The following is a 72,089-nucleotide window of genomic DNA, read 5'->3' as shown; positions in this document are numbered from 1 at the left end:
AAAACTTAAAAAAAATTTAAAAAGTAAGAAGTTGAGAACTTTTCCATTGAGAAAAACAGAAGGCTTCGCTACAAAAATAAAGCATATTGAAAAAGCGGGAAGATAAACTTAAGCTAGGTGGAAGAAGCACAGATTTTTTTTCTATCATTATTATTATTATTATTATTATTATTTTTGTGGTACATGGGCCTCTCACTGTTGTGGCCTCTCCCGTTGCGGAGCACAGGCTCTGGACACACAGGCTCAGCGGCCATGGTTCATGGGCCTAGCTGCTCCGCGGCATGTGGGATCTTCCCGGACCGGGGCATGAACCCATGTCCCCTGCATCGGCAGGCGGACTCTCAACCACTGCGCCACCAGGGAAGCCCCTCATTATTATTTTTTAAACTATATTTATGCCATATGTTATATATGCACTCTTTTGCTTGTATGTGTGTTTCATGATGACAAGAAATAACAGGTAAGGAAGAGAACAAATTGGTTTTTAATACTTACCATATCCCTGGCACTGTGGTAGCACATGAAATAGGTACTTATGTTTTTAATATTAGACTTCTTCTGTTTTAAGAATTTTCTTAACCATTATAAAAGTTAATGATACATCATCATTATAGCTAGATTTCTGTCCATTTTACAGATTTCAATACTTACCATTATTTCTTATATACCATGTATTCCATTTCCTTGAGTTATTTTTGCAGTTTCCTCTGGTTAGAGATTTCCTGTTGTGGGACTTTCTGAAATCCCTACATATTTGAAAATGTCTGTCTCTTGCTGTCACACAAGGACAGTTTGGCTATAGAATCTTAGAGTCACATTCTTCTTGCTTGCAAACATTACTATTTTCTAGTTTTTAGTGTTACAGATGAGATTTTTCAATATCAGTCTGATTTCTTTTTCTTTTCCAGGTGGCCTGTTGTTATTATTGTTATTTTCTGCCTGGAAGCTTGAAGCATTTTACTTTTATCCTTGGGCTTTAGAAAAATTACCAGCATATATTTAAGTTCTTGTACTTTTTTTCCCCAATATTCTACCCCAGCTGTAGGCTACTTCATTAGATATTCACAGTAATACTCTTGGAGGTTGTCACAATAATACTTTGGGGATTCTTCCAAAAAGCAGAGCCTGAGACAATGACTTAGTGTGGGTAGTAGATTTTGGGAAGTTATCACAGGGAACAAGACTGAGGGTGCTGGGAAGAGTGAAATGGGGGAGGAGGGAAAGCTAATCTCAGGGTACAGTATTGAGTTGGTTACCAACCTGGAGAACTAGGGCTCAATTTGCCTGGGTGCCTTTTGCAGAACTGTGTAGGCTCTGCCTCAGGCTTATCCACCTGAAATAGGAGAAGGAAACTATTTATCCACCAGCTTCCTTTCCCCCCTTGGCCAAAGGTTGCTCCAGAGGGTGTTAACTTCCTTGTATTTCCTGGTTTGAGCATTTATCTCCAGAATCTGGATCTCTTAGTTGCTTTACGTTTGTTAGGCTGTTTGCTGGAATTGCATGGAAGCATCAAGAGAAGCCCCAGTGAACATCCTAGGTTAGAGCTATATTCCTTCATGCCACCATTGTGTAGCAAATATCTAATTTAAAAAAATATTTAAAAAATTTTATACAATTTTTAAAGGTTACTTTCCACTTACAATTATTACAAAATATTGGCTATATTCCCCATGTTGAACAATATATCCTTGGGCCTCTCTTACACCCAATTGTTTGTACCTCCCACTTCCCCACTCCTACGTGGCCTCTCCCCCTCCCCACTGGCAACCACTAGTTTGTTCTCTGTATCTGTGAGTCTGCTTCTTTTATGTTATGTTCACTAGTCTGTTGTATTTTTAGATTCCACATATCAGTGATATCATCCAGAAATACCAAATTTCTTGATGGTAATCAGAGTGAGTTGCCCTACCAGTGTGGGCAACTTCTTTTCCATTCTTTTCTTGTTGGTCCATCCATTTGAGAGGCCCCAAATGACAAAATACATAGTAGTCTTAGCTTTAAATTCAGTGGAACTCTTTCTGCCTTTCTGTGTCTACCCTCCATCTTCACCCCTAGTGCCAGGACTCAGGGCTTTTTTTTTTTTTTTTTTTTTTGCGGTACGCGGGCCTCTCACCGTTGTTGCCTCTCCCCTTGCGGAGCACAGGCTTCGGACGCGCAGGCTCAGCGGCCATGGCTCACGGGCCCAGCCACTCCGCGGCATGTGGGATCTTCCCAGACCGGGGCATGAACCCGTGTCCCCCGCATCGGCAGGCAGACTCTCAACCACTGCGCCACCAGGGAAGCCCTGGACTCAGGGCTTTTAATGCAGCAGAGCCTAAGGATGTAGGGACAGGAAGCACATATTCTGAAAGTGGGTCACTAAGAGTGGTAACGTGAGGGGCCAATCCTACTTCCACCCTCTGTTTTTCAGGCCCTTGTGTTCTAGTTACATGTCACCACATGTTGGCTTCACTGCATATAGAGAATCCTGGAGGACAGCGTCCAACCTTGCTGGATGTGGTCCCCAAGCTGGCTTCCTAGATGGGCATTTATTTTTTTTTTTTTATTTTTATTTTTTGCTGTACGCGGGCCTCTCACTGCTGTGGCCTCTCCCGTTGCGGAGCACAGGCTCCGGACACACAGGCCCCGCGGCCATGGCTCGCGGGCCCAGCCGCTCCGCGGCATGTGGGATCCTCCGGGATCGGGGCACGAACCCGTGTCCCCTGCATCGGCAGGCGGACGCTCAACCACTGCGCCACCAGGGAGGCCCATAGATGGGCATTTAATAGGTGATTCTATCATTCTACTAGACTGGCTTCTTCAGAGTGCTGTGGGGTATGGTAGGGTCTGAGGATTCTCTCACCACCCACTCATTTCATTTACCTTCACTGTAAAACATGTCCCTTGATCTGAGGCAATGTCATTGGGATCCTATGTTGTAAACCATACACTCTTCAAGCCCTCAGATGATGCTAGCTGAGGAGCCTTGGATAGAAAAAGCAAACTCATAATCAAAGCAAGTGTAAGGATGTATTACTGCCCTTCTAGGATGTCACCCACTTGTCACCACGTAGTTGGCCACCTTGAGGGATGTTTCTATATTGAGGCACCATATTGCAGACCTGCAGCTGGCATCTCAGGAGTTCAGCAGTGGCAGTAGTTACATCTGTCTCAGTGGGAGAGAGCCCATCCTTGCCCCCAGGGCTGTCTCATTCATGGGACTACTGTGCTAGCACTGGGGTGGCTGAGGTCAGAAGCTGACTGATATGCACTGGACAAGTCAGCCTATTCACCAGATTGTCCAGAACCTCTCTGAACACTCTAGAATGTTTCCAGTGGCCATTAACACAGGACAAAAATACCCATATATATGCTTTGGTCCCTCTGCCAAAAATTCATCCATAAACCTGTTTCTCAAACTTCCTTGTCTCTAACCTCTAATCATGCTCGTTTCAGGATCTTGACCAATCAACAAAGCCCTCTGTCAGCCCAGAAGTCTGTGTATATCTGTGTTTTAGGCAGTTTCTCCCTGCATACAAGGTATATAACCAAGTGTGTTGCTCAGAGTTATACCTGCTGGGAAAACTTCCCTTTTCCACTTACCTTCAAGGCCACCTTTGAGTGGGGCTGCATTGTGCATTTTCAGCTATCATAAATGCATTGCGCTAATCCATCTGTGAACCAGGCTCAAATATTTCCTCCTCTGTAAGTTGGTCATAGGGAAGCCTCCATGAGAGTGTGGGTGTAGCTGAAGGAAGGCATCAGTGCAACAGAGGAAAGTCATGAGGAAGTCGAGGCCACATGCTTATGCAACTTACTTGTGCTCTCTGGACCTGCTCAATCCAGTCCTGCATGTAATGTATTATTTACGTCATACTGTGGTTTGCTTCTGTTCCTGGATAACCTTATGACTCTGTGGATCTCATAATCCCACTCACCACAGGCAGCTCCAGGTGCTTAGTCACTCTTGATGTCCTAGTCTCTACTAGGGCTTAAAAGCATGCCAGGAGCTGCTTTCAAAATGGCGAGAAATCCTATGTCTTCGAAGGTTTGACCTTGCTCCAGAACCCAGGGTCTGTGCTGGGACTCTTATATTGATGCTTTTTTTTTTTGGAAAGAAAAATTTATTGTACATTTAACATAATACAGAATAGTGTTCCCTGAGATTGGGGAACAATACAATTACACGTGAACGCGTACACTTAAAGACAAAGTCAAGGATAACAGAATTGAGATCTCAAGATGGCCTTATTGTTCATCTAGCCTGATCCCTTCACTTTAAAAGAGACGTAAGACTCAGAGACTCAAAGTAGGGTATGTGAAACAAAACAACCTGAACCAGAACCTGACCAAAGGGTGGTCCAAGGTGCTTTTCCCTCCTCTACACAAAATGCATATGTGCATTGATGCAGCCAGTCATTCATTCAACAAATATTTACTTAGTGTTACTATGAGGCAGAAACTGCAAGGTATGAGATAAATATCAGGAAGAATGCTCCCTGTGTAGGAAATGAAACTCAAACTCAGTAGTCTTCAGGACTATGCAGATAAAAGTAGGCTGAGTGGATGTAAGACAGAGAAAATGGAGATGCCAATGGCACACTAGAGAGTGCATGCTCCTACTAAAGGCATTCACTGGCTTTGTTTTTTTTGTTTTGTTTTGTTATTTTTGTGGTATGCGGGCCTCTCACTGTTGTGGCCTCTCCCGTTGCGGAGCACAGGCTCCGGACGCACAGGCTCAGCGGCCGTGGCTCACGGGCCCAGCCGCTCCGCAGCATGTGGGATATTCCCGGACCGGGGCATGAACCAGTGTCCCCTGCATCGGCAGGTGGACTCTCAACCACTGCGCCACCAGGGAAGCCCCTGGCTTTGGTTTTTGATGTTTAATTTAAACACTGTGCTGGCCCAATCAAATAGCAGAAAACGTAATTGGATTTAGCTATTAGGTACCAGTTCTCAACCCCTAACTACAGTTACAGCTTTGATTTAGCTACCAGTGCTGAGATATCTGGGCTAACTCTGGTTCCTTAACATGATACAATGTATATGTAATTTAAGTGTATTTGTGAAGAATTAAGTATAGATTCAGGTTTTCATGAGCACTAACGGCTTCAACTAAAGCAGATCATTTTATTTTTAAACATGGCAAACAAATCCATTTATCTAGATGTCATATCTGTGTACAAGTAGATAATATTTTCACTGTTTTTTCCAGCAAGGTCATATTGAGGTTTGACAGAGACACTATACAGCATCCTAATGCGCTCTCCATCTTCTAGGTCATACTGCCTGAGCATCAGGGCAGCTTGGACTGCAGTCTGGACCTGCTATAGGGTCCTTTCCTGTTCTGGGCAGCATATACCACACCTTGGTATATGGCAGCCTTCCAAGACACCAATAAATGGTTCACAGTGTATGACTATGTATGGTATGTGTTGACACCAGTATTCACATAAGCCTGACACGTTCAGTGCCTCTTTATTAGTGATAGGACGTGTAGGTCAACAATTTGTCATTTATATTAAAAATTTTCCCACATGTTCCAGTTCATTGGATATTTAAAAACATCACCCATGTGGTGGGTCCTTGAAACTTTTAGGGTTTTATCATCTACCCTCTAGCATATATGTGTCTTACCAGGACCATCTAAATACTTGCTGCCTCCTGCTCACCAGGTCCGATTACCACGGTACCATCAGCATTGTCAACCAGCGATCATGCTGGTTCTGTGCAATATCAAGACGATTAAGGTCTCTGTGGACTATATTGTGACAGAGAACAGATTTAACCTGGTCCTGGGGTAAGACAGACAATGAATACTATGGACTTTTTTACATAACAGCAAACTGCTTTTGATCCTTATTATTTATGGGGATTGAGAAAAAATACATTTTTCTGCTCAAAAGTGCCAGAAGCTGTGATAATCTGTTCTAGGAAAATACTACATCTGGTATAGCAGTTGTGATTGTGACGACCACTTGTTTATGCTTATTTTGGTCCATTGTCATTCACCACGATCTCTGTAATTTTTGCAGTGGCCACATAGGTAAACTGAAGGGGGTATCCTTGCATCCTTCAAATCTTGGATAGTGGTGCTAATTTCTGAAATTCCATCTGTGACATAATACTGCAGATTTAGGGACTTCCTCTTGCCCCTTGCAAACACTGTTGCCCTTATTCCTTTGGCCAAAGAACAAATCTTGATTGCACTACAGGAATGGCCAATAACTGCACAGATGGTCTGTGGACCCATTGGACCACTCTGGGATGGATGTGGGCCAGGAGTCCACTCATTGTCCGGCTTACATGAGCCTTCTCTAATGAAGGGTCCAGTGGCATTTTAGATTTCTTGCTATCAGAGTCAACTCAGACCCTGTGCCTAACAGCCCCTTGAATGGTCTGGATATTCTTCTTTCGCCAGTACATACTTATTCTGGTAACTAATTTCAGATTCCTTTGCGAATCAGGGACTATTTACTACATATAATTACAGTGGTATTTCAGGATTCTTCCTTGAGGGGACCTAGCCTCTTCATTAGTCAGTGAGCTCTGGTTCTGAGACTGAGCTCAGGGTCTGAGAATTGATTAAGATCTAGAAAATGGGTGAGTGTGTGATTTTTCCAACATGGTGGCTGACACCAGTTTTTTGCTTGCTGAATTTCAATTTCTGGTTATACAGATGACACAGAACTCTAGTGAGCTTCCCATCCATCTTGCTCCCATGATCTATTAACAATTCCCACAGATCCTTATGGGTTAAGACACTCTGATTGTCACTCTGGCCTTGCTGTCCATTTCAATAATGATGTCCACCCTATTTCTGTAGAGACTAAATTGCCTCTGCTATTTTAGAATCCTATCAATTCCAGTAATATCAGGGAAACCAGTTCCAATATAGTATCTCTCACCATCAGTCAGCAGACACAACCAAGCTTCTCTACCATGTTGTGCTTCCCTTCATCATTCTTTTTTTTTTTTTTTTTTTTGCGGTACACGGGCCTCTCACCATTGTGGCCTCTCCCATTGCAGAACACAGGCTCCGGACGTGCAGGCTCAGCGGCCATGGCTCATGGGCCCAGCCGCTCCGCGGCACGTGGGATCCTCCCGGACCAGGGCATGAACCCGCGCCCCCTACATCGGCAGGCTGACTCCCAACCACTGCGCCACCAGGGAAGCCCATGCATTCTTTACTGACTGAGTGGAAGAGTGTCTTTTGGGCCTCCTCAGAGATCATAGTCAGGTGAGGTTTCTTTGATCTAACATAAATCCATTACAGCATTCCCACCTCTCTCTCTGAGCCTTTTGATCCTTTTCCCAATACTCTGCCGAAGCAGTTTTATACCTGATTTACTTTGGTCAGGTCCAAGCTTCAAAGAATGATCCCAGCAGTGTATTAGGACCAATTTTGTTTTGTCCTTGCTAAGACATCAAACCCTCTATCATGGGAGAGTGTTCCAATGTCAATCAATTTTCCCCTCTCCAGGCTTACACTCTAACCTCATATATGAGTACCCTCAAGATCTACTCCTACACTTGTTCCCTTAGTTTCTGTATTGTAATTCTTTAGCTGTGCTGTTTCTTCCTGGAGCAAGGAGCATGTATTGAACTGCAGTCTGGACCTGCTATAGGGTCCTTTCCTGTTCTGGGCAGCATATACCATGGTGCTATGGTGGTGCTGTGACCTAAACATTCCTAGCATTACAGCCCTGACACCACAGGATAGGAACCAATGTTCTGCTATTATACACACACCTTATTAGTATAAATCTGCTGTATTCATGTATGCACTTATAGAGAAATTACTTTCTGATGGGTCCAGTCCAGAGCGGTGAAGGGCACAGGGTCTCAACACGAGAGAAAGGAGCGTATCTTATGAGGCATCTTCCTCGGGTGAGGTTTTTGTAGAGTCTCTTTGTCAGGGTTTCTCAACAGCAGTACTATTGGCATACGGGCTGGGCAATTCTTTCTTGTTGGGGACGTCGCAGGTTGTTAACAGTGTCCCTGGCCTCTTTCTAGTAGATGCCAATGGCACCTCCCTCCCACAGTTGTGATCAGCAAATCTTCCCGGTGAGGACCACTGCTTGGATGATTGGACCCAGGCTCTTGCAGATGTCTCTTAGGTGATGGCAGTTTTCCTCGGTGTGCAGGTGAGGTGAGGTGTCGTTGGTCTCTTCCTCTGCATGTGAGGTAGCTGCAGCAGTGGCTGGAGCAAAAATGTGGGCTAAGAAGATATACGCTAGGACATAAAATATGTCTGACCTAAAGGTAGATCATATGTGCTCATTTCACAGACGTGAACACTGAGGCTCAGGAAGGCAAAACAACTTAGGCTGATACATTTAAGTTTGATGCCCTGGGCATAAAGATGAATAAGACACAATTCCTCTCCTCAAGGAATATTCGTCCAGCAACTGTGAAGGATTATATAATTAATCACTGCACATAAGTGTTGATGAGGTCATATAACCAGCAATTAACAAAGCTGAAAACAGAATGAGGTAAAGCTGAAAACAGAATGAGGTATATTCATGTCAGTACCATTTAGATATGTCTCAGGATTTTATTATGTTTACTGCATGCTAGAATTTTTGCTAAATTATTTGTGTACCTGGTATCATTTAACGTTCATAGAAATGTAACCAAGTAGGCAATCTCGTTCCCATTTTTCAGATAATGAGGTGGCCCTTTTTTATACACCTTCATGTGACCTAGACACATTACGCTTAAAGAAACGCTGCTCTGTAGAGGAGGATGACCTCAGACTGATAAAATCAATGCAGACTAGCACGGAGATGCAGGCACAAGATAATGCAGCCCTTGGCAGGACACAGCAGGACCCAATGACCCTTTGCATTAGGTCCATCTTCATCCTCCAACAGCGTGACTAATTAAGATATGGGCTGATACTAAGTAGCTCAACTCTTTTTAACAGTGGCTTGTGAAACTGTGGAAACTGTCTAAAAATATAGAACTACTGTGAGAGAAATAATGTTGTTACAAGGGAATTGATAACCAAGGATAATGGGAAGGGGAAGAAATAGCAAGTTGGAGCTAATTACCAGGGAAAGCCCCCTGACACTGAGAATGGTGGGCCAGGATAACGGTCTCCTGAGGGGAGTGGCAGAATCACCATCAGTTAGTACATTTAAAAATAGGCAACAGAGCACTAGAAACAGGACTATTGGGAATAATCTCGCATTAGGCAGGAAGGGAGGTAATTGACTAAGTGACCTAATATTAAGAGCTTTCTTTCTCATGAATTTCTAGAATTCTAAAAAAAATAATAAAACCTTATAGGCTGTATACAGAAATGTGGGTACCTAATGACTGGAGATGCCTAAATATAGCCCCAAATTATTCATAAATGGAAAATGAGAGCAGCCGTGCCCCAGATGAAGCTTAATAGGAGGGTCAGAGGAAATGTAGGAGCTGGACAGGGAAAGTGGAAACATTGTCAGGAGTCAGATTTCTCTGATGCATGCACACAGGGCTGTGCCCCGGTATACGTGGGTTGGGAGAAGACTGTATTCGTTAATTACTGAGAGGTGTCTTTTCCTTTCCTCTTTCAGTCCTACTTTCCCATGATGTCAGATGGAGATTGCAAAGGCCACCCTTTGTGGACTCCTATATCATCTATATCTTCCAAGTTGGCACTCTCCTTTCCTTAAAACTGATGACGGGCATGATCTCAAAGCACTGTTTCCCAATTCAAAGTCCAAAGCTTGACTCTCAGCCACTGGAGCCTTGCTAAAAATGCAGATTTCAGGATCTCACTGCGGGCCCATGGCATCTGGATGTTTGTGAACACATGAATCTGCATTTTTAAAAAGTTTCCCTCGGTAAGTCTTACATGCAGCATTAAGTTGGAGAAACTCTGCCTGGGGAGGGGCAGGCTGGCTGAACAAAAAGAAACCCCAGGGAAGGGAAGTGCAGCCCAGTCATCCTCCCCTCTTTCCTCATTTGCTTTCCCTGATTTTTCTTTACTCCCAACCAAAAGAGACCTCCTTAAACTTCTGTATCACTCTTGTACTTATAAGTATGTGTTTACACACCTATAATTTATATTTTGCCTACTTTCAGAGAGACTTTATTATAATTTTCTTATATTTCTAATATGCTGGCTATGATTTCTCTGCTTTGTGTTTGTGGTACTGTTTTAATCCTCTAGAGGACAGGGATTAGGACTTAACCATCTTTCTAGCCTTCGCCATTTTGTGGAAAAGAATAGATTTCTTTTTCAATGCAACTAAGCACATCTGGAAAAAGTAATAAAAATCAGGCTTGCATTAGAAACCCAGGGTGTGTCAGCTTTGCCAATGTGAGAAGGCATAGGCTGGAGGCTGGACACTGAGCTTGATGTGGAGACCTGGTTTTTGTTTCAGCTCCATCAACCATCACGTATGAACATTTCAGCCAGTCCTACAGCCTCCCAGTTTATCTTCCTGTAAGCAGGGATAACGATCACTTTCTTACTTCTTTCACAAAGCAGCTGAGACAGTAAGCATGATAATATCACTATTTCATATCACTTTTCACTTAGGGAAGCTAAAAAGGACCTCAACTTTATCAGCATCATCATTTCACAATCTACAAACCATTGAACAGGAGTTCAGTCTGGGTTCCCCAGAGAAAATTATTTTCCCTCATCTCAGAACATGCAAGATAAAATAGTAAAAAACAAAGATTTCAGGAATTACATCTAGTTGAAATGTATATCAGTGGTCGGTCTTCTAATTCCCCAGATAATGCTAGATCTCCAGACAAGGAAAATAACTGACCTTGTTTAATTTTTGACATGCTACCTAATGAACAGCTAAGCCATTTTCATAGAAGGCAAAATTACAGCACTGTTGCTGGTATGCGGCTCCTATATCTAAAGTTAATTGGATTTTCCATTATGACGAGGCTTGTTTTTCAGAACTGAATCTCTCAGTCTCTTCCGATTGCTCTGAGTTGGTGAGACAGGAAATATATAGGGCATGGATTGGGGAGGTATCTCATGAGGTCAAAGAATCCCAAGTATACTGAAACATTACAGTGTGCAAGCAGGAACTAGGATTTGTGTAGAATGTATGTCTTCTCAAAATGAAGTTTTTCAGGAGGGAAAATTGACTACTTGTTACTGTAGTCTCTCTCTCTCCCTCTCTCTCTCTCTCTCTCTCTCCTAGACAGTAATGTGTTTTAGCTCCATTAAGATATTGAGTGTTATCTGTGCAGACTGGAACAAAATAACCAGACCAACTTTTTTTTTTTTCCCCTAGTCCAATTGATTGCTCTACAGATTATGTAATTTAGCATCAGTTTGCTCTCTCTGGTGTTTTGAAACATGAAAAGAGCTTTCAAAGTGAGAGAACCGATTTGAAAAAAGCTTCAGCACCACGGTTGGGCCAGGAGACAATGTGGCTTTCCCGGTTGTGAAATGGCAACTCACACTGTCACCTTGAAAATCGCCGTGAACAAGGGTGTGGCTGCATATATGCCAGCAACCTCAAAGAACCAGAGGATGGGTCTCTGGGGAGGTTAACAGCCAGCCCAGTGCGCTCAGGGCCCATGAAGTAGTCGAGAGAGTCGCGTGGTTGAGGCTTCCACACAGGAAGGAACTTCTGTTTGAAGTTTTGACATTCTCTATGAAAAAAGACTACATGCTAAGTACTTTCTGCTTGTATGACCTTATCGACAATTATATGCAATTATTTATTATATACTATTCCACAGTTTGCTGGACTGAGAATTCCTTGAGGGAGAGTATTATATCTTAATCACCTTTATGCCCAGTGCAGTGTATCAAACTTGTGCATCAACTTAAGTTTTTTAAATATCTATTCCTTTGTGCTAAGGGCATTCATTTGTTAAGTCTGAACCCTAAAAATATGCTGAAGGAGGGCTGCACCTGGATGAGTTGAGCAAAGGTTGGAGTGAGCCCTCGCATGGCTGAAGAAGACTAGACGAAGCAGCGAGTGCTGGGTGGAAAGAGTAAGGCTCAAGATGGAAAATCATGAACCAGACGATACTGTCAAGGAGAACTTGATATCATAACCAGGGAAATTAACCAACTTCCGGAAGCAGAAAGGAATCTGCTTGAAAAGATCAACATATATTGGATTTAATGCTGCTCTCTGTGGCCTAATAGCAAATGGTGTTTTTTGATGCATCTTACCTGTGACACAGTCTCATATAGCTGCTGGTTTACCAATGGCAGTGATCCCATTTTTGATGGCACACGTATCTTACAAAGGTTTTGTGATTTGCATAGCGAAACCTGTACCATAACACATGGTGGATTGCTTGGTCTTATTTTTGGTGGCCTGTACCCTGTTTTCTTGGCTATCCCTTGTGAATGGTGGCCTAACCAGGTATAACTCAGCCCTGCTACCCGAGAAAGGAAACAAATGACTGGATTAGGATGACTAAACCTGTCTTTAGAAAGATGTTATTTTTAATTTTGCTCCAGACTGGGCTTGCAGCATACTTTGGGTCTAGACAATATAAACTACTTATAAAGGCTCTTTAGATACCTGAACCTGGCCTAGAAATTCAGTAATTGTTAAGTATATCTGTACACAAAATAAAGACTGTAAAAATAACCTACATCTAAGTATGAATAAAGAGACATAATTTAAAAAAATATACCATAATTTTATTAACCTTATTATGGTATTTCTTATGTTTTTAAGTCACAAGGAGTCTAAAAATAAAGTGACATGGACCCCTCTAGACTTCCAACAACCCTGACCACACATGGAGCCGCTGCATCAACTGACATCAATGAGGAGAGCATCGATACAGGCTCTTGAAGATGGGAAGAAGCTGCGAGAGACAAATTAGGGGGACAGCTGGTAAAAGCCATGGGTAGACTTAGCCAGATTCCAAAATGTTTTAAAAGCATTTCTCCAAATATCTGTCTTTTAATGTCCTAAAAACAAAAAATATTGCCTCCGTCTATGTCGACTTTTACGTTAAACTTAAGTATTTTTTCTACTGCTTTACGGAAGAAAGAATACAAGAACATTGCCTGGCACTTGGATAACTTAAAACAATTAAATAGCAAATTGTTGAAACTATAAACCTAATTGACAGTGGGCTCCAGACTGAGAATTGCAGTTCAATTCCAATTCTTTCATTGCAAAGCTTAGTTTAACCATGCAATAGCCACAAAACTTTTATTTAGATAGCACTTTACAGTTTATAAAGCATGCTCACACATATTATCTCAAGTACCCCCAATAGAAGAATATTGCATAATGGCTAGAGGGACACATTTGGCCTTTGTTTTAAGGGGCAAAATTATCTTAGCCATATCTTTGGGAACTGATAATTTCACACTGCAGATGGAAATCTGAAGGTAGAGACAAAAACTCCAAATCCTGTGGAATCTAGAAAAAGCCAGACTAACTGTACAGGTCAAGGTATACTCTGGTACTAGATCTGTATGTACATATCTAATTTCAGCAAGCTCAAACAACAATTTGCCAAGGGCTGTCTGAATTCTGTGATTGTAATCTAGAAGTCAAAGCAAGAAGACAGGTGAGTTTCTACTTTCCCCACTCATCTCCTGGGTGGGTGGCACAATGATATGCAAGGCTGTACGTTCTCTCCTCCCCACATCAGGGCCCACTTAGCATCACCCAATTGCAAACCACTACTCTCAATTTTTAGGGAAACCAAATAGTTTAAACTTCTCTGCAAAGACAATACACTACTAGAAAAGTGTCTACTGTTTCCTTGGTGTCTAGTAGATTAAAAAATACTCCCTGTCCCTTTAGCCTTGCATTTTTGGAAAGTTTCTCACTTCAGATTTGGAAAGAGACAAGGAGATCTCAATAGTTTTTAAAAGTCTCAGAAATAAGTTCTTGTAGCGACAGTACCTTTTAAGAGCCTCCATCTTTTCTTCTGCACTTTTAGAGGTGCACCCACAAAAAGGACATAACAAGTCCCTTTTAACACTCTATTCCTTTTGGTCTCTAATAGGAAGTTAAATTAAGAATATTAAATCCCCATTTTTTTCTTCAAGGAGTTTTATGGGTTCAGGTGTTATTTTTAATCTTTAATCCATTTTGAGTTTATTTTTGTATATGGTGTGAGAAAATGGTCTAGTTTCATTCTTTTACATGTAGCTGTCCTGTTTTCCCAACACCACTTATATATTACATCTTCTTTATCCATTCATCTGTTGATGGGCACTTGGGTTGCTTCTGTGTCTTGGCTATTGTAAATAATGCTGCTATGAACATTGGGGTGCATGCATCATTTTGAATCAGTGTTTTCATTTTTCCTCACATATACACCCAGGAGTGGAATTGCTGGATCACATAGTAGTTCTAATTTTTAGGTTTTTGAGGAAGCTCCATGATAAATAGATAAAGAAGATGTCACTTATATACATACACACACACATACGCATGTGTGTGTGTGTGTGTGTGTGTGTAATGGAATACTACTCAGCCAAAGGAAAAAGAAAAAGAATGAAATTTTACCATTTGCAACATGAATGGACCTTGGAGGGCACTATGCTTAGTGAAATAAGTCAGACAAAGACAAATACTGTATGTTATCACTTATATGTGGACTCTAAAAAGTAAAATAAATGAATGAATATAATAAAACAAAAACAGGGTCATCAATATAGAGAACAAACTAGTGATTGCCATGGGGGAGGAGGGTTGGGGAATGGAGAAAATAGGTAAAGGGGATTAACAGGTAAAAACTACCAGTTATAAGATAAATAAGTCACGAGGATGTAATGTACAACACAGGAAATACAGTCAATAATATTATAAGAACTTTGGTGTGTAATCTAAAGAAATATCGGATAACCATGTTGTACACCTGAAGGGAATATAAGATTGTAAGTCAAGTATACTTCAATAAAAATGTTAAATCCCCTCTATGTACTCAAAATTTTGAGAAGTTCAAGATGGCAGCATTAATGAGTCTGTTTTCCTCCCTTAGGTACCCAGATGTTGAAACTGGGCTGCTTATAGTCCTACTTTAAGTATTTGCTCCTTGAGTTTTTCTCACTCCTTTCTTATCTGTGATCGCACTTCCATGTCTTACCCTTCTCACATATCTGCTCTGGTCCTGGATTGTCTTTCTCAGCCCTGGTTTTACTTCCAGATCATCAGGCACTCTCTCAAATCTTACTAAAATGCCATGTCATATTTCAACCACCTCCAGAAAGTTTTTCAACTAATCAAAAGGGAGAGGGTATTTTGTTCAAACCACACAATTTTTAAAATACACACCTGTCACTGTTCCTGCCTACTTTGTTTTGGTGTAATGGAAATAGTGTACATGGCCCTAATTTTTATCTTTTTCATTAATAAAACTGATTCAATTACCATTACTTTTCCCACCCTCAATGGGTCTACATGAAGTAAACATCTTTTTGCAGTTTTCCCAAGAGTATCCTAGTCTTCTTGGTTAAATATTCAAATTCTTATTCACACCTCCAGTTAACCACCATATTATGACAAGCAATACATAGTCATTCATTATCAATGTTTATCTAATGTAATTATCAATTTATACTTGTTAACAACCTCTTATCCTGTACAAGCCTCATCTAGCATCTTGTCCATACCTGAACCAATCTTAGCTAAAAGTAAGACATGGTGACCAAGAGCAAGATCCAAAACCCTTGTCAAGAGTTTCTGATGCAACACAGCTCCACTGGGAAGAAGAAGCATGAAGGACAATACAAAAGTAGTTCTAGAGCAAGAGCTCAATTGAACAATCAGGAAATAGGATGGTAGAAGGAGATGCTTTTAAAATACTTGAGGGAGCACCTTAATTAATGTGGCACAGATATTTCATTACCTCAACCAGCCAACATTTATTGAGCACCTAGGGATAAAGGTGAAAATGACATAATTCCTGTCCCCAAGGATATCACATTTTAGTGGAAAAGACTGACATTGGAAACAGAAATCTAGAACCTTCTAAGGCATTTCAGAAAACTATTGTTCTTCCTATTTTGCATGGAAAGAAACCAGCTAAATCTTAAGGACTCTGCAGATTACAAGACTAATACATAGGAACACATTGGCCAGAATCCACACAGAAAGCAGGAAGATGAAAGGGAAGTGGCTTTCAAAGTGCTTAAGAAGGAGAAATTAGTCACAGAGTTCCTCTTATCCACGGGAGCTCCTCACAAGTTTCTGATAATATTCTTAATACATAAAGTTGCATTTTAGCCAGACAACTGGAAAATAATAATTTCTTGTGGACCAGCTGAGTATTTTCCATGAAAATTTAGTATGAAAAGAACATAACACAGTCTCTAATTATTAAAGTGGTAAAAAAATAGTAAATACTGGGTGTAGTGGTGGTTGTGCATATGTGTATGTGTGTGCGTGCACTTATGTGTGTATAATAAATCAGTATCCCATTTATTCTGAACATATCTCCATTTTGTTCCTATATCAAGTTATATGAACACAGATTCTTGATCAAAAAAAGCCCTGACTAGATAAACATAAAAAACTATGTCGTAACATGTTACATGTTGCATTTGTTACAATGTTGTAACAAATGCAACAAGAAAGTATCAATTTTTTTCCTGAGTATACCTTGATACTCCCTGGAGAAATGCATAGTCCGCATGTGAGGTTCTCTGCTTTCCTAGGAGATTTCTCTAAATTGCAGTCGATTTATCAGAAAAACAATATCTTAGGAACTTCCCTGGTGGTGCAGTGGTTAAGAATCCACCTGCTAATGCAGGGATCATGGGTTCAACACCTGGTCCGGAAGATCCCACATGCCGTGGAGCAACTAAGCCCATGTGCCACAACTACTGAGCCTGCGCCCTAGAGCCCATACTCTGCAACAAGAGAAGCCATTGCAGTAGGTCTGCGCACCACAATGAAGAGTAGCCCCCTCTTGCTGCAACTAGAGAGAGCCCGCATGCAGCAACGAAGACCCAACGCAGCCAAAAATAAATAAATAAAAACAAAACCAAAAAACCAATATTTTAGTGTGTGTTCTAGAATTAGGAGTTCAAGTACATCAGCATGAAAGCTTTTGCATTTAATATCCTAAATTAAATAGATTATAAACTTAGAGTAGTATTCCTCTGCCTTTCTTTTTCTGTTCATCCCTGAGCATAGGTAGAATTCACTTAGTATTTATGAGTGATAATCCCTAGCAGTGTGTGGCAAAGATTTGAATGTGATTTCACACAGACAAGAGTCATACATCATGCAAACAGCATGTATACTGTTTACCTGCTAAAGTTGTTTCTTGAATGAGGTATATATATTTGGAGAAAAGTCACTAGAACTCATTATCCTCAGCTGACATTACCATTCCTTTTTTTTCCTATTTATTTATTTATTTATTGGCTGCATTGTGTCTTCTTTGCTGTGCGCAGGCTTTCTCTAGTTGCAGTGAGTGGGGGCTACTCTTTGTTACAGTGCTCGGGCTTCGCATTGTGGTGGCTTCTCTTGTTGAGGAGCACAGGTTCTAGGCGCACCGGCTTAAGTAGCTGTGGCACGCAGGTTCTAGAGCGCAGGCTCAGTAGTTGTGGTGCACAGGCTTAGTTGCTCCATGGCATGTGGGACCTTCCTGGACCAGGGATCGAACCCATGTCCCCTGCATTGGCAGGTGATTCTTAACCATCGCACCACCAGAGAAGTCCCCATCATTCATTTATTGATTCATTCAAATATTTATTGAACTCCTGCTATGATCCAGATACTCTTTTTGCCGACCCAACAGCAATGTTCCCCTTCCTCCTTCCAAATTTAGTCCTAATATCTACTCTTGCCCTACATGGCTCAGCTGAAACCCAATTGGTTTAAAGCAATTTTGATTTCATTTCCCTTGCAAAGGATTGTTTTCATAAAGGGTACTAATCTCAGCACTGGCCAACAGAAATTGAGAGGAAGTCTGTTTGGGGTGGGGGGAGCTTTTGAAAAAGGTTTCTTTGTGCTTAAGAGTTGCATGAGAAAAAGAAACTGTCTGTGATCATTTTATGTGTACACTTGGCTAGGCTATAGTACCCAGTTATTCAGTTAAACCATCATCTAGGCGTTGCTGCGAAAGTATTTTGTAGATGTGGTTACCATCTACAACCAGTTGATTTTAGGTAAAGAGAGTTACGCTTGATAATCTGAGTGGGCTTCCAATCAATTGAAAGATTTTACGAGCAAAACTGTTTCCCAGAGGAAGAAGACATTCTGCATTAAGCCTGCAGCAACAGCTCCTGTTTGAGAGTTTCCAGACTATCCTACAAATTCCAGACTTGCCAGCCACCACAATCACGTAAAACAATTATTTGAAATCTCTCTTGCTAGCTAGCTAGCCTTCTGGTTCTGTTTCTTGGAGAACCCTGACTAACACACTGTACTTTTTTTCAGTCTGGAAATTCAGATGAAAGAGTGAAAACATGGAAAGAACCTGGGTCTTCTATAATGTGATTTAACTTCTGAGTTAATCAGTCCTAGAGCCTCCCTTATTTGGGACTCCTTGTGATGAGAGAAAAGAAATCCTTTTATTCTTTAAGCCATTTCGATTTGGGTTGTCTGTTACTTGAAGCTGAAAGCAACCATACTAATACAGAAACCATCAGAAGACAATTAGTAAATAATAAAAATTAGTCAACTCCAGAGTATTTAAGATAATGACATATTGGTATTTGGGTCATTTTCCTTCCGATAACAAAGAACTTACTTTCACTGGCTAGAAGGTCAGATTAATGAGTGCATTTAAGATTCCAGAACCTAATAATGATCTCTCTATAGGTGTGATATAAAAGTGGGAACAGAGATGCAGTGAAGAGATCTTCTCCTGTGGGGACAGCCCATTTCATTCTATGGAAGAAATCTTGAAAACATTTTTCATCTTCAGAAAATAGTACAACAGTGCTCACTCATTTTGGAAATTATTGAATAACTACCTTGTTCTTTATTTTACACTTTTGAGGCCCTTCCACAAAAGGATCATCTGCCTCAGTCCTTATTTTAATGTCTCATAACTGACTGTTTTAGTTCTATTTCACACTTGGGATTACAGCTACAGTTAAATTACAAACAGCTGCGGTTCCTGCCACAAGAATATGTGTAGATGTGCATGAAATGCTTAATATCTTCCGCAGGGAACAGGTGTGCCATGGGCAGTGTACACCGGAGTGAAATAAATTTACTCTTGGGCTCAAGCTCTGTAATCTAGTTGCTAAGGTTTGGTTTTTGAGTTACACACGTAGGAAAACAGGTATGGGACTGAAATGCTGAAAGACTTAAAAAGAGAAGCCTACATTTCCATGATGGCATTACCTTCACAAGCTAATCATTTCCTAAAAAAAATTCAGTTACTTTGAATAGCAACTACACAGATGTGCAAAACAGTAGGTGGGAGCCTGAGAGGAGTAACAGACAGAGATTTGCAGGGTTTTCTCTCCCAGGGACCCGCTCAGTATGCTGGAAGAACATTGCCACTGCATGCAATCTTCAAAACTTGTTTGAACTTTTGTAGGGTTTGGTTTTAAAATGGAAGTTTAAAAGATAGCTTTTTAAAAGAAAGTTTTGTGCTTTTTTAGAGTAACACGCTAGCCTTTACAACATACGTTTGAACTGCACTCATTTTCCCTTTCTTTTCAATAATAAAATGGTGCCTGTATTTACTGAGCACTTACCATCTACTCCATGTGCTAAGACACAAAGAGGGAAAAAATGTAATGATTTCCAGTGCAACAGGATACTGTAAAAAAAATGAAAAACTCTTTCCTATGGAGTAACATTCTGCATCATTTCCTTAAACAAATGCACAAGGAAACATCACATTATGGCCAAAGTCCCTTTTCTTAGCTGATTCAGGTCCCACCAGAAGGAAAGGATGGTCTTAGGACCCCTTTAAACTGTGCCAAGGCATGAGTCTTAGAAAAAATGCAGCTCCCAAGGCTCATACATCAGTCTTCAAGGTATACAGGTCACTTGGGAAGAGGATCAAATGCTTTCTTTCCTAGTGGGTTAGTTTGATCTTAGTCCTAAGATTCCCCCATCACAAAGGAGAAGAACTTGATTAAGTTCTTTAAAATAACTTATTAACCTATATAGAAATTAACCTATCTACTTCCGTGTTCTCAAAATGTGGTCCATTGACCATGTGTATTAGAATCTGTGGGCTACTCAGTGAAATGCCACATTGCTGGGCGTGTAGGACTTTCATGTCTAACAAGCTCCACGGGTGACTCTCACATTCACTACTGAAGTTCACTAATAGATAACCACTGATGCTGGGACAGATACCTTCTCCACTGGATTCACTGACCCCGTACGTGGACCTAGATGGACTACATCAACCGGGATCTCTCCTTCTCTGTGTTCTGGTTGGCTCTGGCCCATGGACCTTGGAAACCTTAGAGGAAAGAAGAGGCATGACAGAGGTATTTATTTCCTGGGCTTCCTCTGCTATGTTGCCTGCAGACCGCCTTCTGTAACCCATAGGACTTGCTTTTTTCCCAATTCCTATCCCGCAGTGACTCACACTTCTTGTCCATTTGGGCCCACATGGGTAAAATCTCCTCTTATGTTACTTGCTTTGGAGCACTGCTCTGCCCCCCTGACCCTGCTTGTTCTTTCAGAACAGTCCCTTTGTCATTAAACTCTCCTCCAATCTAATGTGAGTATGCCGTTTGCTTTCTCTAGGAATCTTGACTGAAACAGATAATATCTAGTAATATTTTATAACTAATAATATTTTGTTGTGCCAACTGCAAAAACTATTTTTTGATCTTTACAACAAAATATGATGTAAGTAAAGCAGATATTTTTCCTTTCAAATCACCATTTTATGAGTAAGAAAACTGAGGCCGAGAGAGGTTAAATATTTGTTAAAAGTCCACCCTGCTGGTCAGTGGGAGAACCAGAGAGCAAGTCTGGTTTACTGACTGAATTTAGAGCTCTTTGCACGGCATCAGGCTGCTAGTCCTCTTCCTTCCTCACCACGTGTCATATAACCTTATACCATTACCTGATACAAGTGCAATCAAAATGACATCTTTTAGGTAACAGTGAACAATGAAAGAAAGAATTCAGTGTAATCCATGTATTCATTTCAATTGAGGCTAAGACACAGACACCCAAAGAGTGGGAGAGGAATTTTCCCAGAGGAGGTGGGCTTCTCTGTAGTTGCATGTATGGTCATGTGCAGCCTGCTTTGAGAGAGCTTGGTCCTGAGGATCTTTCCATCCAAAAGTGACTTACCCACCCCTTCCTGGGGCACCCTCTGTATTCTGAGCCAAACTTCTTACAGTGTCTCCAACACGTTTTCTCTGTATGTAGCTCTTCCTTTAGATTGGCAGCTCCCTCATGGCAGGAGTCTATTTATTTCATTTGCTACTGTATCTCCAACTTCTTGCCTAGTTCTGGGAACACAGTAAGTGCTCAGCAAGTACTTGTTAACTGAATAAAAGAGCAGCTATCTGTCCAGTGCATCCATATACCAGCATTATTATAAAATCTTAGAGTCACTTTCTCCTCTGGTCTTTCTTATCCTCTAATCTTGCCAGTTGCCAATTTCTGTTGATTCTCCTTTTAGAATCATTTTTAGATCTGTTTCTTCCTGTTGCCAATGCCATATCCTAGTTCAGGTTCTTGATGCTTTTTTTCCTTGGATTTGGTTGTAATAGTTTCCTAAAACTCCTTGCTTCTTGTTTTTGCCTGTACCAATATCCACTTAATCTTCAAGAGTCCGGCTCTGATCATCTCTCTTCTCATCACAGGCTTTGGTAGCTTCAAAACAGTAGTTTAGACACCATAGCTTATAGTTCCAGTGCTGCACCCCTGGCTCCATATTTATTTCCCCAACATCCTTCTATACACTCATGTTCTAGCCAACCCGAACTTGGTCCCATCTCTGTTACTCTGTTACTCCCCACTCCATGCTTTTGCTGGTACTGCTTTAATATCCAAAATACCTTTCTTTGTCTAGTATATCTGTCTACAAGGCTATGCTAAGAAGCTACTTCTTCCATGAAATTCTCCTGATTCTGCTCTTATTTTTCTTTTTTGGAAGTAATTTTTCCTGGTTTGGAACTCCCATATCACCCGATCTGTATCTTTTTAGTGTTTAATACTTTCTGTGCATCAGAATTATTTATGTTATCCCTCTACCCCTCATCTCTTTACAAGACAGTAAGGTCCTCAAGTTCAGGATGTGTATCTAAATTATCCTTGGATCTTCCTTGTTATATACCATGCTTTGTACAAGGACATAGCAAAAAATATTTATTGAATTACTGTGTAAAATTGGACAAGGAAAGCATGGACAAGAAATGGGGCATCAGGATCAATTAAAGGTTAGTAGATGAGGTGATCCTGAAGACACGAAAAGAAATCTGAGGAATGTGTCACTGTAGCAGTGACATAGAAATAAAGCTGTGTGTGCCACTGGACACCTGGAGAGGCCTTGCTTGCCTGAGTAAGAGATGAGAATAAGGGGTACTGGGCATCAGGGGAGAAGACCCTGAAGCTCAAGGGGAAAAGTGACTTGGACCAGAGGGTGATGGGCAGCCAGTGAAGGTGTCCTTCATGAGAAAATGAAAGAAATCTTTGCAGTAGACAGAAGGACAGACAGGAAGGAAAGGAAGAAAGGAAGGAAGGATTACAACGTGCTATAATTATGTCCTGAATAAGACTGAAAACAGATATGGCAACCGAAAAATGGCTGGACTTGGGAACCAAGAATGAGTTGACACGTGTGGATGTTGGTGGGGTATGGAAAGAGAGGAATCAGAAGCAGGCAAATTTACATCAGAGTTAGATCGCTAGGCTGACCTTTGGGAAAAGCCTTTGATACCCAAGATGCTTTGGGGCTATTAATGTCAGAACTGTCTAGGAGCATAACTGATTGTGTGTGTTGGGGGTGGGGGGAGTCTTAGGTTGCCTCAGAACTGGAGAAGAGGTCAGGACAGATGTTCAGCTCTGGGAAAGGACTCTGAAAGCACTCATGGACTTCCCAGAAGCCTCTTCTTCCAGATATGATATGTTTTGTATAGCTATTCCAGATGGGAAGTACTGATCCTATAATAAGCAGTTTGTCTAGGTTATACTTACAGTTCTATCTAGGTCACAGCAGAATTCCCTTGCTGCAATTACACGCTGAATTTCTGATTCCAAAACAGAGAGGAAACTCCTGGATTCTTTTTCTAGGCTTTTAAATGCTTTACTGAACAAGTCTAATTGCTCAATTTCTCTGCCAGAAACTCATCACTGGTTAAATGAATTCAGTAGTATTTACTTCAAAGTAATATTGTAAAGCTTAACTAATGAATATAATATTTATAAATCCTTGCAAAGAATTGTTTTACTTCAAACCTTCAGGATGAAACCAAATTGAACTTGAGTCCTTTTGTGTCGATGGCTTTTCAAAGAGTCTCTTTTTCTTCCTGTGGAGAAAACAGCACAAACACTACTGGAATTTATCTAAACAAAAGAATGGGGGTATTTTCATCATTCCACAATAAAATGGAATTTTTCTTGCAAAGGAGCTGCTTTTCTATTCAGTGTTCAATTTTGACTTGATTTTACCTTCTCCCACTGCCTGTCAGTTATCTAGGGCTAGGGAGCATTTAGATATAAGTGGTGAGCAGAGTTTATCCAGGAAGACAGAATCAGGGCAAAGTCGCATATTACATTCATCTTTAAATTTCTGTTCCCTTGGCTGTCTGTGGCCTATAACTATAGCTACATAGTCAAATATTGTTTTTTCCTATCTACCTCTCTTGGGGTACATGGGTAAATGCCAAAGAACAAAATAGCTGGAATAATTGTTTTGAGAAATCTCTCCACATTAAAAAAAACCATTCATTGTATGGGGGCAGATGACAAATCTATGTAGAAATCTTGTTTGGTGCCCATACAAAAAAAACCCCACAGTTCTCTGTGGTATTTGGCCATCTCCTGTTTTTTAGTTTCAGGGTGAAACAAGGTTAGATAAATCACAAGCACCATTCTACTAGAGTCAAGATTACACCAAAGAAAGAGTTCATGAAGGTCGAGGTCAGGCTTATTGAAAACAGAAAGGGTGGTGAGCTCTAAAAACTGAAGCTTGGTTTTGGCAAAATTGTGAAGCAGGTAAAGATTGCCTTGGATATCCTCTCCTTTTTCCTCTCCCCGCATACCCCCACTCCTCTCCTCCACCCAAAGCCCATTCTGCACATGGCTGTCTGGGCCTCTGTGCACTTAGCTTTCAATGGAACCTAAAGTTTTATTGCTACACTATTGGCTGATGCTTGAGAGAGATGTAGGGAGGTAACTACGGCTTAGGCCTAGGCAGAGTCGACTTTGGGTGCATTATGTAGATAAGAAGAGGGGAAATAGCTTTGGCCCAGTGAGGATGGGTTTGGGTGGGTGTAGAGACCATTGCTGGAAGTGGGGTGAGGAGTGACTTTAAGACTCAAATGGTAAAATTTTTAGGTACCGGTACAAGCTAGTAAAAGAGCTGTTTCTGAACCCTTTAAATCATAGGGTTTGGAGTGTTGCTTACCCCACTTCTTCTGAAGGCAAAGAACAATAGATTACTACAGCTGGGAGAAGTATTACCTGGTTGGTACAACCAATGGTCCTTGTACCCAGCCCAAGATACTACATTTAATTTTCAGAATTAAACCAAGTCTTCTCTAAGATTCAGAGTCAACATAATGTTTTTCATATCTAGTTTCCAGCTGGAGCCAGAATTCTCACAGAAAACTACATTTTGAAACTCTCCAACCCAATTCTGCAGATGCCAGAATTTTGGATGACCATTATTAAGGGTCCTGAAAAACTCCATAAAAGCATCCACAATTTTGGCTTCTTGTCCGGATAGAATTATAACTCCTTTTGATTTTCCATCTCTAGAATGTTTTAAAAGAATAATAGAAAAGGAAACCATAAACAAGACGAAAAGACAACCCTCAGAATGGGAGAAAATATTTGCAAATGAAGCAACTGACAAAGGATTAATCTCCAAAATTTATAAGCAGCTCATGCAGCTCAATAGCAAAAAAACAAACAACCCAATCCAAAAATGGGCAGAAGACCTAAATAGACATTTCTCCACAGAAGATATACAGACTGCCAACAAACACATGAAAGGATGCTCAACATCTTTACTCATTAGAGAAATGCAAATCAAAACTACAATGAGATATCATCTCACACCAGTCAGAATGGCCATCATCAAAAAATCTAGAAACAATAAATGCTGGAGAGGGTGTGGAAAAAAGGGAACACTCTTGCACTGCTGGTGGGAATGTGAATTGGTACAGCCACTATGGAGAACGGTATGGAGGTTCCTTAAAAAACTACAAATAGAACTACCATATGACCCAGCAATCCCACTACTGGGCATATACCCTGAGAAAACCATAATTCAAAAAGAGGCATGTACCAAAATGTTCATAGCAGCCCTATTTACAATAGCCCGGAGATGGAAACAACCTAAGTGTCCATCATCGGATGAATGGGTAAAGAAGATGTGGCACATATATACAATGGAATATTACTCAGCCATAAAAAGAAATGAAATTGAGCTATTTGTAATGAGGTGGATGGACCTTGAGTCTGTCATACAGAGTGAAGTAAGTCAGAAAGAGAAAGACAAATACTGTATGCTGACACATATATATGGAATTTAAGAAAAAAAATGTCATGAAGAACCTAGGGGTAAGACAGGAATAAAGACACAGACCTACTAGAGAATGGACTTGAGGATATGGGGAGGGGGAAGGGTAAGCTGTGACAAAGTGAAAGAGCAGCATGGACATATATACACTACCAAACGTAAGGTAGATAGCTAGTGGGAAGCAGCCGCATAGCACAGGGAGATCAGCTCGGTTCTTTGTGACCGCCTGGAGGGGTGGCATAGGGATGGTGGGAGGGAGACGCAAAAGGGAGGGGATATGGGAACATATGTATATGTATAAGTGATTAAATTTGTAAAATAAAATTTAAAAAAATAAAAAAATAAAAAAATAAATAAATAAATAAAACCTGTTGTCCAGAAAAAAAAAAAAAAAAAAAAAAAAAAAAGAATAATAGAGTGCAAAATAATTTTCAATTATACTATTTACATTCCAGGAACTTATTCTGTGTGTAACTTATTGGCCCATTTTGTAAGGAAAAAATGTGCATTTTTTGCAGAGGATATATATGGCTATATCATTATCACACTATAAAGAATCATGGATTGAGAAAAGCTGAAAAGAAAATAAGAAAAAATAAGTTTCTGTTTTTATCTTACAGGGTAAATAAATATTGGATTTCTCACAAGAGACCTATACAATATTTTATAAGCAATAAATCCTTAATCTCCTGAGGAGACAGCATGCTAAATTGGAATAGGAATCAGAGGGCAGTTCTTCCTCTAACTAGCTCTGTAATATTAGGTAAGTGTGGCAGGCACTAAATGCCGTTCTTCCAGGCTAATAGCTCCTCTCATTTGTCAACTCATCCTTAGGTTGACAAATCTCCACTTCCAGGAAGGCTGGGTTGCTCCTCATCCCCAAGGATGGAATCATGACTGGTCTAAGCCAGTCATAAAATATTCTTCTCTTTATCAATGAGTTGGTTGGTGGTGAGCATCTGATCCCTTTTGGTCAATAAGAAGAAAGAGGAAGTCAGCTGGGGCCTCTCTTGGAAAGCGTTTCTTTGCACTTCAAGAAGAATACAAGAGACACCATCATAACTAAGTGATCCAACCTAGTCACCAAAAAAGGGGCAAAGAGATATCATGAGTCTCCTAATGTGGTGCAATGTGGTATACATCCTTGGAAACTGTGAAGTATTCTTAATAAAAAATGTACAACTTGAGACGCTTCATGAGGAAGCAATCAAATCTGTATTATGGGACATTTTATTAGACAACTGGCTTGGACTCTCCAAGAATATCAAAGGCATTTCAAGAAATGGTGAAGTAACTATCCTACAGTATAGGATATCAAAGGTACATGATCCATGGTTGAATCTTGGATCAAAGGTGGAAAAAACTGCTCTGAAAGATGTTTTGAGACAAATGAGGGAATCTGAATATGGACTCTACAATAGTATCTTGATTATACAGAAAAATGTTCTTTTTCTTAGAAGAGTTATACTGAAGGATGTAGTGGTGAGAGAGAGAGAGAGAGCGCGCAAATAGCAAAAGTAAGTCAAGTGCCCCACAGACCAGTAACAGCATCACCTGGGAGCGTGTTAGAAATGTAGAAATGCACACTTCTGGGTCCCACCTAGAACTACTGAATCAGAATCTGAATTTTAACAAAATATCTAGATGATTCCTTTTCACATTAAAGCTTAAAACCACTTCTATAGGGCATGTCGTTTAAACAAACAGCCATAATTTTTGTGTACATAAACACATGCATGAGCCTGATCTGTAGACAGAAAGAGGAGAATAAAGCAGATGCTCCAGGAGAAGCAGACGGGCAAAACCACAGAGCTCTAGACCAACAGTGAGGGCACTCCCGTTACTGTTGCGGCAAAGTGGTGTAAAGCAACAACAATCGATCATTAAGACCTCTCACGGCTCAGGGGTTAGCTGGTGGTTCTCCTTGTGTTCTTGGAGGGACAGTCATCTTGTAGAAGGATCTTATTTCCCTGTCCAGGGTTGAACCTAGCTGCCAGTCCACCAGGGGCTAGAGGCTAGAAGCAAAGTTTCCTGATTCTTACCCCATTTGAAAGCAAAAATGTTTCAAGGAGGTAAAAACTGCAGAACAGGTACAGTTTATTATTAGAGACACAGCACAACTTATGGGAGAGCACGTAGAGAGAAGCAGTTTATTTATTTAAAGCAGAAATACACACGGAGAGGAGTGCAGGCATCCTGAATGAGGCGTGCATGAAGAGGTGATTTAAATCCCTTCTATAGGACAGTCCTTCCAGGTCTTTGTTTACATTTAGCCAGTTATCTTGTTTCTTTTTTCACAACTGACTGGTCCTAGGACCCTCCCCAAGAGGCCTGTGCAACTTTTTTCTAAGAGGAATTCCAGCCCAGAGGCCTATGGGTTGGACTTGGAATCACATATTATGGGGTGGCGCTACCTCATTTTGACCCCCAAGGAGGCTTCCTGCTCATGTGCAGACAGAGAAGTTTTCCTTGACCTCAGGAGTGGGCACCTTATCTCTTTACCTTAGCAGAGCTCAGCTTCTGCCACTAGCTTTGTCTTTGGAGTGCCTGGGTGAGAACAAAGCTTCAATTTTACTCCACTTGACAAACACCAGCTGCCTGGCCCAGGGGCCCATCTATCTCCTACCTCATTTGGAGTCTGTCATGTGGTTACAGTCAGATAGTACCCGTGGAATCATTTGGATGACTTCAGTCTCATATGTCTGGTTCCTGGGTTGGGAAGACTCAAACAGCTACGGGCTGGAACAGATGGGGTTTCTTGGGCATCTCTATCTTCATGTGGCCTTTCTACATGGTCTTTCCCACATAAGCAGCCTCAGGAGACCTGGACTTCTTATACTGAGGCTCAGGGTCATAAGGACCAATTCCATGAGAGACAGGTGGAATCCACATCACCTTCTATGACGTAGCTTTGCTTCCCAAGTCATGGTACTCTTCCACTATGGTCCTCTATTAGTTGGGCAGTCACAAAAGCCTATGAAGTTTCAAAAGAAGGGGTCATAGATTCCAACTCTTGGTGTAGGAACGGTAAGGTTTAGGAAGAGAATGTGGGTATAAGCTATTGTGGCCATTTTGGAAAATACAGTCTGCCACAGAGAATAATCTCAATTCTGGACCATCAAGAGATGATGTCCGATTGTACTGCCTTCTCTTGTTTTTGTTTGATACCTTGTCTCTTTCCAGAAGACTCACCTTTTCGTTTTGTGTGTGTGCATGCCAGAGACGGTGGGCTTCTGTTACTTAGAATCAAAACAGCCTTGACTAATGGGTATAAGTAATGATTTCAGACATTCTTCTCTAGACACATCTGTCTTCATAATGAATCCATTTTAATCCTTATCTTATTCTAACAGGTCATGATTAGATGGCTGGGAAGCACAGATAATCTCTTTGACTGATACCTAGAAAAAAAATCAGTGCAGTGTGATTGGCTGGTTGGTAGGATCCTTGCTACAGCAAGACAACTAGCAAAGCTGGCCAGGCTCATGTGGCAGACTCAGTAGCAAGCACTGTGACTGATTCTGCAGCTAACAAACTGCTGCAGCAAACCTCTTGAGCAGTGCTTTTCTGGGTGTGGTTCGGGAATGGCATGCATCCCAGTGACCTGGGGGACTCATTAAAATGCAGATTCCTGGGCTCTAACAAAATCACTAGTATATGGAGTCCAAGAACCTGCATTTTAAGAGCTCTTCCCTTAATCTGTGCTTCTCAAAATTTAATGTGAAAGTCAATCTGAGGGCTTCCTCAGACACGGATTCGTGCCCCGGTCTGGGAAGATCCCACATGCCGCGGAGCGGCTAGGCCCGTGAGCCATGGCCGCTGAGACTGCGCGTCCGGAACCTGTGCTCCGCAACGGGAGAGGCCACAACAGTGAGAGGCCCACGTACCGCAAAAAAAAAGTCAATCTGAGATGGAGAGTGAGGATGTGCATTTTTAAGGTGCTCCCTGGAGATGCCGGTGCTGCTGGCCATCAGACCACACTTTCAGTCTAACAAGACCTCAAAGTGTGGTCCCTGCATCAGAAGCCTCTGTATCCCCTGGGAGCCTGTTAGAAATGCAGATTCTTAGGCCACACTCCAGACCTACTGAATCAGAAACTCTGGGGGTGAGACCCAGCAATTTATAGTTTAACAAGCCCTCCAGGTAATTCTGAAGCACACTCAAGTTTGAGAACCACTGCCCTGAGGAACACTTGATTGATGGAGAGCAGTGGTTCCCAAACATAGTTGATCAATCAGCTGGGGGTGAAAGTGAGACTCCAGGGGGTTTTGAGACCCACTCAAGAGAACCTAATTCTATAGGTCTGGGCTGAGCCCAGTGCTTCTGAAGTCAGCCATGGTGGGCAACCACATGCTTAGAGTGACTAGCAAGACAGTAATCCCTAAGAAGGGTGAATGCAGCCTGGGAGAGGAAGCCAAAGAGGAAGAAAGAGAGGGATCAATACAGGGAATTCAGTTCCTTAAGTAATTACTGTGTGACACACCCTGGCTAAAGGTTTTATACAATGTCACTTCATTCTCAAAACTGCCCCTACATGGCAAGTACTATTACCTCCATTTGAGAAATCAAAGACTAAAGATTAAAGTTGGTAAGTAATTTGTCTGAAGTCACACAGCTAGTAGTGAAACTGCAAATTAAAGCCAAGCCTCTTTTACTTTAAATCTTTTTCTATTTTACTCTGGAATTTAAAAAAGTCTTTATAAGGTGGCCAAAAGAAAGTCTGGAGATCAAGAAGAGGGTGTGGAAAGAGACGATGATGGGCAGTGAGTTATTTAATTAATGGTGTACATGTCAATTTCCCCACTAGACTGTGACCACATGGAAAGATCCATGCTGTCCTTTCTTTATTCTTTTATTCAGTCAACAAACATTTATTGAGACCCCACAATGTACTAGATGCTGTCCCAGGTGTTGAGGATAGATACAGTAGTGAAAAAAATGTCTTCTCAGTATTTACTAAAGCAGATGTCACACAATTACTGCTCTATAATTTTTGCCTTATGCATTATCTATGGATGGATAATCTAGAATTAAGTGTAGAATTAGTCATAGCTTAGCTATTGAGTCCATGTATTAACTAGGGTCTAATTACATAAGGTTCTAATTTCTTTCCCTATCCTGTTTTATTGGGAGAGAGGGAGGATATTGATGATAATTAATAACACAACCGGCAGACTAAGAAAGGGAATATATTACTTAGTAGCCATGAGAAAGATCTTCTAAGGAAGAAAGCTGAAATAAATTCAACTAAATTGCTATAAACGAGACTCAGGAATCAGCTAAAAATATCACTGATCTGAGTTTTCTTCTTGCTGCTGCTTACGTGAATAATGGAGATTGCTGAGCATCTTTCAAGGGCTTCCTTCAAACATACTTTCATCCTGAAACTCTTTCCAGCAAATTTTTAATTGTTCCTAAAGTGAAATTAGACATAGTAGTCAAGAACTTTTAAAATGAAGATATAATTAGGAGTCATGAGAAAATAAATGTATCGAATATGTTTAATTTTTAAAATAGTCTGTGAAAGAGTTCATTTGCCTTACTATTGTTGAAAATGAAATGCCTAAAGGGCACTGCTGGTTACAAAAGTTTACGTTATCAGTTGGTAGTGGTTGATGTGGCCCTTGATAGTATTAAGAGTCTCCTCATCTGAAAAAGATAAAGGTGAACCATTGATATTCCAGTTGGATGTTTTAGAGTCTCACTCCATTCCTCCCTCAGGAGGCTCTTCAAAAAGAAATAGTGTTGCTATTGTTTAGATTTGAGAAGATTGAGAGGCAAACTATCAGCCATCTAAGAATCTTTGCAGTGTTTGTGATGGCTACCAACCATTCTCCAAGTAGGTTGTTTACAAAAATGTCAGCATGCCAAGTGTACCTTCAGGAGGGCACCATAAGAGAAGGGATGGCATTTATAGGCATTTGACGTATACTACCCCATTTTAGAGTTAAGGGATCACCACACATGATAAGTCATGTTCTCAAGGCTACCCAGCTAATAAGTGTCCACGTAGGATTGCCTGACTCTTTAGCATGAGGCCAATATCTGAAGGAAGAATTTTTCAGAAAGAGAACTTGTTATGTTTGAATGAGATACCCAGGAAGATTATGTTAGTTTCTATACAAAACTAGTAAAGGTTCGGGCTTCCCTGGTGGCGCAGTGGTTAAGAATCCACCTGCCAATGCAAGGGACATGGTTTCGAGCCTTGGTCCGGGAAGATCCCACATTCAGCCGAGCAACTAAGCCCATGCGCCACACTAGTGGGCCTGCGCTCTAGAGCCTGTGAGCCACAACTACTGAGCCCTCATGCTCTAGAGCCCGTGCTCCGCAACAAGAGAAGCCACCGCAATGAGAAGCCCGCGCACAGCAACGAAGAGTAGCCCCCGCTCTCCGCAACTAGAGAAAGCCCATGTGCAGCAACGAAGACCCAACACAGCCAAAAGTAAATAAATAAAATAAATACATTTATATTAAAAAAAAAGAAAACTAATAAAGGTTCTAACGGATCTGAAGTTGCTCTCTCCCCCTCTTCCTGAAAATGTAGGGAATGGTAGAGATCAGACATTGGCACTGTTTCCTGTGCTATTTGGGACTGCAGACTGCTAAATGTGCTTTGCCCAGATCATCTGCTATGTGAAACCTTTCCTGACTTTCCTCTGTGCTCCCCCTGTATTTACACAACTCCTGTAGATGCGTTTTTCTCATTAAAGTGTAGCTTCCTGAGAGCAGGATGGTACTTTCTTTATCCCTGCACCCCTGGCTGTTGGGGGAATGACTCAAAAGTTTGTTTTATGGAGGTACTTGGACTACCAACAAGCTCAATCTTCTGGTGGCAGATTAGCAACTTTTAAAAATTTATTGAGCACCTAATATATTCCAGGCAGTGTTCTAGGCACAGAGGATAAGCCATCAATGAAAAAACAGACAGTCTGTCCCAGGGCATCTTCCAGGGGCACCAATCACACCACAGTCCACGTGCCCAGTGCTGCCTGGTGTTGTGACCCACAGTCCCCTGATGTGCCCTTTTGCTCAAACTGCCACAAACCATAGGATTCCATGTACCCTCATAAACCAACACGATGTGTCTATGCAGGCAACATGAAGCCTGAGCACGTATTGACATTGCCCCATCCCATCTTTTAGATTCAGAACCATCAGACTGCACGAAGTTTAGTGAAGGCACCAGGGATGGACAGGAGGACGTGTCCTTTCAGAGAATCGTTGTATTCAACACCTCACCCCCCAGCCAAAGCATTGTTGTCTCAGGCAGAATAACTTTGTAACACTCTGAACTTGTAGCTGTTGTGTGTTTTCTTACTTCTCTATGGTGTTCTAGAAAGGAGAGAACACACCATCCAGCCCCCACGTCCACGGCGACGTGAGCCAGATGCAGAGCCTGTGCACCTACTCTTTCCTCCCTTGGTTTCTCTTTTGTTTGCGGTTCCTCCAAAAAATCTTTCATAAAATGTCTGAACATCGTAGGAGGTTTCTAGTGGATGCATATACTTGTGCTTTCAAAACAACATTTCATCTCCTTGACTCACAGGCAGAGTGGAAAAAAAAACACACCAAAACAAACCCCTACACATTTGAAATAATCCACAAGGAAAGCTTGCATTGGAAATCATATTGCCATATAATTATCCTGTTTACAATCTCTCGTACATCTCTTCTCATAGAAAAATGCAGATTTGGAAACAAAGCAGGAAAAAGATGCCAGAAAACCCTCGCAAGGCTCTGACCACTGCCTGCTTAGGAATGGCCATGGAGGGAGAGAAATGTGTTTGCAATTAGGGCTGCCCAGAGCAGGTCCGATTACATCTGCACGCAGCCAAGCCGAAGAGATTTCCAGAGTGAACTTGTTGCGTGGGCCTAAGTGGATACAAGGCAACTTAGGCTGGAGCCATTACAAGGAAACAAATGGGGCCTCCACCACCTGGTCTCGTATTACCATTTTCTGGGCTCACTCCTGCCTCTTGAATGGAGAGGAACAAAATCACCATCATTTTAGGCTCTCTTATGTTACACTTCACAAGGTTTTCATGCGTTTTTCAGCAATAGACTAAAAGGGCAGAAATAAAACGAGTGTTGTGAAGTGGTTGCCATGCTAGGTGTGATTGACAGAATGACCAGGGGATGTTAAAGAGATCCCAGCAAGACTCTGAAATAGCCAAAGGCTCACCGTCACCCCACCCTGCTTCAGGGAGCAGCATCCGTGCTTTGCTTCCAGGCCTAAAGGCACCCACTGCTGATTCTTTAGTCCCGAGCAGTCTGGGAAGACAGCTTAGCCCACTCTCAAGGGCAAAGTAAGGAGTTCTTTGTAAAGAATTAAACACTATCAAAGTCTCTTGCTTGCCACAATTTCCTAACACAAAAATGCCCCACCAAACCTGCTGCCACGCCCTCAAGTAAATGACAAAAACACACCACTTTGAGTTTCTCGTTGTGCCCTGATAGAACTGTTGGGTTTGGGTTTCATTGTGTGCATGCACGTGTGTGCGTATGTGTGTGTATGTTCTGTCCCACATATTCTGCATGAGACGGAAGGTAGGGTCTGACAGTCATTCAGATATGTATCCCCTCCCCCCATTTCCCTGACCATGTCCTTGTTCCATGCCTTTTCAAATGCTTTTTAAACCTTTTTAATCAATTACAAGTTGTAATAATACTACTTCATAGTAAATCTTCACTTAGAGGTTCTTAAACCTTTTTAAGACATATTAATAATATCACACACACACTCCCACCTGCCTCCACACACCACCCCCCTACTACCACCACTACTGCCAACACAAAGATGAAGAAATTAAGACAACAATTTTAAAAGGGTTAACATTTCTGTAATATTCCACCTTTTATTGCCAATTTACCAGAGCTGGTTCTTTAGTGAACAGAACCTATTTTAACTATCTACAGTCTGTTTCTACATACGAACAATTTTTTGTAGACATTTTTCAGTAAGAAGGTCATTTTTATAAATGGTGTCTCTAATAGCATGCCCAGATAATACAGAACGCATTATATTGGGATATTTAAGAGTAGCAAGGCACTCTTTATAATTATTCTGGGACAGTAGCCATAAACTGGAACTGTCGTAGACAAATCAGTTTGTATGTTCCCCTTATTCTTAAGTGACTTGTCTGAATTTATGGATCTGTGGTCAAGAGTGCTCTCTGGATTGCAAAACTCTATTTTTTATACAATCTTGCCCTCCCCTGCGTCCTCATCTGACACGGTTGTCCAGAGCCCTTGCCTAAACCTACAAAAGGGACATGATAAGGAGAGGTCCTGTGATTTTGAATCTGAGCCTCTGTATTTGTTTGGAGCACCCTCGTGATTTCTGTGGTGGTGTGGATTAAGCATCCTGGACAGTCTAGAAAAAAATTTCGAGAGGATGATTTTAGGGAGCTTTGTTATATTGACACCAGAAAAGGGGACATATTACAATCTGAAGGACAGCAAAAATCCTTTATAAGCCAGCCCCAATCAAAAATTTCAAGATTTTGTTGCCATCCTTTAACCCTGTTTCCTGTTTTCTCAAATGAAATGGTCTTCAGGACTTTATATCTTGCTTTGGGCAGACACATTTTGCTGATGGAGTGAGAATTCCCAGGAGTCTAGCTGAAGGACAGGGGATTAGTATGCCCTTCTATATTTTCCCAGATAACTGGAGCAGACTCTTTCTCGTGTCAACATTTTTACATTTTAAGGTAAGGTTGTGGATAAAAATCTTCCTAAAATAGACAACAGGTCCTTGCCTTGTTAAACAGAGCAAGGAAAGTACAAGGCATATTTTCTTTTTCTTCCCAGGATATCTAATAGTGCTGTCAACCCTGCAGCACAGGGTTTGTTTTTTAAGTTTGTGTTATTTATAATTTATATCCTACTTACCCCTGAAAAGAACTCAAGGTAAAATACAATAAAACTGCACCCAGGTTAAGCTCTCTGACAAGTGTCTAGAGTTTAGATAGAGTTTAGATTAAAGCCGGATGATATACTTTCAATATCAGACAGCAAAAGGGACATCTTGTTTTGAAAAACAAAGAAGTGGGCTTATGTATTCTCCCTTAGCTGGAGTTCTACTTCACATCGATATAGAGGTGGCCTAGGAGAGCAGTTTGCTAGAGCAGCTACAAAATGATCTACAACTCATCCTATTGGAACATCAGTGTCAGCGAACCCCAACAGCCAACCCAATAACAAGAGGTCATATTCCCAGAATTCCCCATTTCCTGTCACTGATGGTGCCTCCATCTTCCTCTCAACCCTTGGCCCCTCTCATTCATCATCTTCTCCAAAGCCTCCTACACATCTTCCTCAACTTATCATAGGGTTACATTCCAATAAAGCCACTGTAAGTTGAAAATATTGAATATAAGTTGAAAATTCATCTACTACACCTAACATCATAGCTGAGCCCAGCCTACCTTAAAGGCACTCAGAACACTTAAATTAACCGACAGGTTGGCAAAATCATCTAACACAAAGCTTACTTTATGATAAAGTGTTGAATATCTCATGTACTTTATTGACTACTGTACAGAAAGTGTAAAACAGAATGCTTGTAATGCTCTTGATCACATGGCTGACTGGGAGCTGCCCCTGCCCAACCTCATGAGAGAGGATTATACCATATATCTCTAGCCCAGGAAAAAATCAAAATTCAGATTTCAGAGTATGGTCTCTGAGCAAGGTGGATCATTTTGTGCATTTACCATCTTACCATCTTACATCTCTGACTTGACAAACTGAGAACAGGGAAGGCACAGCTAATTGGCCGGCCATGAAAAACTGAGGAAGCAGACCAACACCTCAAGTCTCTATGATGTCCTTTCAAGCCGTGTGGCTGACAGGGTCTTGGTACTCTGGCTGGGTGTCAGGCCTGAGCCTCTGAGGTGGGAGACCCGAGATCAGGACATTGGACCACCAGAGACCTTCTGGCCCCATGTAATATCAATCGGCAAGAGCTCTCCCAGAGATCTCCATCTCAACGCTAAGACCCAGTCCACTCAATGACCAGCAAGCTACAGTGCTGGACATCGTGTGCCAAACAACTAGCAAGGCAGGAACACCACCCCACCCATTAACAGAGAGCCTGCCTAAAATCATACTAAGTTCACAGACACTCCAAAACACACTACCGGATGCAGTCCTCCCCACCAGAATACAGAAACTAGTCTTCTCTACCAGGAAGCTTACACAACCCATTGAACCAACCTTACCCACTGGGGACAGACACCAAAAACAACAGGAACTATGGACCTTCAGCCGGTGAAAAGGAGACCCCAAATGCAGGAAGTTAAGCAAAATGAGAAGACAGAAAAATACACAGTAGATGAAGGAGCAAGGTAAAAACCCACCAGACCAAACAAATGAAGAGGAAATAGGCAGTCTACCTGAAAAAGAATTCAGAGTAATGATAGTAAAGATCCAAAATCTTGGAAATAGAATGGAGAAAATACAAGAAATGTTTAACAAGGACCTAGAAGAACTAAAGAGAAAACAAACAGAGATGAACAACACAATAAATGAAATTTAAAATTCTCTAGAAGGAATCAATAGCAGAATAACTGAGGCAGAAGAAAGGATAAGTGACCTGGAAGATAAAATAGTGGAAATAACTACTGCAGAACAGAATAAGGAAAAAAGAATGAAAAGAATTGAGGACAGTCTCAGAGATTCTAGGACAACATTAAACACATCAACATTTCAATTATAGGGGTCCCAGAAGAAAAGGGAAAAAGAAAGGAACTGAGAAAATATTTGAATAGATTAAAGTTGAAAACTTCCCTAATATGGAAAAGGAGGTGGTCCATCAAGTCCAGGAAGTGCAGAGAGTCCCATACAGGATAAATCCAAGAAGCATGCCAAGACACATATTAATCAAACTATCAAAAATTAAATACAAAGAAAAAATATTAAAAGAAGCAAGGGAAAAGCAACAAATAACATAAGGTTAATAGCTGATTTTTCAGTAGAAACTCTGCAAGCCAGAAGGGAAAGGCAGGACATATTTAAAGTGATGAAAGGGAAAAACCTACAACCAAGATTACTCTAACCAGCAAGGATCTCATTCAGATTTGATGGATAAATTAAACCTTTACAGACAAGCAAAAGCTAAGAGAATTCAGCACCACCAAACCAGCTTTACAACAGATGCTAAAGGAACTTCTCTAGGCAGGAAACACAAGAGAAGCAAAAGACCAACAATAACAAACCCAAAACAATTAAGAAAATGGTAAAAGGAACATACATATCAATAACTACCTTAAATGTAAATGGATTAAATGCTGCAACCAAAACATAGACTGCCTGAATAGATACCAAAAGAAGACCCGTATATATGCTATCTACAAGAGACCCACTTCAGACCTAGGGACACATACAAACTGAAAGTGAGGAGAGGGAAAAAGATATTCCATGCAAATGGAAGTCAAAAGAAAGCTGGAGTAGCAATTCTCATATCAGACAAAATAGACTTTAAAATAAAGACTATTATAAGAGACAAAGAAGGACACTACATAATGATCAAGGGATCAACCCAAGAAGAAGATATAAAAATAGGAAATATTTATGCACCCAACATAGGAACACCTCAATATATAAGGCAAATGCTAACAGCCATAAAAGGGGAAATCAACAGTAATACAGCAATAATAGGGGACATTAACACCCCACTTTCCCCAATGGACAGATCATCCAAAATGAAAATAAATAAGGAACCACAAGCTCTAAATTATACATTAAACAAGATGGACTTAATTGATATTTATAGGACATTCCATCTAAAAACAATAGAATACTTTCTTTGCAAGTGCTCATGGAACATTCTCCAAGATAGATAATATCGTGGGTCAAAAATCAAGCCTTGGTAAATTTAAGAAAATTGAAATTGTATCAAGTACCTTTGCAACCACTATGCTATGAGACTAGATATCAATTACAGGAAAAAATATTTAAAAAATACAAACACGTGGAGGCTAAACAACATGCTACTAAATAACCAAGAGATGACTGAAGAAATCAAAGAGGAAATAAAAAAATACCTAGAAACAAATGACACTGAAAACACGGCAGCCCAAAACCTATGGGATGCAGCAAAAGCAGTTCTAAGAGGGAGGTTTACAGCAATACAATCCTACCTCAAGAAACAAGATAAATCTCAAATAAACAACGAAAACTTACACCTAAAGCAATTAGAGAAAGAAGAAGAAGAAAAAAACCCCAAAGTTAGGAGAAGAAAAGAAATCATAAAGATCAAATCAAAAATAAATGAAAAAGAAATGAAGGAAACAATAGCAAAGATCAAAGAAACTAAAGCCAGTTCTTTGAGAAGATAAACAAAATTGATAAGTCATTAGCCAGACTCATCAAGAAAAACAGGGAGAAGACTCAAATCAACAGAATTGGAAATGAGAAAGGAGAGGTAACAAATGACACTGCAGAAATACAAAGGATCATGAGAGATTACTACAAGCAACTCTATGCCAATAAAATGGACAGCCTGGAAGAAATGGACAAATTCTTAGAAAAGCACAACCTTCCGAGACTGAACCAGGAAGAAACAGAAAATATAAACAGACCAATCACAAGCACTGAAATTGAAACTGTGATTAAAAATCTTCCAACAAATAAAAGCCCAGGACCAGATGGCTTCACAGGCGAATTCTATCAAATATTTAGAGAAGAGCTAACACGTATCCTTCTCAAACTGTTCCAAAATACAGCAGAGGGAGGAACACTCCCAAACACATTCTATGAGGCCACCATCACCCTGATACCAAAATCAGACAAAGATGTCACAAAGAAAGAAAACTACAGACCAATATCTCAGCTGAACATAGATGCAAAAATCCTCAACCAAATACTAGCAAACAGACTCCAACAGCATATTAAAAGGATCATACACCATGATCAAGTGGGGTTTATCCCAAGAATGTAAGGATTCTTCAATATATGCAAATCAATCAATGTGATACACCACATTAGCAAATTGAAGGAGAAAAACCCTATGATCTTCTCAATAGATGCAGAAAAAGCTTTCGACACAATTCAACACCCATTTATGATAAAAGCTCTCCAGAAAGTAGGCATAGAGGAAACTTACCTCAACATAATAGAGGCCATATATGACAGACCCACAGACAACATTGTTCTCAATGGTGAAAAACTGAAACCATTTCCACTAAGATCAGTAACAAGACAAGGTTTTCCACTCTCACCACTATTATTCAACATAGTTTTGGGAGTTTTAGCCACAACAATCAGAGAAAAAAAGAGAAATAAAAGGAATCTAAATTGGAAAAGAAGCAGTAAAACTGTCAATCTTTGCAGATGACGTGATACTATACATAGAGAATCCTAAAGATGCTACCAGGAAACTACTAGAGCTAATCAATGAATTTGGTAAAGTAGCAGGATATAAAATTAATGCACAGAAATCTCTTGCATTCCTATACACTAATATGAAAAATCTGAACGGGAAATTAAGGAAACACTGCCATTTACCATTGCAACAAAAAGGATAAAATACCTAGGAATAAACCTACCTAAGGAGACAAAAGACCTGTATGCAGAAAACTATAAGACACTGATGAAAGAAATTAAAGATGATACAAACAGATGGAAAGATAAACCATGTTCTTAGATTGGAAGAATCAACATTGTGAAAATGACTATACTACCCAAGCAATCTACAGATTCAATGTAATACCTATCAAACTATAAATGGCATTTTTCACAGAACTAGAACAAAAGATTTCACAATTTGCCTGGAAACACAGAAGACCCTGAATAGCCAAAGCAATATTGAGAAAGAAAAACAGAGCTGGAGGAATCAGGCTCCCTGACTTCAGACTATACTACAAATCTACAGTAATCAAGACAGTATTGTACTGGTCCAAAAAGAGAAATATAGATCAATGGAACAGGATAGAAAGTCCAGAGATAAACCCATGCACATATGGGCACCTTATCTTTGATAAAGGATGCAAGAATATACAATGGAGAAAAGTCAGTCTCTTCAATAAGTGGTGCTGGGAAAACTGGACAGGTACATGTAAAAGAATGAAATTAGAACACTCCCTAACACCATACACAAAAATAAACTCAAACTGGATTAAAGACCTAAATGTAAGGCCAGACACTATAAAACTCTTAGAGGAAAACATAGGTAGAACACTCTATGACATAAATTACAGCAAGATCCTTTTTGACCCACCTCCTAGAGAAATGGAAATTAAAACAGGAATAAACAAATGGGACCTAATGAAACTTAAAAGCTTTTGCACAGCAAAGGAAACCATAAGCAAGATGAAACGGCAGCCCTCAGAATGGAAGAAAATATTTGAAAACGAAGAAACTGATGAAGAATTAATCTCAAAAATATACAAGCAGCTCATGCAGCTTGATATCAAAAAAGAAACAACCCAATCCAAAAATGGGCAGAAGACCTAAATAGACATTTCTCCAAAGAAGATATACAGACTGCCAACAAACACATGAAAGGATGCTCAACATCATTATTCATTAGAGAAATGCAAATCAAAACTACAATGAAATATCATCTCACACCAGTCAGAATGGCCATCATCAAAAAATCTAGAAACAATAAATGCTGGAGAGGGTGTGGAGAAAAGGGAACACTCTTGCACTGCTGGTGGGAATGTAAATTGGTACAGCCACTATGGAGAACAGTATGGAGGTTCCTTAAGAAACTACAAATAGAACTACCATATGACCCAGCAATCCTACTACTGGGTGTATAACCTGAGAAAGCCATAATTCAAAAAGACACATGCACCCCAATGTTCACAGCAGCACTATTCACAATAGCCAGGACATGAAAGCAACCTAAGTGCCCATCGACAGATGAATGAATAAAGAAGATGTGGCACATATATACAATGGAATATTAAAAGAAACGACAAAGAAATGAAATTGAGTTATTTGTAGTGAGGTGGATGGACCTAGAGTCTATTATACAGAGTGAAGTAAGTCAGAAAGAGAAAAACAAATATCGTATGCTAACACATATATATGGAACCTAAAAAAAAAAAATTGGTTCTGAAGAACCTAGGGACAGGAGAGGAATGAAGGCACAGACTTCGAGAATGGACTTGAGGACATGGGGAGCAGGAAGGGTAAGCTGGGACGAAGATAGAGAGTGGCATGGACATATATACACTACCAAACGTAAAGTAGACAGCTAGTGGGAAGCAGCTGCATAGCACAGGGAGATCAGCTCAGTGCTTTGTGACCACCTAGAGGGGTGGGATAGGGAGGGTAGGAGGGAGACGCAAGAGGGAGGAGATATGGGGATATATGTATACACATAGCTGATTCGCTTTGTTATACAGCAGCAACTAACACAACATTGTAAAGCAATTATACTCCAATAAAGATGTTAAAAGAAAAATAACAGCAACAAAGTATAGTTTTTACTGAATGCTTATCACTTTCCCACCATCGTAAAGTGGAAAACCTGTAAGTCAAACTATAGTAAGTCAGGGGCGGTGTGTATTCCATTACTACCTCTTCCATGATCCATCCTATGCCCCCACGTCCTCCTAAACCAGACCTTAGGTAAACACCTCTACTTCCTCAATGTTTTCTTCTACCCAGAAGATGTATAACTAAATCCATTCTTGTTTCTAATAATGAAGAGGATGAGAAACAAGTTATTTGAAGAGATTTGATTAGATTAAATAGGTTCGTGGATTAGTTTAGTGGATTTAGTCAATTTAATGGTTCAGAATCCACAAGAGAAAGTATTGGTGCTGTTAATGGGTTTTTAGGTTTATTTAGTAGTCTCTTTTGGCAAGAAAAAATTAATTGCTAATTACTCCAATTATCTGAGAGACAGTATGAGCATCACAGGTATGCATAATGATAAAGGGACTTGACCATAACCATCTGTGATCAGAAACTATGTAGACCCTCAGAACACCGACAATAACAACAACAAAATAGAAAATGGGGATTCATTCACAGGTAGCTGAACCAAAAAAGGGAGAACTGTTCATTCACAGCTGCTCAGCCCTGTCTCTGGATGTTATAATCCGTGTGGGTTTGGTTCCCTTCCTGTGAACCTGTTTGTCTTAGAGTGACTCTAAAATTAAGTTTTCTAGTTCAGTTATGACTATTTAATGCTTATTACTAAGAACAACAACTTGCTTGAATTGGTCCACACTTAAAGCCACATATACTTATAGGAAAATTGTTTAGCAGGACTCAAATTTTGTGTGAAGAACATTTTCAAGCTTGTGTGTCTAACTTCAGGAAACTCCACAAGGATTGTGAAAGTTTTCACAGGTCCATGTCATCTTGCTCCCTGGGGCCTCCCTTCTTTTCGTGAGGGCAAAAGTAGGGAAGCAGCTCCCAGCTCAGTCCTAGGGTCCAGAATAGTTGAAAACACTTTAGGGAAATAACAAACTATTATTCTTCAAGAAAAGACTGGAGATTTCTGATATATGAGATATTTACATACTCAATACCTTATCATTTACTCAATCTCCGTGATGGCTAGTTGAAAAGTGAAGCATTCTATAAATTAGAATAGTTTGAATTAGCTAGTAGAGATGGTAGCAGGAGGGGAGGTCAGTTCAGTACTTCTAATATTCACTAGATTAAATCAGTCAAACAGTATGGCACTTTCCCCCAGATAATGATTTTATAGCTATTAATACAGGTGATGTAATTGCTTGAATGAAGTCTTTTTAAACTAGGTTATCATTTCATTACTATTTTATTAGGTATTCGTGCCATTGGTTGGTAGATACAAACCACATTAACTGAATACTGTGCTCTATGTTAAGGCAGGGTTTACAAAGATGAAAAGAAATAGGTCTCACTGTCAAGTTGCTTATAGTCTAGCAAGAAGGTACATGGCCAAGCAAACAAACACGGTAAGATAATTACTATAAAGGAGAGTCAGTTTTTGTAAGATCCCAGATAACTTACCTCTTCTTCTCTCTGAATTTGAGGTACGTAAGTAAATAAAAGGGGTCAGATAGGAATCAAAAACAGGCTTTCTTGTTAATAATGTATTGGAGAATATGGCTTGAACCTCAGGCCACCAGGCTTTACTTTCCCCCAAACTGACCTTGTCTGGTGGTAAGCAAAGCAGCTGCTCTGGTTAGTGCAGACAAGGCAGCAGGAAGCAAAAAGGAGAATGTGGTTTGTCTGTGGGGAGTCAGGTCCAGGGAGCTATCAAGAGGCTGGGTCTCTAATGCGGATTATGGTCTTGTATCCAGTTTCACCAATCAGGTAAGTCACTCCTCTTCTCATGCGAGTAGAGAGAAGGGATGGTAGGGTCCTCTAGTGCTGTACCCTCCAAGGTTTCAAAACTTCCCAGATTTGAAAAGCTGGTCCTTTGGGTGGTATGCATATAGTGTTCTACTTACCAAATGGGAAGGAGGGGTAAAGAAGCTGGTGTGCAGAAAATGCAAATGCAGAGGAAGCTTTCTTGCAAGTATCTTCCTGCTGACTCTGTAGGCTTTGGGAGAGAAGTTATGGGATGAAGTGGGTACACAATGCCTTTTCCAGATAGGAACCTATGTAAATCCTAGGCCCCCAGTTGTAAGGCAAATTTGTTTGTCTATACCGTCAATGGATGTTGCTGAGCATCTGTGCCTTCCATGCATACAATTACTATAGCAGTGACTCTAGTAACTGATCGCACATTTCTGCACACGCAGTGTGATGCCTGACTCCTTCGTGGGGAACCCACATGATCTTTTTTGTGATAACCATATAAAGAATTTTCTTCTAAAGAATGAGATCCTTTATATGTAATTTTAGATTGAAATGAAGTAATTTATCTGCAAAAGACTTTTGCATATGTGATAGCGGCTGCTCCAAAATAAGTAACAGATGTGTAGGGCGCCACTGAAACACAAATATGTGCCGGGCATTCTTTAAATATGAAAATTTCCCATTACAAAAGATGTGTCAGGAATTCAGCCTTTTATGTCTGTCTAGTTCTATTTAGTCATGAGCAAAATATGATAGAGAAATCCCCAACGAACATCTCAGCTGCAGTTTAGAAGGCAGTGGTCCAGATTGTCTTTTGGAAAATGCCAAATGTAAGCTCTGAAGCAAATGTAGGCTAGAAATAAGTGATGATGGCCAAATATTAGCTAGAGCACTGCCCCAGATGCCCATGCCCCATTCTGACTCTCTGCTCCTTGACCATAGAAATTGTTTAGCTAGGAACTTGGGTCGCATGTGTGCTGAAGTCTTCAATGTATATTCCCAACCTTAACTAACTTGTTTATTGGCAAGAACAAATGTAACTGGTATTAGAATCAGACCTCAAACCAGACTAACTTTAGAAACAGGATTATTAGAAATGTTGAATACAGACATATTCACTATCCTAGAAATAAGACTTTAGAACCCTTTGTCCTTATAAAACTAAGTTTCTTTAATTTTCCTCTTCCAAAATCGAATAATGTATTGGTAGATGCACTTCTGAATATGAGCATATTTAGGGAATATGAAAACCTTATTATATTTTATCCAAACAACTATTCAACTTGCACAGATGTGCACTTGAATTAGTACTTTTCAAAATGAATTGAGAAAGCACAATTTTTGGAAGGAGTCAGCAAAACTTTATTTGCTCAAAATACCTGTAACAGGCATTTTATTTCCTCATTAAAATGTTTCTCCTTAGTCCTGTTTAGTGAAATGATCTGCTACATTGCCTGTCCTGAAAGACTGAATGATAAATAAGCGAATTAGAATTTCTTCCTTGTTTATGTGAGAAAGAAACTTCAGTGTCACCTCCACTAAAAGTCACCCAGAAAACTAAGAAAAAATTTGAGGTATTGCAGTTGCAGAATTAATTGTGTCATGTCTTTTCACTAAGTTTTCAGACTGTTCCAGCTTCCAGTGTGGTTTAATTTAGCAGTAATGCTACTCGGATGATAAGGATTAATTTACTGTGACCTATTTTTCTTTAACCTTTATATGACCTTAAAGCTTTTTGTTTTTAGGTCTACCTTTTCCCCTTATTCTACTTGCCTTCTACCTTGCACAGCCATGAGTAACTTCAAAGCAGTTCTCTGTCTGATACTAGGCTTTATTGCATGGCGATTCATTCCACTACATAAAACACCATTTGCTTATAAACGTTCACCCCAAAAATAGGGGCAAAAGGAGTCATTAAAATTTTTCCTATGTTTTTCTTAGCAGGGAAATGTTTGGAAAAGAAAAATGTGGATTCTTTACATGCAGTGGCATATTTTCTGTTGGCTATTTATAATTCACATTTCTCCCCATGTACTTGAGATAAAAGTCATTTTTAAAAATAGAGGCTGTAACTTTAAAAATTGAAATCAATAGTCAGAAATCTCTCCAAATAAATTAGGTAGACACTTCATTGCTTCTTATTCGCATTTTCTCACCATGACCCTGTTTATTTTTAATAAGTGCTGCAGGATGCTTTTCACAAGTCTCTCATTCTTTCAAAGCTTATTATTTTTAACACTATAAACACATCCACTCTAAATGTAATGATGACACACACAGAATCACACATGGGTTATATGAACAATCCCTAAGAACATGTTTAAAGATAACTTTAAATGAAATGCCTACATACATCCATATTTGCTAAGTTGTAGGTTAGTGAGTTGGGGAGAAAAAAAACCAAAACAAAACAAGCACTTATAAACACTGAAAATAACACAAAGCCGTAGCCAGACTGAGTTTTGGACATGGATAATCAGAACAATCTGTAGCCCGTCTGTGGCTAATGGGATGTTTCTCCCAGCTTTGTCACCATGGCAAATACTTTATAATACACAAACATTTGTAGCGCTAAAATTCCACCCACTCTTGTTGAAAGATGGCCAGGTTTTGTAAAATTACATTCCAGCTAGTGCTACCCTGCTGCTTTTTAAGATAAGTTCTTTTTGTCTGCCATTCATGTGCTTAACAAAGGACCAAAGGGAAAAAACATATATAGCACGTAAACACATATTGCACTTTCATAATTCAAGTACCTTATAAATACGTCAGTAGATTTTTGTGATGGCTAAATTTGGGTCAGAAGGAAGTCTATTTTTCAGGGGAGATGGTGGGGAGGGGAGATTAGGTCTTTAATCCTAATCCACAAACCCCATCATTCTCCCCAAATAAACATACAGTCAAAGTAAAAAAAAAAAAAAAAAAAACACCTTTGTGGAGAAAATATAGCTTCAAAGCAAGTCCCTTTGTCCCCTCAACAATTGGAGTGCTGGCCTTAAGCAACTCTGAAGAGTTTTGGATATGTCTTTATAATGAATGCCACCAGGCCACTCTTCCATTGAATTCCAACTTTCTGTAGGAGCGCCACATGCTTGGGCAAAGAACATACCTGCTTCCTTTCTGACCCTCCTCCTCTCTTGCCAAGACAGCAAAGTATAGCACATTTTCCAACTCATTCCTTTACTTAAAGGGAGGGGGAAAGAAAGCCTCGGTAACACTCCACTGCAGAGCCAAATTAGAGCGAACTGTCGTTCGGTGACGATGCCAAAAAATTTCAGAATGTGTGTGACTGGGGAAAAAATGTAGGCAAAACAGTTTTTGCCACAAGTGGGTGGAAGAGGACAAGTCACAGTTTTAAAAGCATAACATAGGTGTATAGTGCCAGAAAGGGCCAGTCCAAATATTTACATGCAATAGTGATATATGAGTAAAAGCTTAACAGCATGCTTGGGTTGGGGGAAGAGAGAACTCGAGTGTTACTGGAAGCTCTAGGCACAACACCGGGTTTGTTGGCGACCTGTTGGCGTTTTACAAGCCTGTTTATACTGTCTGTTACCACCGCATCATCCTGCTACATCATATGGTCTTTCCCAGAATCTCGCAGCATCAGACAGGGAAGCAGGAGAAGACAAGGGCGCCGATACATCACAATTATGAATATGCCTCCTTGAGGAGAGAAACCCTTATAACAACTGTTAATTTTAATGATTATTAACCTTCAAAAAAAACCCATGAACGTTTATTTCTAAAAACCAGTCTTTGTAGAATCAAAAGATGCCCTTAAATGTGGCAATTCAAAGTAGCAATTATTTGCTTTAGTTTTACTTTGGAAAGTGTTCGGATGCTAATTCACCATTTGCATTATTCAGTCATTGCTACTGCTTAAGACAGTGGGTGCACGAGAGCATCAACCAACCTTGTGATCACGGTTTCCCCATATAAAATGCTGCACGTCAGACGTCAACCCTAAATGATTTTGACCTGCAGCAGCTTTTTAACAAAAGAAGGAAATTATCTTCTTTGATTTCACACTTATGGGTAAAGTTTTATACTAATAGTCTTTAACATAATGAAGACTTCCTAGGCAAGATGATTTAGGAGTTGTTTTTTTCGCTTTTCAAGAAAAAATATTATAGTAAAACATGAAGCAAGTCTTGGTAAATAGCAACAATTTTGCTGTGAGTTTCAATATTTCTTTTATGGCCCACTACAAAACATCTATGTTCTTGATATTTCTAATAAGTTAAATACATATCCAAACTATATTCCAGGCAAGCAACACCTGGTGATTTATGTTGCCTTTTTCAATAGCAGTTTTAACAGCTCTCAAACAGATAGAAATACCACCTTCTATTTTGTTTAAAGTTCATTTCCTGTCCCTAGGATATTCACTGACCTTTCAGTGTTGGCCCTTTTGCTTTTCACTTTTTCTGGTGAGTCTTATTCCAGTTCTCATTGACTTCATTCCATTCCTGACCTCTTTTCCCCTCAAGAAAATTAAATGCAGCCCAAAACATATTGGACCCCAATTAATTTTACAGCTCATCTTACCTTCCAACTGTTTCATTATTCAGTTTGTTACAAGTCAACTGGCCAGTGCTCATTCCATCTCTACAAACACATACATTCACTGACAAAACAAACTCAATTTAATTAGATTGATACTTTTTTACATTTCTTATTTACCAAATTTAAAATCTCCTTAAGCTTATATCAGAAATTTCTTGCTAACGCTTACTTATATCAGCTTTATTCAATATCATTTAGTCTGGAAGCAATATCTGTTCTTATGGATATTTTTCTATCTACCATATTTTCATTAAAACCCACAATAGACTCTATTTTATCTTTTCCTTAGGCAACTGTGTTAAAGAAGAAGAATGCAAATAAAAAGAATGTTTTTATGGGACATGTGCTGGGATCATACAATGAGTGACTGTAAATAAGCCACATACAATCCCCCATTTCACCCAAAGTGTTGAAACGGACAGAGCATTCTTATCTGTGTGCTGAGATAATTTGTAATCTTCTCTTTTTCCTTAGGGCAACTAAGTGCACGTGTAAGCTTGTTTATGCTTCTAGAAATGTCTTTAATATCTCCCTGAACTCCACCACAACATTTTCAGTGAAAAATGGCTCTGTAGTTGGTTTCATCATGTTAATTGAAATAAATTATTACACCAGGCAGAAAAAGCCTTTGTCTCTTCTAAGTTAGACTTGGCAGATATCTCTGATTTACCTGCAGTTGATTTACAAGAGCAAAATAATGCTTTAGAATTATTTAGTTACAAAAGGACTATGCATCTTAGCAAAAATGAAGTGAATGACAGAAAGGAAACCTGATGAAAATGGTATCAGTTCATTCTTACATTTAAACAAATCAAGTAGGTATTAATTTGAAACAATTGTATGGCATATTTTTAGCACTTTATGACAGTAAAGTCGTGGTTGATGAGGACACACCCCTCACCCATTCTACATTCATGAGCCTCTGGCCAAGGAATGTGCTTTTCTTTCCTCGATGTTTTTCTTGTGATTTGTATTACTCTGAGAAAAATGAGGTTGTACAATTCTGTGGTTTGCATGGTGCTGTGGCTCTAATACCTAACAATTTAAATACATAAAATTGCCTCCTAGATTCCTTAGTCTGAATTTGGGGCTAAAAATCATGGCCATCCCCCAAGTCCTGACCCCTTTTCCAGGCTAGCCTTTATCCAAGTATTTCCCACTTTTTATGTTCCAAAGCTCCTCCAGATTTCCTCCTCCCAAAGCTCTCCTTCAAGTCCTCTGGATGGACTCCACTCTGAAAGTTTGGAAGTGTCAGTAGATAAATTTTTGGCAGCCAGTTGATAGTGGTGAGTGTTTCTTATTTTCCTTCCCTTGCGGGCTCCCCCCAACTCTTTGTAAGACACTATCTGTGTCACCTCCCGCCCAGCAGGCCCTCAGAGAACCTCTTCCCAGGCTCCTCCCTTCCTCTTCACATTCCTTTCATACCACTGCCACATTCACTTCCCAGTCCAAGGCCCAGGTCAGCCTCACCCACTTAACAGCAGCTGCTCTGGGGAAGCACCCCATCAAGGTTCACAATATCCTGGAGTTTTCCAAACTCTTCCGATGCATTAGTGGCCTTGAAACCAATTTTGCAGGTCCCAATCCATTTACTATTTTTTACTTTTTATTTTGAAATTGTGGTAGATTCACAGGATGTTGCAAAGAAATATACAGAGAGGCCCCATGCACCCTTGACTGCCTTGCTCGCTGTTGACATCTTACGTAACTAGAGCACAATATCCAAACCAGGAACTTGACATTGGTACAGTCCTCAGAGTTATTCAGATTACATTACATGTAATTACATTACAAACTTAGTAATACATGTACTTATTTGAGTGGATATATATACAGATCTATGCAATTTTATCACATTATGTAGATTCATGTAACTACTGACTCAATAAACATAACTCCAGAAATAAAATTAGTCTAGAAAATATCACAGCTAGTAAAGGTAAGAGTTGCTCCATGAAGCTGCTGTTTCAGTTTTGTTTATATCTATATTCACACATATATAATATGCATTTGTACAAAATTATGGCATAAAATATATAAATATAATGTATAATACGAAATGTATTTCTTACAGTGGGTCATAATCAACACATATTACTTTATTTCGTTTTATTTTATTTATTCTTTTAAGTTTTTTTTTAAGATTTTTTTGACGTAGACCATTTTTAAAGTCTTTATTGAATTTGTTACAATATTGATTCTGTTTTATGTTTTGGTTTCTTGGCTGTGAGGCATGTGGGATCTTAGCTCCCCAACCAGGGATGGACCCTGAACCTCCTGCATTGGAAGGCAAAGTCTTAACCACTAGACTGCCAGGGAAAGACCGCTCAACACATTTTAAAAGTCATTGTCATTGACCCTTGCTGCTCAAAGTATGGTCTATGCACCAACAGCATCAGCTTTTGGGGAGCTTGTTAGAGATGCAGGTCTACCCCCGACCTACTGAATCAGAATCTGTATTTTAAAACAGGATCCCCAAATGATTTACATGTACATAGGAGACTGAGTGAAGCTATCCTGGTAGGTAGCTTCACTGAGCCTTCAAGAGGGTAAAATACAATCTCTGCATTTCATTGAGAGCTGGAGTGAGGGCAATGACCATTGCAAAGTTTGAATAGAGCCCTGGCATCACAGTTGTTTTTCCTTGCCTGCTTTAATAGGAGGTGACCCTTGTCAGAGTCCATAGGACATGGCTGCCCTAGAAATGATGACAGAGTTTACATCAGCAGAGTTCTTTATTCTTTCAGGATTTTGTAATGTTTTCCATCAGCAGCCAGGGTACACACACAAAAAATCTGTGGTCCTTTTTAGCTTCTACAAATAGTGATGTCTGGGTAGGGAGTTTAGCCCACAGTATTTTCTGCTTCAATAAAGGTGATTGGAAGCTCCCTGAGCCCTGCCTGCTTAGGGCTACCACCACACAGAATGTTCTTCTTTTCTTCGTTTTTCCAGGTAGGCAACTCAAAGAATACGCATGGGGTAAAAATAACATGGCCTTGACTCATTAAGATTAGAATCCTGTATTATGTGTCCGTGCTTTCTGAGGAGCTTTTATTCTGTGAGCTTCATCATTCTTTATGAGATTAATAAAATTATTGAATATTATTTTTCTTAGTGTCTACGCTTTCATCTCAAAAATAATGTGTGTGATGGCAATTCCAAGGGCTTTCCAATAGCCTCGTCTCTTTGTGGTGGGAAACTGGCGAGGGGTAAGGGTAAGGAGAAGGAAAGGGAGGTTTTCCAAGGACAGTGATCTAGCTCAGATTCATTCCAGCAACTCTGAAGTAAGGCTAATTAATGTAATTAACACATTTCAGGCAGAATAACCCACCCAAATATTAACAGAATGTCTTTCATAAAAAAAAAGTGGCTCCATTGTTTTATTTCTGCTTGAGGAGGCGATATTATGAAAGAATGTGAAATCCTTTAATTAGGCACAATTTAAAAGCCAGACAGAAAATTGAGATGCTGAGAATCCTACCTAGAGAAGCAATATTCATACTTGAGAGCATCAGACAATGCAGCACACACAGATGTTTTATAGTGAATTGAGATTATCTCATCACATCAGACTATTACGCCACATTAAGATACACTTCGATCACAAGTTATAGCTTTATAATGAGATTAAAAGTCTATCCAAGTAGATGCCTCGAGCTAGATTTTAAGATGAAATTCTGAATTTTTTTTCCATTTTGGTACTTCCTGTATGCACATACATTTTACAGTTTGGAGAGAAAGCAGGTGTTAGGAGGGGGATGAAGTGAAAGCTGGATACTGAGGGAGTGCCATGAACATGGACTTGGGATTCTATGTTTCTCCTCGCAGCATAGGAGGAGCAACCTCCTCGTACCTATCTTGGGTCACTGGAAAGAACACTTGCCTGAGAATCACCAATTTTGGTTTCTACGCCTGACTTTGCAGTAATTACCAGAACTATCCTGAGTTAGTTTGTTCCCATTCTTGTCCCTGGTCTCTTTATATTCAAAACCAAAAGGTTGGACCCTACAGTCACCAAATTTCTTTCCACTTCTGATATTTTATTTTAGGATTCTGCATTGTTACAAATAACACAAAGAATACAGAATTCTAGGATTTCATGATCATCCAGGGCTTGAAGGACCCAGTCTTGCTTGAAAACGTCCAGCTCTTACACCCTGAATTACTGGCCCATCAATGAACTGAATCTCCTATCCTGCTAAGCCCTATCCCACTGAAGCCCACATTTAATGCCTGGACTCCCAATTAGTGATTCAAAAGTCTTCACAACCTTGTAAATTATAAAATAAACATCTTGCATGTCAACTACTACCTTCTCCACCCCCCAACACACACAGACACACACACACACAGAGCACAATCTACTTGGGAGGTATTTAAACCCTCCTCCTTGTTCTCATCTCCCATCTTAATTTGAACTGTTAAATAAAATGGCTTTAGGCTTTAAGCCTTTAACTGCTGGCAGAATTAACTAATTTCCAACTAGTCTCAAATGAGGGTTTAATGACCTTTTTAAAAGTAAACATGGGATTTAATTCTATTCTCACCTGTGCTGGTTGAGTTTTTTTTTTCAGCAGATTTGTTCATGTTTTCCTCATCCACCACCCTCTCCCTCCACACACACTACACCTACAAATTAAGGTGGAATTTATGAGACTCTACTTGACTTAAAAGTGGCATCATCATAAATTAATGATATAATTATGATACTTGGGATAATCATTGTGGACTTACTTGGAAAGAAAAGTATTTTAGGATTCTGCCTTCTCCTAAGAGATTGTAGCTTGTAAGTCACTCTTTAAAAGCTGTCAGAATTCATTGTCTTTTGCTCAAGGCCCTGTACTAGGCTCTATTGTACAATATTATGAACTCCGTGTGTCAACAATACCTGACAATGATGAACAGGAATGAGTATGTGAAATACTTGGCATCCTCAAGAGCCAAATATTACTCTTTCCTAATGCTGGAACCTTAACTCAAGTTTAAGGATGACCTGTTACACCAGGTTGTTATGGCCCATTTTAAGAACTACAGATTATTCCCCAAGATAATTATGTGGTTACCAAAGGAGCTCACAAGTAAGCATGATATAAGAGGACTCAATGTACCTACTGTGTAACTTAAGAACTGGCAAAAAAAGATGACAAGTAAAATCTGGTTATTAAGACAAGAGAGTAAGCTGAGAAAACAGTCAGTGTTTCTGGCAGTACTGGCGGTTGGGGGAGAATAAATACCAAAGTATTCCCTGCCTCCCTGTCTTAAACGTACCTACTTATCACCACAGTTTGGGGCAGGGCAAGAGAAATGGGTATTGGGAAGGAAGAAAAAAGAGAACAAGAAAGAAGAAGGCTGATGGCAGGGAGGAGGGAAGAGGTTTTTAAACTGAAAAAGCAGAAGACAGGGCTTCCCTGGTGGCGCAGTGGTTGAGAGTCCGCCTGCCGATGCAGGGGACACGGGTTCGTGCCCCGGTCTGGGAAGATCCCACATTCCACGGAGCGGCTGGGCCCGTGAGCCATGGCTGCTGAGCCCGCGCGTCCGGAGCCTGTGCTCTGCAACAGGAGAGGCCACAACAGTGAGAGGCCCGTGTACCGCAAAAAAAAAAAAAAAAAAAAAAAAAAAAGCAGAAGGCATAGTGTGTGTCTAAAAGAGAGAGAAAGAAAGTAGTGTTTCCTCTTTCCCACTCTACCCCAATGCCCTTGTCTTAGACTGCTTGGGTTGCTATAACAAAATGCCATAGACAGGGTGACAAACAACAAACTTTTATTTCTCCTAGTTTTGGAGAATGGGAAGTCCAGGATTGAGGTACTGGCAGATCCTGTTCCAGGTGAGGACCTGCTTCCAGGCTTGCAGATAGTTGTCTCCTTGTGTGCACACAACCTCTTATTTGTGTTCACATGGAAAGAGAGAGATCTCTCTGTCTTCCTCTTCTTATAAGGGCACCAATCCCTTCAGGGGCCCCACCATCATGACCTCATCTAAACCTACTTACCTCTCAAAGTTCCCACCTCTAAATACCATCACACTGGGGATTTGAGCTTCAACATATGAATATGCGGGGAACACAAACATTCAGCCTATAGCAGCCCTTTTTCATCATAGGTATACAGCTCCACCCAGGGGAGCATGGAATATTTGTGGGGAAAGAGATGCCAGTCATATGAAACTCAAGGTTGGAAACAACTACTCTGATTTCCTGGTACATCCTTTAAAAAAAGTCAAAACTGGTAAGAATATTTATTCCTTAAAAGTAGCTGTGATATTAATTATAAGAGTGAATCATTTTGCTCACTCACTAATAGTTTCTACTTAGAAATATGATCAAAATGTGTTTGACTGAATGCTAAAAAATTTGTAATTATAAAATATTCCACGTATACAAGCATATTGAAAAGTAGAGAAAATAATACAATGGACACCAATAAGTCAATCTGTAAATATAAAAGATGTTAGCATTGCTTCAGATCACCTTCTAGTCTTTAAAACATTTTTTTTAAGATCCAGCTAATGTTCCACATCCTTCCATCCCTTTTTCCCACAGCCCAAGGCAAACACTGTCCTGAAGCTGATGTGTGCAGTAGACAGTGTGATCCCATCCCACATGTGATACCCCATCCTGATTGCCCTTCAGTAAAGGATTTGTTATTCCAGCTGTTGGGAGTTCTGTGGAAGAGGCTATCAACTGACTGCCTTCCTTGGGGAGAGAGGGAACTGGGGAGGTAGGCAGAAGATGTAGGGTCTTGTAGGCTATGGTAAGATGGTGGGATTATTTTTTTCTAAATGCATTAACCATATTCTGTTCTTTTTGCCAAAGAAGTTGGTTTAGTTGTGAAACTCACCTGAAAATTTCATGTTCTAGCTCACAGATAAAGTCTCACCTTTTAGCCTGAAATTTGAAGCCCTTTTTGAGCTGCACACTCTTAACCTTTTCTACCTTATCACTCACTATCCTTGCCCCACATCTACATCTTCTGTCCAGTGGTCTGCTGGTTGTCCTCAGAAGACAACCTTCCTCATCCTGCCTTTGCCCCCACCATTTCCATGGCTTGAATACCCTTCTTCTTCCTACCAACACCCCTTCCCCCTGCAAGACCCGGTGGAGGCCATCACTTCTATGAAGCCTTCCCTGACCACCCAAACTCTCAGTGATTTTCCCTCCTCTGGATCACCACTCTCATTTGCTATCTGTTTTATTGTTTTTTTTTTTGTTTTGTTTTGTTTTTTAGCAATTTCTAGTCTTAATGGAACCGGACAGGAATCAGTTTCTCTAAAGAGTCCACGTGGAAACAACCTGGACTGACTGTAGTAGGTGAGTTCTATGACTGCTGGGGAAACAATTGACTTAAATATTGTAAGAATGAGGTGAGTTGAGATAGATAGGCCAAGGTAAGGACAGAGGCAGGTAAGGTTTTTACATCCCTAGAAGGGATGCAGGAACAATAGTCAGTGTCCCTTCTTTGAGAATGATCTGTTAAGAGAGTGTTAAAGTCTCAGAATGGTCCTACCACAGAAATAGATGCATAGCCAGGGTCCAGACTGTTCCTCCTGCCTTACTCATGAATCACTTAGTTGTGTTAACTCACCCCAACCAACTGGTCTGCCAGTACTCTCTGCAGCCTTCCTAGAACAATGCTAGCAATCCAGGTTCTTTCTACTTTGGGTCCTGGGCTAGTAGTGAGAAATCAATGATGGGTTAGTTCCACTTGGAAGAGTAGGTGAATGGTGAAATTTACCACATCACTGAGAATGAGACTACCGAACATGTAGCCTAAGAGAGGTAAAAAGTCTGGAATAATCTCTCTTGAAGAGTCAATACAGTGAGCCTGGCACTCTTGGGCCATGTGTTCAGGTTTAGTCATTCATTCATTTATTTATTCAACTGGCATTTATTAAGCACTTACCATGTCCCAGTCACTGTACTAGGTGCTAGGGACCCAAGAGGAATATTATTCTATGTGCTCCCCTAAGCTGAAGCTTACTGCTAAAATGGCTAGGCTTTCTTCACATATACTGCAAATGTGTCTGCACATTTGCTCCTGGGATTTGGTTCTAGCCTCTCTTTCTATTTGACAGACTCTGTGTTTCTGGCAATACCTATTCTGCTGCTCTAAGTTTTTTGTGGTCCTGGGCAGGTTGTCTTGGTGCACTAAACCTAAGTTAGTCCCTTTTCTCTGGTTGTCACTGTGGAAAAATCATATAAACCCTCTTCACAGAAAAGTAGCTTCCAGTTTGGGATATAAGATGAAAAACAGACCTTCCTCTTTTCCACTGGGCAGACATGATTATCGTGACATTTCTTAGTGTTATTAAACACCACCTGCTTGGTGAGCACATTAGCATTTTAAGTATATTTTCTGTTGTAGAGAATACCAAGTCTGAGATATGATACAGGGATTTGTGTTTCAGTTTTCTACATTTCCTCTAGATAGCCAAAAATTATAATCACGAGGAAGAAAAACTTTATACTTAAAATCATATCCCATTAAACTAGGCAGTCAGAAGGATGAAATATCACTCACAAAACCTTCTAAAAACTGATGAAAGCTAAATGACAAAGTATTTCAATAAGAATATCAGAGAGAACAGTAATTTCATTACTTCCAATTAGGATAAATGGAACGAGGCAGTTTCAACCTGAAGAGAATGAATATAGGCTGTCTGATCACAAGGAAACTGCCTCTTGGAAATAGGTCCTGGCAAAAAAGATTAAAGAAAGGATCTTGTCTCTGGCTTTCAAAATATAAGATCTGCACTGTTTACTGTCATGTAGACTGGTAATGGTTATACTAGCAATACACAGCATAGATATAAAATTATATTGATGGGGAGAAAAAACTTAAAAACAGAGAAGTAGCAAAGTGCATACAATCCCCCAACCCCTCAATTATTTCACAGCACATTCCTGGCAGGAATATTCTGTCTCCACCATGGAAAAGGTCCCATTAAAGTGGGGCCTGCTTTGACCAACAGTCAGAGAGCTTTCCAAGAACAAAAATGAGTCCCACCCCATACCCTAGTACTTATTTGTAGGTTAGCCTAGGAAGGGTTGGGGACATCTAATTTTTCTAAGCTGCAATAAATATATCAAGGGACCTCTAGGGACAAGAAGCCCTCAGGAGTATGCACGTTGGACCCTGGGAACACCCTGCCTACCAAGAGTGTTGACATCAACCAAAGGCTTTGCTAACCCTCTGAATACTGGTTTAGTCCAGCTAAGCCAGCTCTCAGCTAAACTACTGAAATAAAGGAGGAGGTAAACTTCTAAGGCCATCTACATTTCTTGCTCATCAGTGGGGAAAAGGATTAGGAAAAACAACTAAAGAGAAAAATTATCTTTATTTGTGATTTATAAAGATCTCTGGCACCTTACAGTAGATTATTTTGCCAACTGAAATGAAATCTTAATAATTAATAATCACTCTGAGGAGATCAGAAAAGAAAATCATTGCATTTAAAGTTTGAAAGGAAAATGTGCCTTGAAAGTTAGATACAGTGTTTTGTTCTGGAGAAGGTATAGACTTATCTCCACTGGCACCATTTGCTTGCATTCCAGGGTAGTGGAGAAAAGGTAGACACCTTTCCCTCTCCCCTCCATAGAAGATTTTGTTTACATTCCAGAGTGAAGGTCTTTCTCCCTTTCTAGAAAGGAGAATAAACAGATGTGTGAGCAACCGATAAAAGCTCTGAGTTTCAAAACTTGAGGGTTCCTCTCCTATGGTGCAATCCTATTGCATGTACAGAGTGACATCAAGCCCTCATTGAGTTGCTCCATGTTGACTGAAGCTCACAGCTAAATGCTCAGTGAATAATAAATGGTTTGTTCTCTGGTCCAAAGATCTTGTGTTTCCTGTAAAAAAGATATGTAGCTATGTATGTGTGCATATATACCATGTATTACACACACACACACACACACACGCACCCATGTCCATATTACCCAAAAAGGACATCACCATCAGCTCTTAATTAGAAAGAATGACAATCCTCAAAGATAAAGTGCCTCATAAATTGAAATAAGCAGATGGCCTATTCCCTGCTGTAATGGTTAATTGTATGTGTCAACTTGACTGGTCCATAGGGTGCCCAGATATTGGATCAAACATTATTCTGAGTTTTGCTATGAGGATGTTTTTGGATGAGATTAACATTTAAATCACTAGACTGAGTAAAGCAGATTGCCCTCTCTAATATGGATGGGCTTCATCCAATCAGTAGAAGACCTAAATAGAATAAAAAGGTTGACCCCATGCAAGAGAGAATTATTCCTGCCTGACTGCCTTAAAACTGGGACACTGGCCTTTTTTTCTGCCTTTGCTCTGAAACATTTGCTCTCTGGGTTTTGAGTCTACCAGCCTTTGTATTAAAACTACACTATTGGTTCCCCTGGTTCTCAGGACTTTGGACTCATGCTAGAACAAAACCATAAGCTCTCCTTGGTTTCCAGCTTGCCAATTCACCCTGCAGATTTTAGGATTTGCCAGCCTCCATAAATGTGTGAGCCAATTCTTTAAAATAAATCTCTATATATGTACATATCCTATTGGTTCTGTTTCTCTAGAGAACCCTAACACAACTGCCTTGAAATAAAAGAAATCCAATCAACAGCAGGCTCACTTGCTTTATGTTTATGATGTTTCCACTTCCACATACATCTAGGGATTAAGGAACACATACAAATACTAGAATCATCAAGGAAGTTGCTTGTTCCCCTAAACTTGTCTATACCTCTTTGAATAGTCCTTCATTAAAATCTCTCTATTTGAACCATTTGGGATACATTTTTTTAGGCCATGATACACCCCACTGTAGAATTCAATGCCACTGTTAAAAAGAATTTTATATATATATATATATATATATATATATATATATATATATATATATATATATATATATATATGAATGTTCTACCAAATTCGCAAAGACAAGAGTGTTGCTTTCATTTAGAATGTAAAAGTCACAAGAAAATTTCACTTCCATTCTAACAATGAATAAAAACCTAAGAAGGTCAAACTGTCTATACAGTCATAAATTTTCTTGAAGCTATCTGAGGGCTGAAGTCTCAGAGGCAGCACACATGAATACACATGAATTGTTTCACCTTGGCAGAGCGTGGGCAGAAAAGGTAGCCTCCGTAGAAGTGGATTAGAAGAAATCAGCAAAAATTTTTACTAATTTTTAAAGGCAAGTGTGCATCAACGTATCAAATTAGAATACATGAAAGCCCCAGACAAAAGGGAGCTCATATTCAGTTTCAAGTTCTTCTCCACAAGCCTTCTCTGTGAGCTCATGAGAAAGACTGGGGGATAGAAGAAGAGGCTAGAGAAAGCCCTCCTCAGTGGCATAAATTTGCAGCATGTGATTGGTTGCTGTTGGGGAACCCAGCCATGAAACACCACCCATTTTCCTGTACCCTTCCTTCACATGAAGCAAAAGCCTTAAGTCACTGGATTTAAGCAGCAAAAACTCTTGACTCCAAAGCCTCTGGGGGACAGAGAGAAATAAAACACATCTGCTTCTAGGGGTGGGGAAGGATACTCTTTTTCCCAACCTGAGTAACCAGCTAAAGAGCCATTGCTTCTGGGAAAAAGGTAAAAGAAAATGTCTCTTGCCTCTGACATAGTAAAGAGGAAAAAAAAAAAAAAAAAGAAAACCAACCTCTTGGACCTAGGATTCTGAACCAATACAAAGCAGAAGTCTTCTACTGCTAGGGAAGGGCAGGAAACTCTCTGCTTCTCAAGACACACCATATATACAAGACAGAGTTTGGCTCAATATTCCCCCAAAAGCCTAGGCTGACTGGCCTTAATACAGAGGCTGGAACAGCAACACCTAAAATTTCCCCACTGACCCTACTCTGAACCTGGTACTGAGTAACATGCAGCAGTAGTCTACTGGAGAGAGGCAAGAATGTGCAGAAGGACCCTATTCTGTGGTGCAGACATGGCAAAGACTGCTAAAAGCTAAGGGTGGAATAGGAACACTGAGAAAAGCCCTCCAGCCCTAAGGACCTCACACTAAGCCCAAGGTAACAGCAGCCTGTGGGAGGAATTTGAAGCCTGCAGTAAACTCATAGTAGCAATGGTCAGAATAAAACCCAAAAGAGCTCAATTGTTTGCTTTAGTGACTCAACTCTTACATTAGAGTCTAGCACAGAATGAGATGTGGACATTTTCAGACATAAATACTATTTACCTCAGTCTCTACTGTCTTTTTACTTGAGGATACTTACTTGGACTTGAGGATATGGGGAGGGGGAAGGGTAAGCTGTGACAAAGCGAAAGAGAGGCATGGACATATATATAGTATCAAACGTAAGGTAGATAGATAGTGGGAAGCAGCTGCATAGCGCAGGGAGATCAGCTCGGTGTTTTGTGACCGCCTGGAGGGGTGGGATAGGGAGGGTGGGAGGGAGGGAGATGCAAAAAAAAAAAGTTAAATGAAATAAAAAAACATGATATTAGAGATGAAGAATTCCTTTAATGAGTTTAAAATCAGATTGGACACTGCTGTGGAAAGTATCATTGAATCTGAAGATAAGCCAATAAAAATTATCCAAGATGAAAAACAAAGAGATAAAATTGTGAAAAAAAGAGATAAGATTATCCAAAAACTCAAGTAGAATATCAAATAGTCTAACATAAATGTAATTTGAGTTCCAGAAGAAAAAACAGAGAACTGGGAAACAGAAATATTTGTAGATATAATAATCCAGAATTTTCCAAAATTAATAAAAAGACAACAAATCACAGATCTAAGAACCCAAAGATAAACACAAGTACACATACACCTCTAGAAACATCAGTCAAACTGCTGAAAATCAAAGATAAAGGAAAAAATATTGCAGGAAAACAGAGAAAAAAGAAAAATTACACACAGAGGAGCAAAGAATTACAGCAGACTTCTTGTCAAAGACTTTACAAGTTAGAAGACAATGGAGGAACATCTTTGAAGGGCTGAAGAGAAAAAAAAATCCTATCCACAATTCTATAGCCAGCAAAAATATCTTTCAAAAATGAAAGTCAGATAAAGATTTTTTTCAGATAAGCAAAAACTAAGAACATTCATTGTCAGTAGTCTTTTAGTACAAGAAATGTTACAGGAAGTTCTTTAGGTAGAATGAAAATTACACAGTACCAGATAGGATGTTGTATTGACTTAAAGAAGTAAAGATTAAAAAATTTTAGATCTACATAAGAAGTAAAGTGTTAAAAAAAGCAAAGGATTAAAAAAAAATCCTAGACGAGAACATAGGCAGAACCCTCTGACATAAATCATAGCAATAGTTTTTTTGGATCTGTCTCCTAAGGCAAAATAAATAAAAGCAAAAATAAACAAATGGGACCTAATTAAATGTAAATTCTTTTACACAGCAAAGGAAACTATCAACAAAACAAAAAGACAACCTATGGAATGGGAGAAATATTTGCAAATGATATGACTGACAAGGAGTTAATATCCAAAATATATAAACAGTTCATATAACTCAATATAAAAAAAAACCAATAAAAAAATGGGTAGAAGACCTGAATGGATTCCAAAGAAGACATACAGATGGCCAACAGGTACATGAAAAGATGCTTAACATTGCTAATTATTAGAGAAATACAAATCAAAACAATAATGAGATATCACCTCACACCTGTCAGAATGATTATAATCAAAAAATCTACAAATAACAAATGTCAGTGAGGATGTGGAGAAAAGGGAACCCTTGTATATTGTTAGTGGGAATTTAAGTTGGTGCAGTCACTGTAGAAAACAATATGGAGCTTCCTCAAAAATCTAAAAACAGAACTGACGTATGATTCAGCAACTCCACTCCTGGGGATACATCTGGAAAAAATGAAAACACTAATTGGGAAAGATACATGCACCTCAATGATCATAGCAGTATTATTTATAGTTGCCAAGATATGGAAACAACCCAAGTGTTCATCAACAGATGAATGGATGAAGCAGATGCAATATATATATATATATATATATATATATATATATATATATATATATATATATATATATATGGCTGGGATATTACTCAGCCATAAAAAAGAATGAAATTCTGCCATTTGCAGCAACATGGTGGACCTAGAGAATATAATGCTTAGTGAAATGTCAGATAAAGAAAAACGCTATATGATATCACTCATATGTGGAAAAACAAACAAATGTATATAGCAAAACAGAAACAGACTCACACATATAGAAAACAAACTATTGGTTACCAGTAGGGAGAGGAAAGGGGAGAGGGTCAAGATAGGGGTATGAGATTAAGAGATACAAACTACTGTGTACACGATAGATAAGCAACAAGGATATATTGTATAGCACATGGAATTATAGCCATTATCTTGTAATAAATTTTAATAGAGTATAATCTGTAAAAAATACTGAATCACTATGCTGTACACCTGAAACTAATATAATATTGTAAATCAACTATACTTCAATAAAAAATTTAGATCTACATAAAGAAGTAAAGTGTTAAAAAAAAGTAAAGGATAAAAAAGGGTAAAAATAAGAGCAAATATAAAAAACATTTCTTCTTAATTTTAATCAACTTAAAAGATAATTGTCTAAGATAGGAGTTAGCAAACTTTTTCTTAAAGGACCAGACAGTAAATACTTTAGACTTGAAGGCCATAACGGTCTCTGTTGTAACTATTCAAGTCTGATGCTATAGCATGAAAGCAGACATGGGCAATGTGTAAATGAATGAGTGGGCAGTAATATCATAACAATTTATTTACAGAAAAATGTGACTGGCTTACACGTCATAGTTTGCTGACACCTAGTCTAAAGCAAAAAGAGTAACAATTTATTATGAAGTTATGATTTATGTAGAATTGAAATATATGACAAAAATAGCATGAAGAATGGAAAGGAGAAAAAGGGTGTATGCTGCTTAAGGCTCTAATATTATACTGGAAGTGGTGTAATATCATTTAAAGATAAACTGTGACAAGTTAAAAATGTATATTGTAAGCCTTACAGCAACCACCAGAAAAATTGAAAAAGAAGTATCGTTTATAAGCATAGAATGTAAATCAAATTGAATAATAAAAAAAATCCAGTAGAAGGCAGAAAAAGATGGACAAAGGAATAAAAAGCAGATGAGACTAGTAACTGGCAAGTTTATAGATTTAAATGCAACTCTATCAATAATTGCATTAAATATAAATGGTCTGAACACCCCAATTAAAGACAGAGATTGTCAGATTGCATATTAAAACAAGACACAACTAAAGGAAACTGCTTTACATATAAAGTTATTGTATAGATAAGTTAAAAATAAAATGATGAAACAAGTTATATCATGCTAACTCTAATCAAGAGGAAGTTAACGTGCCTATATTGATATCAGATAGACATCAAAGCAAGAAATATTACCAGGGAAAATCACAATAACATGTCTTCGAGTGAAGAAAACTTGAAGAACACGATAACGTTTTTGTGGGAAAAAAAATCAAACAACACAACCATAAAACAAAAACAAAACTCTGTATTTCTGTAGGTCTATCTATATGTATATAATATGCACAAAAACTGAACTAATAATAGTAGTTACCTTTATTGAGGGATATGGAATTGGTAGTGGTGGGGACTTGAGTTTTACTGGTGAAATCCAAATAAAGTCTATAGTTTAGTAAATAGTGTTTTACCAACGTTAATTTCTTGTTTTTGACAAACAAACAATGGTTATGTAAAAAGTTAACATTAAGGTAAACTGGGTGAAGAGTATATGAGAACTTCTGTACTATCATTGCAACTATCCTGCAAATCAAAAATTATTCCAAATTAAACATTTTATTTAAAAAAACTGAGCAAGACACAGTCATGAGATATTTAATGGATTTTTAAAAAGTGGGTTTGATATGAGAGGATCTTTACAATCGGGAATTATATTCCTAATTCTTGGCAAAATCTTTATCTGCCAAAATAGGAAAACAACTTTTTGGAAAGCTTACAAATCAATGCATTAAAATAATAATAATCAATGAAACATTAACTGTTTCTTTTAAAAATATTATAAAAACATACCTAAAATGAGAAAAAATTTAAGGCGGTAAGACTCAGTCCCATGGGCAATATCCTTAATATTAAGAAAATTCTCTTCTCTTTGACACTTAATGGCAATCTGCTTAATGGAGAAGCCAATGGAGGAGTTTGATGCACTTTTTTATGTTAAATTATGGCTTAGATGAGGTTTCTATTTAGCTAGTGACAGCCATGTCAAACACACCAACAAAGCCATGAAAGCCAAATGAATCGAAAGATAACACTAAGTTTTGAAAACCAATAAAAGATTTGGAAATTATCAAAATGACTTGGTATAATAATTTGTGCTACATCTCATGTTACTTGATTAATAATAGTTTTACCATAAATATGGTTATATTTGATAAAAGGGGAAATTATATTTTAACTGTATTATTTATAATTTATATTATAGTACTAGTTTCTAAGATTTTTGTCTATCAAATCCGTTTACAACCATTACATCCATTTATCTTTAAGACAGTTGGAAATAGGATTTCTAACCCTGATTATGTGACAATTTTGTTTGTCACCAGAACCTCAAGGGCTACAAGGAGAATTGTAAACATATTCTGACAACAAAATTGATAACAAATTTAAAAATAAACCTATATTATACAGTAATTTTAGCAAGGGAGAATACCATGAAATAAAATAGTAAGTATGAGAATCAATCTCCAAATCTGGAAATTTGGGATTAAGAGAAGAAAGTGGAAGCTCTTCAGAAAGCATGGCACAACAGAAATTCTTCTGTGGCAATTCCAAAGGCAGGGAGGATAAGGAGGTAATAATAATAGTGTGGTGAAACAAATTTAAATTTCCTTTATTAAAATTTTGTTATCAAAATATTTAGCTCTTCAGGTCCAGGTTTCAGAGATTGTTCTGGAAAGTGCCAGGATAACAAAGCAAAATATATATATTACAAATATAAAAATTTTTTACAGCCAAAACCAGATTCCAAGCACACAATAAAAAATGAAAGTCAAGAAAGACAAATACTGAAGAATTATAATAACTACACATATACGTCGTGTTTTCATTGTCATTTGTTTCTAGGTATTTTTTGATTTCCTCTTTGACTTCTGCTGTGATCTCTTGGTTATTTAGTAGTGTATTGTTTAGCCTCTATGTGTGTGTATTATTTGCAGATTTTTTTCCTGTAATTGATATATAGTCTCATAGCATTGTGGTCAGAAAAGTCACCTGATACGATTTCAATTATCTTAAATTTACCAAGGCTTGATTTGTGACCCAAGATATGATCTATTCTGGAGAATGTTGCATGAGCACTTGAGAAGAAAGTGTATTCTGTTGTTTTTGGATGGAATGTCCTATAAATATCAATTAAGTCCATCTTGTTTAATGTATCATTTAAAGCTTGTGTTTCCTTATTTATTTTCATTTTGGATGATCTCTCCATTGGTGAAAGTGGGGTGTTAAAGTCCCCTATTGTTACTGTCAATTTCCATTTTATGAGTGTTAGCATTTGCCTCATGTATTGAGGTGCTCCTATGTTGGGTGCATAAATATTTACAATTGTTATATCTTCTTCTTGGATTGATCCCTTTATCATTATGTAGTGTCCTTCTTTGTCTCTTCTAATAGTCTTTATTTTAAAGTCTATTTTGTCTGATATGAGAATTGCTACTCCAGCTTTCTTTTGATTTCCATTTGCATGGAATATCTTTTTCCATCCCCTCACTTTCAGTCTGTATGTGTCCCTAGGTCTGAAGTGGGTCTCTTGTAGACAGCATATATATGGGTCTTGTTTTTGTATCCATTCAGCCAGTCTATGTCTTTTGGTTGCAGCATTTAATCCATTTACATTTAAGGTGATTGTTGATATGTATGTTCCTATTACCATTTTCTTAATTGTTTTGTGTTTGTTTTTCTAGGTCTTTTCCTTCTCTTGTGTTTCCTGCCTAGAGAAATTCCTCTAGCATTTGCTGTAAAGCTGGTTTGGTAGTGCTGAATTCTCTTAGCCTTTACTTGTTTGTAAGGGTTTAATTTCTCTGTCAAATCTGAATGAGATCCTTGCTGGGTGGAGTAATCTTGGTTGCAGGTTTTTCTCCTTCATCACTTTAAATATGTCCTGCCACTCCCTTCTGGCTTGCAGAGTTTCTGTTGAAAAATCAGCTGTTAACCTTATGGGGATTCTCTTGTATATTATTTGTTGCTTTTCCCTTGTTGCTTTTAATATTTTTTCTTTGTATTTAATTTTTGATAGTTTGATTAATATGTTTCTTGGCATGTTTCTCCTTGTATATTTCCTGTATGGGACTCTGTGCTTCTTGGACTTGATTGACTATTTCCTTTCCCATATTCGGGAAGTTTTCAACTTTAATCTATTCAAATATTTTCTCAGCCCCTTTCTTTTTCTCTTCTTCTCTGGGACCCCTATAATTTGAATGTTACTGCATTTAATGTTGTCCCAGAAGTCTCTGAGACTGTCCTCAATTCTTTTCATTCCTTTTCTTTATTCTGCTCTGTGGCAGTTATTTCCAATATTTTATCTTCCAGGTCACTTATCCTTTCTTCTGCCTCAGTTATTCTGCTATTCATTCCTTCTAGAGAATTTTAAATTTCATGTATTGTGTTGTTCATCATTGTTTGTTTGCTTTTTAGTTCTTCTAGGTCCTTGTTAAATGTTTCTTGTATTTTCTCCATTGTATTTCCAAGATTTTGGATCATCTTTACTATCATTACTCTGAATACTTTTTCAGGTAGATGGCCTATTTCCTCTTCATTTGTTTGGTCTGGTGGGTTTTTACCTTGCTCCTTCATTTGCTGTGTATTTCTCTGTCATCTCATTTTGCTTAACTTATTGTGCTTGGGGTCTCCTTTTCGCAGGTGGCAGGTTCATAATTCCCGTTGCTTTTGGCATCTGCCTCCAGTGGGTAAGGTTGGTTCAGTGGGTTGTGTAGGCTTCCTGGTGGAGGGGACTGGTGCCTGTATTCTGATGGATGAAGTTGTATCTTGTCTTTCTGGTGGGAAGGACTGCATCTGATGGTGTGTTTTGGGGTGTCTGTGAACTTATGATTTGGGGAAGCCTCTCTGCTAATGGGTGGGGTTGTGTTCCTGTCTTGCTAGTTGTTTGGCATAGGGTGTCCAGCACTGTAGCTTGCTGGTCTTTGAGTGGAGCTGGGTCTTAGCGTTGAGATGGAGATGTCTGGGAGAGCTTTTGCCATTTGATATTATGTGGTGCCGGGAGGTCTCTGGTGGACAAATGTCCTGAACTTGGCTCTCCCACCTCAGAGGCTCAGGCCTGACATCTGACCAGAGCACCAAGATCCTGTCAGCCACATGGCTTCTTGCTATGGTAGGCCTGAAGTCCTATTCCCTTGCTTGCTATCAGCCAGAACCACCCTTAGCTCCTATAGGATGCCCACATTCCTTGCCATGTAGTCTTCATCTTCAATTCAGAAACAGGAAATCAAATCATCCTCATGCTTTGTATCTCTTACATAACTATTTTGATGTTTTGTTTTTGATCCTGCTTTTATACTGGTGAAATATCAAACCTGATATGAGAATAATAATAATCCCTCATTGAAGTTTAAAATGTGAGAACATTTGTACATCATGCCACTCAACCTGCCCTAGTTCCATCTAGCCACAGGAGCTAAACTTTCCACCTGAAAGCTAAGGATCTGAAAGGTAATTGCTTTGCTGTCCAAGGCCCAAATTCCCAGCTGAATCCCTATAATTTGCCAGTCTTTGTGAATGGAAGGAAAGAAATGCTCTGGTTGGCTGGAGATATCTAAATAAGACCATCTTTTTCTATACAAACCTTAGATGGTAACAATCATTTTTGTAGTAACTTCATGTATCCTTAAGAGATTAAGTGTTTCCATTTTTTCTCATTAAGAGGACAGATGCTGTGAGAAACTAGTAAATTGTACAAGGCAACACAGCTAATAAACACAGAGACCTGGGTTTGAACCTAAGTTGGTGTGGCTCAAAAACTCATGTTCTTTCCTCTACCTAATATTTTCAAACTGGCTTCTTGTTACAACCAGTTAGAAAGGTTTTAAAACATAGTGGTGTTCATGCCTTACCCCAAGATTCTAATTAAATTGGTCTGAATTAAAGAATTAAAAAATTTTTTAAAGAATTAAATAATTGAAAAATGTTTTTTTCTTTTCTTTTGTTTAAGCCTTCCAGATGATGCTTCAGATCAGCGAAGATGAGAACCACTGTTCTACGTGTGCTGACGATCAGAATCCAAGAAGCGTCTGGAGAGTGACAATAACATGGGCGGGCAGTGCTCACATTTGGACATATGTGATTGAAGAATCAATGAAATAGCTCATTTTGGTCAATACAAATACCTATATTGAGTCGAAGGATTTTCTTTGGTTGGAGCTCATGCATTTAGTTAATCAGAGAAGTTTTTTCTCATCAGTATTTATGGGGTTATAACTTAAGTAATAGAAAGTTTAATCACTGGACTCTAATGGTTTCTTTACCCTATTAGGATGATAATAATTAAGGGCCAATCTTAACACTTGCTATGGATTTTTCATCAGAGATTGTCAATGAATACCATTAAGTCCACGACTAGAACAGGGCTTCTTGTGTATATTCAGTTCAGATTAAGAATTTGACCTTCAGAAAAGTTTATAATGGCATGTAGATGCTCTTTACTGAGATTTTACTCTATGACAGACACCGTGTCAAGAATTTAGAAATGACTTATTTGATCCTCCCAGCATCCCTGTGAAATAGTGATATTACCTTTATTTTACAGAATTCAGGGAGTTCACACAACTTGATCAAAATCTTACGGCTAGAGGGTGGAGCCAGGATTAAAACTCAGGTCAGTGTGACTAGAAAGCCAGTGTTTTTGACCCTGATTTTATACTGGTGAAATATCAAGCATGATGTGAGAATAATAATAATCCTTTGCTGAATTTAAAATGTGATATTATTTGTACATCAGACCATTCAGCCTGCCCTAGCTCCATCTAGCTGCAAGAGCTAAACTTTCCACCTGAAAGGTAAGGTCTGGAATCACTCTACTGTCCAAGGCCAGAATTCCCAGGTGAGTCTCTTGGCCGCTGCTCCCAGGACCTCAGCACCAACCCCACACAGGTCCCTGGAATGTTGCGTGAGGTCACCTTCCTGAGCATGAGCACAGAGGGGCAGAAGCTCCATCATTTTTCTTTCTTTTTTTTTTTTTTTTTGACCATGGCAAAACCTTCCTTATCATTTTATTTTATTTTTTAAATTTTAATTTAATTTATTTATTTTTTATACAGCAGGTTCTTGTTAGTTATCTATTTTATACATATTATTGTATATATGTCGATCTCTCCATCTTTTCTGTTCTTCTTCCTGCCTCTGCCGCCCACCCCCACCAGCTCTACTATCTCGTGTATTGGTATCGAATCCAGTCTCACCAATGGTAACTATAGCCCTTAAGTGCTGTGTTTCATGTTTCTTAGTGGGGCATCTGGTCCTAGTACCCTTAACTCTGACAGCTAACCCTCTTCCTCAGGTCTATTAGAAAATCCCATTATGCTTAGGGTTGGCAGATAACACAAAAGACACTGTTAAGTTTGAGTATCACACAAACAAGTGATTTTTTAGCATGTGTCCCAAATAATGCATGGGACATATTTACACTAAAATTTATTTGTTATTTATCTGATATTCTAATTTAACAGGGTGTCCTGTATTTTTATTTGCTAAATCTGGCAACCCTAGCATGTTTAGTCACCAGGATTGGGCAGGTCTGTGCATCAATGTGGGAAAAAGGAGATGAAAATTCCAAACTCTTGTCATAGCAGAATACATACAATAACAGTTCTAATAGAAAACTTTTCTTTAAAAGAATTTTCTTGTTTCTTTTATAAGAAACATTTCTTTTATAAGAAACTTTCTTTTATTAACTTTTATAAGCATCAGTGAAATTTGGCTTAATTATCTTGAAGTGACAAAACATGCCACAATTTGTCTCTCTCCTTTATGTCTTGATGACACTCATAGTAAAATTGTTTTACTATATCAGAGATGCTTTCATTGTGTTTTTCTCTCTGACTGAAACCTCAGATGCGGTTTTCTTTTCTTTTTTTTAAACCCTATGATACATAGAACTAGAGGGTAAAGAAGAAAAGTCCTTGACAGTGCCATTATCAAAATAAAGCATAATGTTTATAATAATGTAAAATAGTGGTAGTGGAATTTATTGTTCAGGAATGCCAAGAGATTTTAGAGCACTTTACTAATTCGTCCAACATTCCTTTGAAGGGATTATCATTGTCTGGATTTTCCAGATAGGAAAATGTAAGTGAAGATAATTACGTTCTTTGTCCAAACAAGAAATTTGGGACACCCTGTGTGGGCCATGAGCTCATTACAACCTTCCCTGTTCCAGTGACTTAACTCAAGGCCCTCCAGTGTTGTAAATCCTGGTCCAAGTGTCTAGAGTTACTAAACAGTTAAAGGAGCCAAAAATTAAAAACTGAAGAAAATTCTGATAAATGTCAAGTAACTCATCAAGTTCCCAATGGGAGGAGGGAAAGAGTAAGGAGAGCAAATTCAGCACTTCCTCAAAGCTCCAATGTAAAATGTGCCTTGCCCTCAAGTGACTCGTGAAAAATAAAATTAAATCTGATATATGTAAACTAGCTTTGGTTATTCAGGCTGGATAAATTGAGACTTGTTTTTCCTGACACTCTATTTCTCCATCTATTACAGGGCTGCTAATGTACACATATTCAATATGTGAGGTTGTTCCTAAATGTCATTCAAACATATCTATTTGCCTCCGTGGGTTATATGACTTTAATTAGTCTTCATCCCGTCAATCTCTGAGATCATCGAAGAATTGCTTAAACTCTGGGTGTGGCTTTTGCCAAGTATGAAGCAGCGTCACAGACAGAGCACTGCATGTGTGTCTGGGGTTGCAGGGGTACCTTGGGAGAGACAGCCGCCTTCATTCTGCTTGGCTAGGTGGCAAGTGGTTGGAACATCCACACTGGGTTTGATAATGTGATCATGTGACTACTTCTACTGTTCTAAAGTGCAAACATCCCTAAGTCTATAAGTGGCACATAATGTTTCACAGTGAATTGGGGCTTTCATCAGAGAGCAAATGACCCAAATTGGCATGTTTGTGAGCTTTTCCATCTACACTAGCCCTTTAATGAAGGAGGCCTTTGGAGGCGCTGAGGGAGGAGGGTTGATGATGGAGGAGCATGCCTCAGACAATTTACTGTGCAAGCACGAGTCTTTGCAGCAGGATCCCTGCATGAGAATTACCCTTAGACCCAGTAAATCTAGAGATTAGTCTGGAGTCTCTTTTGTGCACTAAAATGCAGGGCGTTTTTTTCCATGCCTAAGCCCTTTCCTGAAAATAGGTTTCTAATATTATGTCTAAATTCCTTGTTCACTGAACCTACAAGGAACTTATGGAGCAATGGAATTAAAAGATTAAACTTCAAGCCACTTGTGCTAAGTCTTTAAATGCCTTAAGGAGTACAGTTTACACAGCAACCTGGTCTAGGCTTGGAGTTGCACGACAATTGCTTTTAGAGAGTCTTAGACGCTCAGGTATTCCGAGAATTTTTTCTTAACTGTTTTCCTACTGTAGCAATAGGCTCAGAGGCATTATAATTCCTCATGGTGCATGCAGTTGAATT

At 39.3% G+C, this 72,089-nt stretch overlaps 1 long non-coding RNA gene and 1 pseudogene across 1 annotated transcript; both read left to right on the top strand.

Annotated features, from left to right (window-relative positions):
* Positions 1–11,964: 11,964 nt before the first annotated feature.
* Positions 11,965–12,520, top strand: LOC132495467 (transmembrane protein 126A-like; annotated as a pseudogene).
* A 31,237-nt stretch (positions 12,521–43,757) lies between these two features.
* Positions 43,758–68,709, top strand: LOC132494788 (uncharacterized). The gene is made up of 3 exons (XR_009533155.1): positions 43,758–43,848; positions 55,629–55,711; positions 68,600–68,709. It is a non-coding gene; the product is annotated as an uncharacterized LOC132494788 (long non-coding RNA).
* The last annotated feature ends 3,380 nt before the right edge of the window (positions 68,710–72,089 follow it).

This window comes from Mesoplodon densirostris, chromosome 8, assembly GCF_025265405.1.
Source record: "Mesoplodon densirostris isolate mMesDen1 chromosome 8, mMesDen1 primary haplotype, whole genome shotgun sequence".
Classification (NCBI taxonomy): Eukaryota; Metazoa; Chordata; class Mammalia; order Artiodactyla; family Ziphiidae; genus Mesoplodon; species Mesoplodon densirostris.
The sequence above is the reverse complement of the archived record's forward strand: the minus strand, read 5'-3'. Positions and strand labels throughout refer to the sequence as shown.